The sequence below is a fragment of the Sarcophilus harrisii genome, chromosome 3, assembly GCF_902635505.1.
Source record: "Sarcophilus harrisii chromosome 3, mSarHar1.11, whole genome shotgun sequence".
Taxonomy (NCBI): domain Eukaryota; kingdom Metazoa; phylum Chordata; class Mammalia; order Dasyuromorphia; family Dasyuridae; genus Sarcophilus; species Sarcophilus harrisii.
In genome coordinates, this window is record NC_045428.1 from 597,273,141 (window position 1) to 597,345,229 (window position 72,089).

The following is a 72,089-nucleotide window of genomic DNA, read 5'->3' on the forward strand; positions in this document are numbered from 1 at the left end:
TCAGTATGGCAGAAATGAGGCATTGACCCGCACTTAATACCGTACACCAACAAAGGTCAAAATGGATTCATGATCTAGGCATAAAGAATGAGATTATAAATAAATTAGAAGAACATAAGATAGTTTACTTCTCAGACCTGTGTGACCAAAGAAAAACTAGAGATCATGATTGATCACAAAATACATAATTTTGATTATATCAAGTTAAAAAGTTTTTTGTATAAACAAAACTAATGCAGACAAGATTAGAAGGGAAGAAACAAACTGGGAAAACATCTTCACAGTTAAAGATTCTGATAAAGGCCTCATTTCCAAAATAGAGAATTGACTCTAATTTATAAGAAATCAAGCCATTCTCCAATTGATAAATGGTCAAAGGATATGAACAGACAATTTTCAGATCAAGAAATGGAAACTATTTCTAGCCATATGAAAAGATGCTCCAAATCATTATTGATCAGAGAAATGCAAATTAAGATAACTCTGAGATGCCACTATACACCTCTTAGATTTGCTAGAATGACAGAAAAAGATAATGACAAATATTGGAGGGGATCTGGGAAAACTGGGACACTGATACCTTGTTGGTTGAATTGTGAATACATCCACCATTCTTGAGAGCAATTTGGAACTATGTTCAAAAAGTTATCAAACTATGCATATCCTTTGATCCAGCAGTGTTACTACTGGGCATATATGCCAAAGAGATACTAAAGAAGGAAAAGGGACCTGTATGTGCAAAAATGTTTTGGCAGCCCTTTTTGTAGTGGCCAGAAACTGGAAATTGAATGGATGCCTATCAATTGAAGAATGGCTGAATAAATTGGCATATGAATATTATGGAATATCATTTTTCTATAAGAAATGATCAGCAGGATGACTTCAGAAAGGCCGGAGAGAATACATGAACTGATGCTGAGTGAAATGAGCAGAACCAGGAGATCATTATACACTTCAACAACAATACTATATGATGATCAATTCTGATGGACTTGGCTTCTTAAACAGTGAGATTACCTGTGGTATTCTCTTCTTTTATATAATATAATCATTCTCTGAGAGCAGGTTTCTTGGGGAGGTTTTCTGGAGGCAGCCTTAGTTTCGTTCAACGTAATAATCACTTCAAATACAGTTAGCTGATAAAATCCAAACATTTATTTTCTCCAAGAGCTCTTGCAGCTTGTCCTTTGCCTCTGCTTTCTTCAGCCTCCAGCCAGCACAAAGTTGGAAGATGGAATGAATCTGACTCCACCTCCAAGAGTGGGCTTGTGGGCTTCCTCCCAGAATGCTCCCCTCTCAATCTTTTCAACTGAACTTCTCGCTGATCCTCTGTCAGCTTCTTATATATGATCTCTTAAAGGTTGATTCTTCCTCTGAGGGAGGGATTAAGGGAGGTGTGAATTCACAAGGTTACAAAGTTAACTTTGTGAATCTCCCATACTTGTGAACTCCAATGAGTACTCAAATAAATTAGTGAGTTAGAGAATTTGCTAAATACCATGCTAAAATTAGGCAACTGATTTATCACTTTGTAAGGATTTGCTCTAATGTGTGAACCAATAAGCATTGTATCTATTCCATTGAGTTAACACTAGGATTCTAACATCTCCCTTGAGTTATCACCTTGTTTCAAGTTTTGGCTCATAACAATTACCCAAATCAGTTCCACTTGTTTAATAATGAAGAGAACCAGCTACACCCAGGAAAAGAACTCTAGGAAATGAGTGTGGACAACATAGCATTTCCACTCCTTCTATTTTGTCCACTTGCATTTTTGTCTTCCTTCTCAGGTTATTTTTACCAATTTTCTAAATCCAATTTTTTTGTGTGCAGCAAGATAACTGTATAAATATGTATACATATAATAGATTTAACATATACTTTAACATATTCAACATGTATTGGTCTACCTGCCATCTAGAGGAGGGGATGGGGGGAAGGAAGGGAAAAGTTGCAACAGAAGGTTTTTCGAGGGTCATTGCTGAAAAGTTACCCATGCATATGTCTTGTAAATAAAAATCTATAATAAAAAAAGGAAAAGAAAAAAAAGAAAATTGGTCCCTTACCTAAAAACATTTTAATAGTAGATGAATAACTCCAAATTGATGAATAATTTAGAAATAAAAAATCTTTATAATTAGAGAAATAAGGGAGAAATTAGTTTCAGCATTTTAAATCAGAAAAGAATTCATTATCAAAAAAGGAATACAGAAAAGAAGGTGGTATGGAATTTTTTGATTATATAAATTAAAAAAAGCTTTTTTGCTTTCACAGAAATTCAATGGAACTAAGGTTGGAAGGGAACCAGTTAAATGAGGGAAAATATTTTTACTACATTTCTCTTTTTTTTTCTTTTGTTTCCATGATATATAAGAATTTCTATTTGTAACAACAAGTGAAATTTTCCAATTGAGGAATTGTCAATGGATTTCAGTAGACAATTATCAAAGTAAGAAATTCATATTAGCTCTATACATATAACCTCACTTTCTTCAAATTGGCAATGTTAACCAGAAAAAAATTAAAATGTACAAGGAGATGGAAGCTAACACTCATATCATTGTGCTGTTCATGAAATAGTTACTAGATTTAACATTCTGGAAAGCAATTTGCAACCATGACTAAAATGTATGACCAAATTATAGATATCTTTTGACTAAGAAATAACTCAAAGATGTAAAAACAAAAAAAGAAAAAAGAAGATGAAAAGGAACCACATGTAATGAAATATATATAGCATTTCCTTTTTGTGGTAACAAAGATCTGGACCTAACTAATGTTCCCAGTGATTACTGAATGACTGAATAAATATGGGCATGTTAATATAATTGAATACTATTATGCTGTTGAAAATGAAGCAATATAATTTTATATGGACATGAGAAGACTTGTAGGAACTGATATAATATGAAGATAGAAGAGGATAATATAAACTGTAATGGCAAAATTATAAAAGTGAACAATGCCAAAAAAACCCAAAACTTCAGAATCTCTTAGGAACACAGTGATTTGCAAGGATCACAAAGGATTGATTAGGAAGAATGTATCTACATTTAAAATTAAGAGGCTAATGTGCAAAATAAGGCATTCGTTTTTCATTTGTCTATTGTACAAATGTGTTTTGCTTAATTAATTTTTGATAATTTTTAAAATTAATTAAAAATAAAATGGAATAAGCACTTACTGATAGTCTTTAGGATTGTATTGAGGGTGAAACCAAAACATTTTCCAATACTTTAATTCAATCAACTTATATATAAATAAAGGGAAAAATCCTCCAATGATAAGATCCCCATCTCTGTAATCTGTGGGACTGAAAGTCCTTTTTAGGTGGCAGAGAGTCCCTTCTTTCCTGCCCACAGAGGATGACAGCTGTAGGAACAGGAAGAAGAAAAGCAGGCAGGATATCAGAGCGATGGTTCTCCAGCTCCCAGCTAAGGCCCACATTCCTTCTAGCCAAATTTTTGAAGTGCTGTGGAGGAAGCAGAGCAATAGCAGTTGTAGCAGCTTCAGGTGTCTTGGGAAGGGGGAACTCTCCTGGAGGAAACCGTCTCTTTCTTGAGCAGCTGCTTAAGCTTTGCTCTGCCCCTCACACCTTTGGATACAGGATGCAATATACCTTGGGCACATATCCAAGGTAGAAATATTGCTTGGGTATGAGAGGGTGTATTTAAGAGCATTTGCTCTGCCTAAAATATCATTGAAATGTCCTTTGTAGTAAATGGGGGATAGAATCCTGTGTTTTCAATGTTCCACCCTGAGAGAAAGAGGTTAGTCCACAAGTTACTCTTGGGACCATTGCTGCTTGAGGCTCTACACCTGTGTCCCTGTGTCTGAGTGAAAAACTTGTTTTCTCATCCCTTCTTCCCAACACCTGTGTCCTCAACACAGATGATTGGCATAAAGTGGGTAGGAGCCCCAGTGACTTCTTCTGAGGCAGAGGAATTTAGAATACCATGTGAGAACCTGAGTAGTAACCTGGGTACCTCTGCTCTGATGCATCACAGTAGAGCCTATGAAAGATGATGGGGTTAGAATCTAGTGAGTGAGTGAGCAAGATTAAGATGATTTCAATCTCCTGTCCTCTATGTGCTCAACCTAGGAAGCTCTGAAGCCTGAAAATATTCTCTAAATTATGCTCTTTGATGTGAGTCCTGGACCTACTTGTACTTCCTGGAATGCATAGAAATATTCCCAGCCATTATTGTCTGACAAAGACTCACAACTGGTGATCACATGGTGGTTTCTAACAAATCCTTCTCAGTGAAGATGACTCTACCAATGAAATTATGGGTCTAGTCTCTAATCCTAACCTTCCATAAGTATTTAAAGTGACCCAGCGCATAAGAAAAAAATCTACCAGAGTGGTCTGGAGGGAGATGAAGTCCCCTATTGCTGAATTTGGCTGAGTTTCAGGATCAATAGCCAGAGAAACTGAAATCTTCTAGCCCTGGTCCACCTCATTAAATATCCATCAATCAGGACTAATTTTATTATTTTTATTTGCTAGGGCAATCACTTCCACAAGTATGCTAAGATTTTGTCTTGGTTTTGGGAAAAAAGAAACTTCTGAGTATTAATTTACTAATTATTAGCTAGCCTAATTAATTATTGCTTATTATTTACTCAGAAATTCTCAGGTTTTTTCCTGAATTATAATATCTCAGTTTCCCTGAATTATAATACTTCAGTTTCCCTCTATTATTATGCTATACCCTGAATAAAATTATTATGGCCGCCCCCATTAAGCTCTGATCGATCACTCTCACATCGCAGTGAGTCATAAAATTCCAGGTGGCTTATCTCAAATGTTTGCTGGGATTTGTCCCTCAGACCCCTGTCTCCTGCTCTGGACCTCCTTATCGACCCCCAATCTGTCAGGACTAAGTTATGATCTTTTCCTGAAATTATGACTTATCCAATGTTCTGCCTCCTCCTCCCCTACTTGCCTTTGTTTCCCTGCTAGCTTGAACCTTATAAAAGTCTCTGGAATTAATTACTTGCTGCTGGATACTTTGAGACAAGAGTCCTATTCAGCTGGCTAGTATCAGCTAGCCAAAATTCTCCACTATTGAATTATTAAAAACCCAATTTCTGTCTTGCCTCAGTTTCTCTGGCATTACAAATTCTGGTCAATGAAAATTTTTTTTAGAAAATTACCAGGACAGATGATTGCTGTTCCAAATACTGAAAGTATTGTCCCAAAGAGGGAACTGGTTTTTCCATATTTAAAACCATATAGAAATATCATTTATTATGATTTTTAAAAGACCAAAAATAAGGATCTGTAGATGAAAACCAAAAAATGAATACTATTCAATTTGACTTTTATAATGGTCAGATTTAGCAGCAAAATGAAAGGGCTCTTGGTAGAGAGTGAATTTTTCATAGCTGTAGAGGTTCCTTGATAAAAGTAGCTTCCTTTTTGAACAAACACTTGCCATTCAAAGCTGAATGGATCCCCACTGTGTTTGACCAACCCCTCAATGGCCATGATGTTTCCACCAAACTAGTTAATCTGATAAGTATCACCCCAAAAAAGCATGAACTTTTTTTTTTGCTTCTTTTCTTAAAGGAATAATCCATGAACTTTATCTTAAAGTCAACAAGTCTCTTCAATTCTACTTTTTGTTAGGATTCTTTTGCTTTATCTCTTAGCAACAATGGGTGATACTACAAACAAGGATCTTTTGTTTTCTCCTCTCACTAGGAAACTATAACAAAAACTAACTTCTGCTCCATCTAGTTCTTCTCAGAAAAGTGTTAACAAAAAGATAAATACAGACTATTTTTAATTCTTAGCAGCCAGTGAATGTAAGAAATCTTCTCTTTCCTTAGCCAACTATTGTTCCTAGAAACACCTGACAGTATGCAGAACATTATAATGTTTTTTTTACCACACCTGTGTTAAAAACTTCTTTTTTATCTCTCTGGATTCATGAATCAGAGTTCTTTTTGTGAATAAATCAATCATAGCTTACAGTTAATAACCAAATTTTTGGTAACAAAAACTAGCAATTTATAACACTTTCAGTGTTGCCAATGGCCTTATAAGTTTTATCTCATTTCATCCTGATAACAATTCTAGAGGGTAGTTGCAATTATTATTCCCATTTTTATAGCTGTGGAAACTAAGGCAAACAAATTCAATGATTTGTCCAGGGTTATGGAAGCAAGGAATATCTAAGGTCAGATTTGAATTAAGGATTTCCCAGTTAATATCCAGCACTCTAGCCACTGCACTATATAGCTGCTCAGATTAAACTGATTCCACAATCATACCAAAGCTCTGATGTTCCCAATTTTCATTCTAAAAGGTCTCTAATTCTGCATTCTCCATTCACTCTATAGCTTGTCATGTGTAAATAAATATCTGTTCTTTCAGCACTCTGAGTCATACTTTAGTAACTTAATTATTAAGTCTTTTCAGCCAACTGAGAAGATGGATTTATGCACCAGACAAGTTAACTTTCAAGACTGACTTTATTCAAAAGCAGATATTATAATCCAGAGACACTCCCTTAAAGTTTCACTTTTTAAAATTAGCAACAATTTGGTATTTATACTTTAATCAATGTTTTCTTTTTTTGCATGTATAAGGCCACAAATAGTGGGGGAATTCTAGGTGAGGTATAAGACCCTTCATCCCAGACAGAACCTGCTGATAGTGTCTGGTTCATCTCCCCATCTCCCCTAAGCCCCTCAGCCTTCCTGAGAAATCAGGGGCAGTGACAACATGTGTTGTAATTAAAGCAGAGTGATACCAGGTGCATAAGAGACATTTACACATAATAGCAAGTTCTTTATGTGCTCCTGCATGGGCAGTACATAGTTAGCACATGCACAGTGTGCTATGGTTGTAAAAAAGTATTAGGTATATTAGGCTGAGAGAATTTGGAATAAACAGACTCCTTGTTTGACCATCATTGGGAGTCCCACCTCTTCATTCCTTTTCTAAAACCAAGGATTGACACTAGTATCAAGATCCTTCAGAGAGCTAATCTAGACACAATATTTGTACTTTTAACTCTTTCCATTCTGGTGTTTGACATTATTCAAATGAATTTTTCTTAGAAGTTACCCATGATCACCTGATGGTCAAATTTAATGACATTTTCTCAGTTTTCATCTTTGACTTCTTTACAGGTTTTGACACTGTCAGTCAATCAATCAATATTTGTTAAGTGTCTACATTGAGCCAGGCACTGTGCATCACCCCTTCCCTTAATACTCTCTCTTCTCTAGGTGGCCATTAAACTGTGAAAACCTAGATTTCCTTCTACCTGTTTGTTTATTCCCATTCTCCTTTGCTAGTTATTCATTGAGGTCATTCCCAAAAGCCTTGCATATTTACCAAGATCTCTTACCAGGGTTTTCATCCATTTTACTTTTATATTATATACTTAGTATAATTTGATTAAACTCAATATAATCCAAACTGAACTCATAATCATATCCCTCTGTACTCCCAAGTTTCATCCCTCTGAATTTTCCTATTATTGTCAGTGTCATCACTATCTTCCCAGTCATCTAAACTCATCACCTAGGGAATGTCCTTTGGGGGAATGTACATTTTTGTTGCTGTTCCCACAGGTGGTACTGGGTCTTTCTTCCAAATAACTTGTCAAAAGCTTGTGGAAACTAACTCAAAATGGAGTTTACAATGGAAGTGCTGAAAGACCTTTAAATCTAGTATCATGAATTAGCAATGAATTAGAAATCCTTCACCTCTTACTTCAAAGATAATACGTGAATGCTGTAACATGCTCCCAGAGTTCATTTTAAACTAACTAATACATAATGTAGATATAGTAGGTGTTAAGTTGTATGTAAATATCAGAACAATTCTTGATTTGGAACTAGAGATATTTTTTAAAGTTTTCCTGGTCTATTCTCAGATGAAGAAATTGAAACTATTTTTAGCCATATGAAAAGATGCTCCAAGTCATTATTAATCAGAGAAATGAAAATTAAGACAACTCTGAGATACCACTATACACCTGTCAGATTGGCTAGAATGACAGGGAAAGAAAGTGACGGATGTTGGAGGGGATGTGGGAAAACTGGAACACTGATACATTGTTGGTGGAACTGTGAATACATCCAGCTACTCTGGAGAGTAATTTGGAACTATGCTCAAAAAGTTATCAAACTGTACATACCCTTTGATCCAGCAGTGTTATTACTAGGCATATATCCCAAAGAGATTTTAAAGAAGGGAAAGGGGCCTGTATGTGCAAGAATCTTTGTGGCAGCCCTCTTTGTAGTGGCCAGAAACTGGAAACTGAGTGGATATCAATCAAGTGGAGAATGGCTGAGTAAATTGTGGTTTATGAATATTATGTATTTTACTGTTCTGTATGAAATGACCAGCAGGATGATTTCAGAAGGGCCTGGAGAGACTTACATGAACTGATGCTGAGTGAAATGAGCAGGACCAGAAGATCATAATATACTTCACCAACAATACAATCTGATGGTCAATTCTGATGGGCATAGCCCTTTTCAACAATGAGATGAACCAAATCAGTTCCAATAGAGCTGTAATGAACTGAACCAGCTACACCCAGCGAAAGAACTCTGGGAGATCACTATGAACCACTACATAGAATTCCCAATCCCTCTATTTTTGTCCACCTGCATTTTTTATTTCCTTCACAAGCTAATTGTACACTATTTCAAAGTCTGATTGTTTTTGTAGAGCAAAATAACTGTTGGAGATGTATACATATGTTGTATTTAACTTATACTTTAACATATTTAACATGTATTAGTATCTGCCATCTGGGGGAAGGAATAGGGTGAAGGAGGGAAAAAGTCAGAACAAAAGGTTTTGCAATTATCAGTGCTGAAAAAATACCCATGCATATATCTTGTAAATAAAAAGCTATTATAATAATAATAATAAAACAAAACAAAAGTTTTCCTGGTCTTCCTATGGGGCTGCAGAAGGATCACATAGCATTTGGGGATAAAGATGCAGCCTAACAAGCCAGGGCTGGAGCTTAAGATGGAGAAGATCTGCACAGCCGCCATCATCTTCCCCTTGGTGCTCTAATACATGGAGAAGGAGACCAGACACTGCAGAACACCAGCATGCTGAAAGTGAGGAACTTGGCTTCCTTGAAAATGTCAGGGAGATTTCTGGCTAGAAAAGCCACAGTGAAGCTTACCATGGCCAAGACACCCATTAGCTCAGGAAAAATTAGAAGGCAATGAGGGAATTACATAACCATATAAATGCTAACATTTTTACAAATAATATTCACAAAGTGCTTTTTAAATATGAAATGTTATTCTTAATAGTAATGACAATAATGAAAAGAATAAATGTGAAAGCAGCATGTCAAAGTCAAAAAAGCAGGCTTATTGATGACTTCATTTCCTGGATTTGGGCCATCCTCATCTCTGTAAGTGTTCATTTCCTTAGGTTGGTGCTTTCTGTTCTTTGCAGGTTCTTCTCAACCAAATATATGATTCTATTGCACTTAACATGGTTCTTTTACTAATCAGTGACTATTGCAATAATTTTCTTCATATTTTCCTTGAGGCATTGTTCTAGGTCAGAATGGTTCATCATTATGCAGGGTTTTTTTTCCTTTTTTTCCCCCACATTGGCAGTAATTCCCCAAATTTCTGCCTATTTATTCACTTTGTCAGCTTAAACTATATGCATCTTCCTACAAATCAGATTCTTATGTTGAAAGAGTTGAATTTTAGGCTCAAAAGAAGACACTGTCAAGCAGAAAGACAAGGAATTCTCTGAGGGACAGATGAGATCAGGGTAGGTAGATTGGGGCCTTCTTGGCATGCATCATGTAGCATATGAATAAACATTCAGGAAATAAACTGGATCTGAATTGAAAAATGTGATAGATTACAGTCTTATGCCCTGGCTAGGATCACAGCAGTCTTTAATATCTTTCTGACTTGGATGGTCACTTGGTCACTTTATTTACTCTTCTGTTATATATATATATATATATATATATACATATATATATATATATATGTATTTTTATTTTGCCCTTGCTCTCTTGATAGGATAGAATTGTTGAAAACACTTAAGCCCTACCTAAATATCAGAGATCATTGTAAATAGGTATTTCTTCCAGCAATCTATCACTGAACAATTGAGCTACAGAAAAACTGGGCAAGAAAATGCTAATTTAATGGACCTTGAATCCACAAACTCTCAATAATATTGATCACTGTGGACGTTCCATTTGTTTGACCTTTCTTCCACACTTTCCTGAAACTCTGGACATTTTGTTCTGTAGAGGGCGGTAGATAGTGGGGGAACTCTGGGTAAGGTATAAAACTCTTCAGCCCAGCAGGAACTGCTGACAATGTCTGGTTTGGCTCTCCCTCTTCCCTAAGGGATCTCAGCCTTCCTGAAAGGTCAAGAAGGGTAGGCCACCCATCTTCTACTTAAAGCAAGGGATACTTACAAGAAAGAGAGGTATTTACATATCAATAGCAGGATGCTTATAGTTAGCACTTGCTCAGTGTGATGTGATGATATAATGGTTCTCTAGTTGGCACAGGCTTAGTATGCTGTAATGATGTAATCATAATAAGATATTTAAGTGCTGAGAGGATTTGAAATAAAGGAACTCCATCTTTGACCATCCTGCTGAGTCTCCTGCCTCCTTCACTCCTCCACTAGGACCAAAGATTAGGGCTGGTCCCAAGATCCTCCAGTGACTTGTCCAGATAGTATATTTTGGCACCACAATTTGGGGACTCTAGAAAGCACACTACATTTTGGTGCCTAAACATGAGGCTCTAGACATGAGGGCCACACTCAGTAGCTCAACTGATGCGATTGGGCAGTTCAGTGGAGAAGTGCCAGTGACCCGGAAACTGGGTAAATATAAAAATAGGCAAATGGGAAGATTCAGTAAGGGCTAAATTAGTCACTCTTGTTTTTCAACTGAAATTTTCCATTGTCTGATTGTAACCAAGAAGACTTATTGAGCTTTCTTTTGATATTCTAGGTCCATGTTTGCTGAAGAGGAATAGAAGTGTCCTCACAGACTTACCTGTCCTTCTGGACAGGGGGCTCAATCAAAATAGTATACAGACTTTCCTTCCTGGGCTTTCATCTGGAACCCAGGACCACAGCTTCTAATGTCACTGGAGTTAGGAGGTACACAAGGAAGTATCCAGAGGCTTTTGAGGCAGCATTATTCATGAGTGACCAATGTTTAGTTTGTGTAAGCAACATACACAATCTGCCTGTTCTGCAAAAAGTCCCAATTCTGTTTTTGTTATTTTATTTTTTCTTTTATTTGATGATTTGCCTTTTATATATTATTTTGATATTTGACTTTATTATAATATTGATATAATTAATATAATATTGATATTTATATATTACTTGATATTTGGCAACGTTCAATGTTTGCCAAATCTTGTTCCTTTTTTTTAACAACGAATATTTAGTTTTTTATTAAAGCTTTTTATTTCAAAAACATGTACATGGATAATTTTTCAACATTAACCCTTATAAAACCTTGTGTTCTAGTTTTCCTACACCGCATCCCCTCAGTTTCCAATTTCTTGCCACTACAAAAAGGGCTGCTGCAAACATTCGGTGTCCATGTGAGTATACCAGTCATTCCAACAAAGCTTGGATTACTTTTCTTTTTTTCAATAGCTTTTTATTTACAAGTTATATGTATAGGTAATTTTACAGCATTGACAATTGCCAAACCTTTTGTTCCAATTTTCCCCCTCCTTCCCCCCACCCCCTCTCCTAGATGGCAGGATGACCAGTAGATATTAAATATATTGAAGTATAAATTAAATACAAGATAAGTATATATGATCAAACCATTATTTTGCTGTACAGAAAGAATTGAACTCTAAAATATTGTACAATTGGCCTGTGAAGGAAATTGGATTACTTTTTTTTACAAAAGGTCCCAGGAAATTAAAGATCCTAGAAGTTGTATTTCTTCCCTGTTGCAAAAGGGATATTGCTTTTAGGGTCAGAAGAAATAGTTGAGGTTTTTATAATTAATCAATGTAAATAAATAGAAGAAAATAATAGAATGGAAAATATAAGAGAGCTGTTGGAAAAATATAGATATCAAGGGAAACTTTCATGTAACATGATAAAAGACACAAATGGTAAGGCTTTAACAAAAGCAGAACATAATCTGAACAGTTGGGAAGAAAACGCAGAAGAATGATACAACCAAGGTCTTCACATCACCAATAACCACGAGTCAAACACCTTGGAGAATAAAATAAAGTGTGGTGTAGGAAGTATTACTAATAATAATCCTAGTGGAAATAATAGAATTCTGCCTGTGATTTTCAAAATCTAAAAGATGTTTGTAAAATGTTGCACTCAATATGCCAGCCAATTTGAAAAGCCCAACAGTAGCCAGTGAATTAGAAAGATTAGTTTACATGCCCATTCTAAAGAAGGAAAATCGCAAGGAATTTTCAAATTCTTGAGCAATTGCACTATTTCACAGGCCAATAAGCTCATATTTATGATTTTTAACCTAGGCTTCAACAATATGTGAAACCTGTGTTACCCAAACAACAGACTGGTTTTCAAAGAAGCAGAAGAACTACAGATCAAAAGGCCAACATTTATTGGATTTTTCAGAATGCAAGGGAGGTTTAGTGAAAAAAAAAAGTCTGCTACATTGACTACATGTTGACCTTGTGATTCACCACAAATGTGGCAAGGGTCGAAAGAAATGGAAAAACAGATCATCTTATTTGCCTCCCAAGGAATTTGTATATGAGCCAAGATGCAACAGTTAGAACTAAGCATACAACAACGGATTTGTTGAAAATTGAAAAAATATGAGAAGGCTGTATAGTATCAACTTATTTATTTAATTTATATGCAAAATACATCATGAGAAATACCAGGATGCATGAAAGAAAAACTGAAATTAAGTTTTCCAGGAGAAGTACAAATAATCTCAGATATGTGGATAACACATTTCTTAGGGCAAAAATGAAGAAGAATGAAAAAGATTCTTGCTTAGAATGAAACAGTTGGCTTCAAGATGAAAATTAAAGAAAAACAAGATCTTGGACAGTGATTTCATCACTCTGTTGTCAACAGAGGGAAAATGAATGGAAATTGTGGCTTTTTATTTTCTTTACCTTAAAGATCACTGCAAATAGTAACTGCAACCATGAAATTAAGACACTTGCTCCTTTGAAGAAAAGCTATCAGAGACATCACTTTGTCAACAAAAATTTGTAGAGGTAAAGCTATTTTTTCCTATTAACAATATATGGCTATGAGAGTAGGAATAGCAGGAAAGCTGAATTCCATAGAATCAACACTTTCCAATGGTGGCGTTATAGATTTTTGAAAGTTCCTGCATTAGCAAAATGATTGAATTAATCAAACATTTACAAAAAGCAATACAGTGTATTCAATTGAAAGATCAAATAATAATATTGAGGCCTCAGTACTTCAGCCACAAAATAAGAAGGGACTTACTGGAAAAGACTTTGATGCTGTGAAAGATTAAACCCAAAAGCAAAGAGTTATTGCAGAGGATGAGATATATGATGAAATTATGGGGGAAAATAATCATAGATTTGGAATAACTTCAAGAAATAGCAGTGGATAGAATGGCCTGGTGTGCTACATTCCATGGGGTCACATATATTTGGATAAGACTGAATGGCAGAGGAATAACAACAGGAGGTGGTGCTGTATTTTCCCCCCAGTACTGAAAGATTTTAAATCTCCTGGGAAGGAGAAAATATTAATTATCAGTATTTCTTACCAATGATAATTTTCCCAAGACTCTTTAATTAAGTATAAAGTATTTTAAAAGGATAATAAAGGTTTCATAAATCATAAAAACTCTGAGGTTTGACAGTCTAAACTTTGTTAAATACTCCAGTGAATATCTTCACAACAACAAATACTAAAACCCCTTTTCATGTGTGTGTGTATGCACTCATTCATATGTCTCTGTATGTGCAGCGTGTAACAGTATCATCATTGGTTATTCTTTCCACATAAAGTACGTTTCCATGTTATTAAGTAACACTGTGCAAATGATTCTGGCTGAATTAAGTGTGAACAGTAGCTATCCATTTCCCTGAAACATATAAAACTATCATTTGAGAGACTTGGTCATAAACAAAGAAATTTATATAAAGGTCAGTAACTTTTTCAGAACTAAAATTTCTGAGGGTCTGAAAGTAGAGATACTGGAACAAGCTTGGTATTTCAACATTTCTCTCAGGAGCTAAGTGAAGAGTGAGTTATGACAAAGAAATGAAGATCATCAGTTCTACACAAAACATTTTGCAATGAAAGCCCTAGAGTAAGGGAAGTTCTGAGAAAATTTTAGCTTCTTTTCTAATTCCCATTTCTATCCCCTGTCTATTTACAGAGAACATTAAAAACAAATATGCTTTTTTGGTATCAAAATATTTCTGGGAACCTGAATTTTGCCTCAGTTATGACAAGGTCAAGGAAGCAAAGTAATATTATAAGAAAAAAATAAGGTAATGAATGAGTGATAGGAAATTATGAAAAAATGGAGATGACTATAGTCTATCATGTGAGAATTGCTTGATGAAACCTGAAATTGTAAATTTGAGCAGAAGAGATACAAATTGGGCACATAGTCTGCTTATAATTACTTATGAATTTATCACATTAAAGGAAAACAGACATTCTGTTTAGTCCCAGAAGGAAGACTCAATGTAATGTTAATGATGATGATGATGATGATGATGGTAGTGGTGGTGGGATTGTTCAAAAGTTGGAATAGACTGCCAGGAAGAGTTATTTAATTCCAAAATTATTTCCTGCATGTTGGCATCCTTCAAGCAGCAGCTAGATGATCAATTTTCAGTTATATTATACTGGGGACTTATTTTTGGCAAGGCTCTATCTAAATGGCTATTAAGTGTAAACTCTCCAGCTCTTTAGCTCTGTGCTTCAATAATGTACATGTTTGTGGAGAAAGTGCAAGCGCTAACACATTTTAAAGGAGTGGTTAGGTCAGTTTTCAAGTTACCTGAAGAAGGAAAAATATAAAATTTTGAAAATTTCAATTCTTGTTTATCAAAAAGACAATGTAGAAAATATCAGTCTTTGTTAATCCATATTGCTATTTTCCTCACCTATGTTAAATGATTTTTTAGAATCATCTCCAACTGTTAAGGAAATCCTTGATCACTGAAGGATATACATAGGCTTTTATAAGCAACAATTTCGCATTAGATAACATTGTTACTATGGCAATTTATTGAAATATATTGAGAATAGATTTTATTCTGATCATTTGTTCATTAATTTTTTTTTAAATTCCAGAGCCAAACACTGCCATAAATGTTTCTCATACCCATTTTAAAATTGTCGTTAAATGTCACAAATCATCTTCTTTGATGACCTCTGGTCATTAATCTCATGTGGTATAAAACAAACATATATGCTCACCAATGTTATTTGTCACTTTTATCTTTTAAAAAACCAGTTAATTAGGTGTTCAAGTATGACTATATTAGAAATAAAAATGATGATAATTTACCTGTATATAACGTGTCAAGCACTGGACTGAGCACTTTAGATTCATTTTCTTATTTGGTCCTCATAATAACACTGGGAGGCAGGTGCTATTTTAACATCTGTTATATAAATAAGAAAACTAAACCAAAGTGAGATTTAGTTTCTTGCCCAAGGTCATCAGCTAGTATTTGAGATCATATTCCAACTCAGGTCGTCCAGACCCTAGAAATTATAAGAACCTCCTAATTATTCTGCTAGAAGTGGTCCTAATTTAACAACCACCACAATACCAATTCTGGAAACTAAATAGTAACTAGACAAGAACATGATTGAGTTTGAATAACTAAGAAATAAAAATGTAAAAGATATTTATTTAATATGTTTTAACTTGTGCTTTAAGGAAATGCAGTTGAGAAATGTAATAGTGCAACCAAAATCTAATAGACTCATTGCCTGGTTTGACAAAGTTGTTCCCCATCATTCACTGTCCTGAATAGACTACATCTGGAGTATGCCATCATATCCTGGGTACTTTTTGGAAAAAAATGACATTTGCAAGCTAAAAGACATCCAGAGGAGGACATTCATTATTGTGAGAGGACTGAAAAGAAATGGAGAAGAAAATGGAAATCACAATCTCATTAAAGTAAAGCTTGAAAACTATTTTTAAAAAGAAAAGAAAGAAAATATTGACTATTCTGAAAATATATGTTTGTTTAAAAATGTGGCTTCTACATCTTAATGAGGAGTCAACTATCAGGTATTCTCAAAATGGGTCATTTTAATTTATAAGTACAAGATAAAAGAAATGTTAACTGTGAGGGAAACATCAGGAAAGATATTCAAGCCCTAAATGGAGATTAGTGCAATTTTGTTGTTTAAAATAAATATTCCTACTTCAACAACGATACTGTATGAGGATATATTCTGATGGAAGTGGATTTCTTCAACAAAGAGAAGATCTAGCTCAGTTTCAATTGATCAGTGATGGACAGAAGCAGCTACACCCAAAGAAAGAACACTGGGAAACTGTTTGCATTTTTGTTTTTCTTCCCAAGTTATTTTTACCTTCTGAATCCAATTCTTCCTGTGCAACAAGAGAACTGTTCGATTCTGCACACATATATTGTATCTGGGATATATTGTGACATGTTTAACATGTATAGGACTGCTTGCCATCTAAGGGAGGGGGTGGAGGGAGGGAGGGGAAAAGTCGGAACAGAAGCGAGGGCGAGGGATAATGTTGTAAAAAAAAATTACATGGGCATGGGTTCTGTCAATAAAAAAAGTATAATTATTAAACAAAAAAGAGAATAAAAAATTAAAAATAAAATAAAATAAATATTCCTTGTACTGTAATTCACTATTCTATTGATCTTTGATTATGGGGATAATTATATGGATTGTCATGAAGCCAACAGTAGAAAGTATCATGTCCTGCAGTTTAGGAAGTGCTAAATAATTGTACCTGGAAAAGGTTTTGGGGATGATCTTAGACCTTGTCTTAGTAGGATCCTCCTGTCATTTCTATATTTTATCGTTTTCATGATATAAAGGAAAATTTCTCCTCCTGTAGATACTCTACTCTACTCTTTTGCCTTATTTTGTGACTATATGATTGGCTGTCAGATATTACTCATGCCTAGAACAAAGCTAAAGGAACTTTTTCTTCTAAGAGAGAAAGTTTTTTCCCCCCTTGTTATGGTATATTGATATGACATTGTTATAACTATGTTCCTCTTTTACTTTTTATAGAAAATTTCTATAAACAAGAAGTTTTGTAAGTACAATACTAAATCTATTAAATACTATGGTGACGCTGAAATATCTCTGAGTTACTATAATAGAATATAAGTATGAACATCTTACAATTTTAACATATATAAATTATAATTTGGTGACTACATCTTCCTAAGGGGAAAATGATTGGAAAAAGTAATAAGAAAGATGCAATATTAAAGTTCTACAATTAAATGGAATAGTAAAATTTGAGAAAAGCTATAGAATTAGACTTTTTTCTCAAATATCTCTCTTTACTTATGTATCTACTTCTAGAATGATAAAGATATTTAACTGAATTCTTTAAAATATCTGTCATAAAAATTCATGCTTTGAGTATATTTTAATAATAACGTCTCAGAATTGGGTTAAGGATTTATTAGTTTAGGATCAAGGACTTTACACAAACTGTTTTTGATAATGGTAAAGAAAGTAAGATTATTTCCCCATTTTTAAAGTAAATGTCTGATGGCTTTAGAAGAACAGGCTACAAATGAGTTTCCTAAGAAAAAAGCTCAAAGATCAGATAGATTTGCAAGTCAATTACATCAAACATTTAAAGATCAATTAATTACAATATTAGTAAATTATTTAGAATAAATAGGCAAAGAAAGGTTTCTATCAAACTTTTATGAAATAAATATGACAGTGATACATAATCAGGAAAATTAAAAATAGAAAAAGAACATTGTGCATCAATTTCATTAATGAATACAGATGATAAAAATTGTACCTTCTGACCAAGGGATTTATACCAGAGGTGCAATGATAATTTAACATAAGGAAAACAAGGAACATGATTGATCTTATCAGATGCAGAAAAATGCATTCAGAAAAGGTTTCTGACAAAGAACAATACTCATTTCTATTTAAAAACTGAAAATAGCAGCATAAATAGATTTTTTTCTTAAACTGATGAAAATCATGTTTATCCAGAACCATAAGGAAGCATCATTTTTAATGGGGATAAACCAAAAACCTTCCTAGTAAGAGCCAATGTAAAACAATGATGCCCATTGTTACCAATATTATTCATATTGCATTGGAAATTTAATCAATGGCAAGCAGAGGATTACTAAAACTATCTGGTGATTGCTAAGAAATAGAAAATAATTCATAAGTTAAAACAAAAGATTCAATAGATACAGGATTTAGGTAATGATAGAAACAACAAATGATATATAAATTAAAATTCTTTGAAGTTGCAAAATTGAAGAGCCAAAATCAAGTGAATGCATTAGATTATGTCACATACTTTTAGATTTAGAAGCAAAGAAGCAAAGCCACTTTTTAGATGTTCTGAAGCCTATTATCCAAGAAAAGATAAGGAGGAACCAGATAATTATATGCAACATCTGAGACTTAAAATCATGACTATTGATAATGGGTTACTAGGATACAAGGAGTCTTGATGTTAGTCAACATTGGTGATAACTATTTTACTTCTTTTGTTGTTTTTTGTTTGCTTCAAGATGTTTCTGTTTAAGCTTTCATGCTGATATGTAAATCTTTTTTCAGAATTAGTTCTGTAAGCCCTCCCTCTAAGTTTGATCTGTAACCAAATTAATGCAATTATGAAATTATGGGGGTTGTTGCAAAAAAAAATTGTTAGAATCAAAAGTTGTATGGCTGGAAAACTGGATCATCTATGTGAACAATTGTACATTTCAAGCAACTCATATCTTATCTGAACACTGTCAATAAATCATTGTTTTAAAGGGTCCTAACAGGTCATTCTAACTATTCCCACAGCTATCAAACTTGTGGGTATTTAATTATTTGCCCTATCACCAAGGTTCTGATTCAAGCATATGTTGTTTTTTATTCCACCTACATTCTTGACCTTCTTTTTTTTCTGCTTGCAAAGAGACATTGGCTAGCAATGATACCCAGGATATACATCCCCACTGGATCAGATACTACACTCCTATTTCACTCCACTAACTCCTATTTTTATAAAATGGACTTTGGTTCAGTACTTCACTGAATGATAACAAGGCTCAGCAAATCTTAAGACTTGAGATAATCAACTTGGGAATTGCAACCAACACAGTTGCTGTCTTCTTGGAAGAGATAAAAACTCCTTTAATTATACAGAAAAAGGAAAGAACAAATAACACATCTTTTTGGTATAGTAATTTGTGAGGTTAACAAAATAAATATTTGTGAGGTATCTTAGGACATACTGGAATGGGAGATAGCAATCTTTATTTTAATTTAAACTATCTTTTTGTTAGTTCATCTGGATTTCTGAGTTCCACTTAATCCAGATGGATGCAGACCTACCTAAAATTAACTTAAGCCCAGTGGATGAAGACCCAGTTATAAAATCAATAGAAGATAAAATCAACAATATATCAATATAGAATAATCACTGGTAATCTTAATTTTGATCTCTTCAAAATAGCTATATATCATAAATATTTCAGAAGGTAGAGAACATGATACTTGCTTATCAATGGCATGTGGTTAAAATTGTAAGACTAGAGAGTGAGTCCAAAACAAATTATGATGTAATAGCACACTAAAGTTATTGTTCCTAAATAAATAATATTTTTTTAGGTAGAAAGCCCTTTTAACTTCAAAAATAACCTTGTAAAGATTTACAATTCTTCTTATAACAATTCTACATATAAGAAACAAATTCAAGAAAGTTCAAGATGTTACAAATGTTATGGTGCTCCTAAATTACAGAGGCAGGAATCCTAAATATTCCTATATCTAACATCAGGATTTTATTTTCTACACCATTTTTCTTCACAAACTATTTGGAGGCCTTTACAAGTTACAGAACTCAGGTGAGGAAAAAAAAAAGAAATGCAAGATATTTTGCATAGGTATCAAATACTTCTGAGTGTGATTTGAACAGCATTAAAATGTAATTTGAAATAGTTAACAAAATTAATGGATATACAATAAATCACAGATAATGTTAACATTAAGTAAGAATCCTTAGATATAGTTCAGTCTCCTCTATTTCTATTTTTGACTTTAGACCAGTTTAATGGAAAGAAATTAGATTCGAAATCACCAGAGATGAGTTTAAAAAATATGTCACTTGTAAAATTATGTCACACAATATCTGGAATATGATTCTCTGTTCTAGAAGATGAAAGGATTTCCATACATGATCATAGAGGTTCTTCCTAGTTTTAGGTCCTAAAATAATTGGATTCTAGTATTCTTGCCTTTCTCCTATCTGTTTCTAAAAGATATTTGTTTCTCATAGTGTTAGGGCAGATGATGGAGATTTGGTTCAGGACAGCTGGCATAGAAGACAGCAATGTTGCCTATGCCACAGAGTGTACCAATATTTGAGGAGTTGGGAGTCACAGCAGATCAGCACAAAAGGGCTGATGGCTGGGAACCATGCCGCTAGGAGGTCAGACATAGCCCCAAGCCAATACTGATATTTGTCTTTCTTAAAGAGGTAAAATGACAAGCTAGAATTAATAGAATAAAAGAATACATATGTGCTCATGAGTAGAAGAATAGCCTGGGTGGCTCTTTTCTCAGGAAAAGTTCTGGGAGAAAGATGAGAACTGTGAATATGTTGTACTTGCTGGTGGTGTCTATGCAGGAGAAGCACTAAGTAGGCACTGGACCAGATCATGAATGCTACACACATAATATCAGGAATAGAAAAAACAATTGCAAAAAGTGAAGCATTAAAAGAGGCAGGAGCTGTAATTAAACAATATCCCAAATGCCACGTCTTTGTATGATTAGTAATGTACCTTGAGTTATGCATAGTACCAAACAAAGTAAAATTTATCAGCAGGTGGAAGAACCAGCAGAGGAAAGAGAAAGGGACAGTGCACCTTGGGGCTTGTATTTTGAGTTCTGCCCACCTGGAGTTATGGGGACTGATAGTGATGACCTGAAAACCACTCAAGAGGCAAGTGATACTCAGGGAAACACTTCGAGCCACACTATGAAGGTAAAGGATAAGTTTACACTCAAAATGATCAAAGAAATTTTTGATGCCCAAACAGACAATTGTCTGAGGGATTCCCTTGGAGAGAAGCACTTTTGAGTTGGCTAAGGCTAAGTGGATAAAAATACATTCTTTGGGCCTCAGCTTGTGCCCATTGAATAAAGAGGAAGTATATAGACCCAGAAGGAAGAAATTCCCAAGGATACCAATTCCCATCTGAATAAGGAAGAGAATGCCCAACAGCAGGTCACTAAACATCATTTTCCCGAAGTCTTGGGAAGAAGTGTGGCCAATGCTGATAACTCTTAGGGGGAAAAAAGAGATATATGTTAAATTTCTAAAGGGTGTTACAGAAGAATATAAGATTTTATTTGGGGAACACTGGAATAACTTGGATGATGAACTTGATTCTGATATAATTGAGCTAGAAATGAGTGGGATGCACCACTGAGACTAATTTGCATTTCTTATATTTTTCTTGGTTACCAGAATGTGAAAATTAATTAAATTGAAGGAAAGAACACAGTTATGACACCAAAAGTTCACCTTCCGATATGGAACCTTTTTTCTCTTGGTTATTTTGATCCAATTCCTGGAAGAATGAATTCACAAGTTCAGTCCTAAAAGCCTAGGGTAGGAAGGTTTTCATAATACATTATTAAGATATGATTGATCATAAAAATGATAACTTTATGTGAGAAATTATCACAGAAAATCATGTGACTCTGAGCAATCAACTTCTCTCATTTTCAGTTTCCTGTCACATTAGATGAAATAAAAGTAGCTAATTAACAAGGTTTTTGTGGGGATCAAATGAGATAATATAGCAAATGGATTGCAAACTTTAAGGCATTGTTAAAAACTATTAAATTATTATTATTATCATTGGATATATTTTTATTCATTACAATTCTGCTATTTAACTTGGGAAAAGGATGATATTTGACAACTTAGATGTAAGGGAAAAGATGTTGCAATAAAGATCATGAGAATTATTTGGAATCCTATGCTGAAAATGGTTTAAGAATCACAAAATTCTTCCAGCCAGCTAAACAAATAAAATATATTTTAAAAAATATTCCTGCTTACTGCCAAAATATAAGGAAATGTATAGAACATATGATATGATAAAGATGTGATAAAACTAAAATCAACAAATCTTGGCAATAGATCAAATAGGAAGGGTGAGAGACAATAGGTAAAAAGGGAAGAAACCTAGTTATGAGCCTATATGACAAGAAAGATGTTTGTACACTCAACAATATGATTTATCTTAATTAAATCATAAAGTAACAAAAAAAATCAGAATTTCTAAATTTTTATACATTAATATAAAAGTATTGCATAGTTCTATAAAAGAGACAAATATTAAGAATCAGATATTTGATAAATAAGTATCTATCAAATTATATTCCAGGTAATGTCCAAGATGCTATGAATGCAACGAAATAGAGATAATCTCTATCTTCAATTAACTTTAGTTCTACCAAGAACACAAGATTTTATGAAAGTGAAATAAATGAAAATCAAAACAATATACTCATTGTCTATTTTATAAAAAAAACAGAAATAGAAGGGAGAAAAATATGGGAAACTAATAATAAATACAATAATAAAAGAACAGCAACAAAAAAAGTACAACAATAATAAGAAGCATTTAAACAATGCCAATCATTTATCAATCACTATATTAAGTGTTTTACAAATAATATCTTTTTTTAAAATAGCTTTTTATTTACAAATTATGTGCATGGGTAATTTTACAGCATTGAAAATTGCCAAACCTTTTGTTCCAATTTTTCTCCTCCTTCTCCCCACCCCCTCTCCTAGATGGCAGGATGATCAATATATGTTAAATATATTAAAGTATAATTTAAATACCAAATAAGTATACATGACCAAACTGTTATTTTGCTGTACAAAAAGAATCGGACTCTGAAATATTGTACAATTAGCCTGTGAAGGAAATCAAAAATGCAGGTAGGCAAAAATATAGGGATTGGGAATTCAATTACAAATAATATCTTAACACTGAACAAATGCAAAGTGTGTGTGTGTGTGTGTATGTGTGTGTGTAGGTGTATATAATAAAGATTTTATTATTTTTCTCCTTATAATTACTTTTAAATTGCTCATTATGATTCTGGTGAAGAAATATTTCTGGTTTTTTCTCTTTGAAGGTGGGACACATCTTGCTGATTCCACAGCTCTGACCAAACTTTAAATAGGGTTTTGAAAATAGAATGGATCTTTTGTTTGGTCACGTCAACCCAGAAAATAAAGGAAAAACAAAATGTCCTCATTACTGTCCAATTATTTCCATTTCTATGGGTTAACAAAAATGTGAGGGACAGTGGGGCTAAATATGTTTTAAAATATTATAGATGTTTTAGCAAATCTGGAATCATCATTTCATCTTTTTACTCTAAATGTACTCTAAAAGCCCTGGAATAGTCAATTTTATCATCATCATCAGAGATAATATAATCTATAAGAGCTGATAAGATCACCAAATAAATATTATGATGGTAGAAGAAAAGTCATCTCTTGAAAGATATCTGTGGTGTGCCAATTTTCATCAGGGAAGGCCTGAATAAAGATTCAGCAAAGAAGACTGAGAAGAAGCAGTCAGGTCAATCGGAGAACCAACAGGAAAAAAAAGTCATGGAAACATAAAGGAATATGAAGGAGAAAAAGGTCATCTAACATTTGCTTAGATAACTATAAGGATTGAGAAGTCTATTCTAAATAGTAAGTAAGATTTTAGTAACTTTCGAGAGAGCAGATTCAGTTTAATGATAAGATTAGAAGCAAAAATATAGAGTTAAGAAGTGAGAAAGCATAGAAGAGACTTTCTATGGATAACCTTATTGTAAAGGTTAACAAAAAACAGAAGATAAAGAATGATCCCCAACAAAAATGGATAGATAAAATGAGTTTTATTGTTATATTGTTAATAATATATTTGTTTGAAGATATGTTTTTAGGTATTATAAAGGCAGTGAGAACATAAGGAATTATTAAATATAAATGAAAAAATAAGGGTGATAGAAGAGCTAAACTGCTATAGAAGATAGGATGCAATGAGTCTACTTGTGCATGTAGAAATTTTTGCTTTAACAAGGAGAGAGGCTATGTTTTAATGCAAGATGAATAAAGAGAAGAGAAAAGTGGAAAGCATTTGAGTTCTTTGAAATGAAGAAGAGAGGGTAAGAATAAATGGTTTTGGATAATTGTGTCTTTTCCAATCAAATATGAGGTAAAATTGTCATCAGAAAGAAAAGGGAAGAGGTGCTATAGAAGGTATGAGGGGAGTTGAAATGTTTAAGAAATACACTGTAGTGAGAGGTAAAGTAAGATAACTAGGGAAGTATGAAAAGATTGACTTGCTACAGTGAGAACCCAATTGAGATTACATAACATAAATGAGTAGGAGTGAAAACTGAATATAATTCTTTCATTTGGTTCAGTCCCTTTGTTTTATAAAAATGGAAAATGACAAAGGTTAAGTGACTTGCTTAATTACATACAATTAGGAACATAGTTATCAATTAGCAAACTTGAAAATTCAAACAAAACTAGAAGAATTAAAATTAGAATTAAATCTATGTTTTGAGAGAAAATTTAATTAAAATAATCCTAAAGCACTTTAATAATAATAATTATTATAGCTAACATTTATATAGTGCCTTCTTATTCCATTTGATCCCACAACAATCCTGGGTGGTGGATGCTACTTTTATCATTATTTTACAGATGGAGAAATTGAAGCAAATAGGCTAAATGACTTGCTCAGAGTAACATTACTAGTAAGTGTGTCTGGCTAGATTTAAATTTATATATTCTTAATTTCATACCCAGTATTCTGCCTTGTGTCTCCTGTCTAAGTTTACCTTAATGATGAAAAAAATTGGAAATGGATAGAATGAAAATTTATCTTATTGATGGCAATTGTAAAATATAATTTTGGTTCTGAATAAATTTCCATGACAGAAAGACAGAAAAACTCAAAAAGGAGGAGAAGGAGGAGCAGATAAAATAAAATGTTCAATCTGCCTATCAGGAGTGAAAGGAAGAAAGCTGTTGATATACCAGTCAGAATCTAGAGTAGATAGGAACAGAGACAGTCAAAACCAAAACGACCAGTGAAGTGATGTCAGGAGAATAGTTTGGAAAAATGCTCCTGACCACATATGCTGAATAAACATGGTGAGAGTTCTCAAGTCAGGGACAAAAGTTAAGTTGAAAAAAAAAAAGTCAAGTTAAAATGTCACTGATGAGGGGGTTAAGTCATGGAATAAGAGAGAAAATCTCAATAATGATAGTAATGTATTAACATATCAAGAAAAAAATCTAAGACCATTTCCATAGCCTTTTCAAAGTCCCTTTACTGTCCTTAGGCAGATAGGAACTTAATGACAATCTTTTCTTATTTTCTGCTTCAAAACTCATAGAGGTAAAACATATATAAGACATGCTCACCTGGTTGTTCTGTGCTTCTAGAATGGAAAGAAGGTTGCACCAAACAGAATATGTCTGTCTGTCTGTCTCTCTCTCTTTGTGTGTATGTATGTGTGTGTGTGTGTGTGTGTGTGTGTGTGTGTGTGTGACGGCACAGGCAGGTCCTAGTTATATCCACAGGATTTTCTGAGTCTATGCCTCTAGAGCTATGATTATCATGTCACGGACAGGATCGATGACATTAATCTTCTAAGGGAAAAAGGGATGTGTCTAAAAGTCTGATCTTTTGTCCCACATGAAAATGTCTTCAAGGATTCCTACTGATTAAGAGTTCTCTATCTGCAATTAATAATTAATAATAACTGGCCAAGTCATCAACTAATCACAAAAAGGAAAAACACTTTCCTGGGCTTCAAGAGACTAGCTGTCAAAACTATCTTTGTGTGTATTTGGAAAAATAAAGTACTATTCAAAAATAAACAATATACCTGAAAAGTGGGGTTAAAAGAAAGAAATTAGCTCCAATCACCAAGTGGAGATCTTTGTCAAGCAATCAGCACAGAAAAAATGTCAATGGGTTGTAAGAACTAGTGAAAAGATATTTGATATTTTTTGGTTAATATATTTTGCTGTCCCAGATATTCTCAAAAATCTTCTTCAGTATCACAATTCAAAAATATTGTTTCTGTAGTGTTCAGCTTTCTTTTTTATCCAACTCTCACAGAGATTGTTACTGGGAAAACTATAGTTTTATATAGAGACATTTATTGACAAGGTGATGTCTCTTCTGTCTAGATTCGCCATCATTTTCCTTCCAAAAGAGAATTATCTTTTAATTTCATGACTGCAATAACCATCTGCACTAATCTTTGAGTCAAATAATATTAAATGTTTTGCTTCCATTTTCCACCCAAATTTTCTTTTTTTTTTCTTTTTTTATTATAGCTTTTTATTGACAAAACATAAGCATGGGTAATTTTTCAACATTGTCCTTGCAATCACTTCTGTTCCAACTTTTCCCTTCCCTCCCTCCACCTCCTCCCCCAAATGGCAGGCAGTCTCATACATGTTAAACATGTCAAAGTACATCTTAAATACAATGTATGTGTACACATCCATACAGGTCTCATGTTGCACAAGAAAAATTGGAATCAGAAAAATAAAAATAACCTGGGAAGTAAAACAAAAATGCAAGTTGTCCATATTAATTTCTCAGTGTTCTTTCTCTGTCCACCCATATTTTCAAGAAAATAATGGAACTAGTTGTCAAGCTCTTAGGTTTTTTCTTTTAATTTTAAGCTTCAAAACACCTTTTCACCTTTATCATGAGGTTTCTTAATTTGTCTTTCCTTTATGCTATCATAAAAGTGTGTCTTCATATCTGGGATTGTTAATATTTCTCCTGACAAACTCAATCCCAGCTTTTATTTCATCAGCCAGGATTTTCGTATGATGTATTCTATTCATAATTTAAATAAATAAGGAGACAGTACACATCATTGTCATACGTCTTTTCTTATATGAAAAGGATCAGTTGTGTATTTTAATTCTTAAATGTTACTTCTTAACCCACATTCATGTTTCTCAGAAGCCAAGTAAGATGATCTGATATTCCATCTCTTTGATGAACTTGCTACATTTGTTGTGAATCACACTGTGAAGTCACTGAAGCAGACAGAGATGGTTTTTGTGGAACTCCCTTGCATTTTCCATAATCCAGAGAATGTTAGCAACTTGATCTCTAGTTTTTCTGCCTTCTGCCTTCTGAAAGCCAACCTACTCTTCTGGTAATTCTTAGTGTACTTACTATTGAAGACTTGAAAACTTCCTTGAAAAAAATATTAAATATAACCTTGCTGGCATGTAAAATGAGTACAATTAGTCACCTATTTCAACATTCCTTAGCATTGTCCTTCTTTAGAATTGACATGTAAACTGATCTTTCCAAGCCAGTGGCAACTGTTGTGCTTTCCAAATTGACTGACACATCAAATGCAGCACTTTAATAGTAAGATCATTTAGAGTTTTCAATAGCTAAGCTGGAATTACATTACTTCCACTGGCCTTATTATTAGCAATGCTTGCTAAATCATACTTGATTTCGTTCTCTAGGATATCTCATTCTTGAGAGTAACCACAGCATTGTGGTTATTGATGATGTTAAAACCTTCCTTCTATAGTCCCATTGTGTCATCTTCCGAACCCTTCAGATTATATTGTTCCTATTTAATCCCAGCATTTCTTCTATTATGTCCATATTTGCATGAAACTTTTCCTTGATTTCTCAGATTATCTTGAAGAGATTTTTTTTAATCTTTTCCATGCATTTTTTTTCCATTTCTTTGCATCGCTTATTTTAAAAAATTCATAACTTTTTGTTCTGAACTAAAAAAGTACCTTCTCCTCCGCAGCTGAAAAGAAATACAACTCCTAGTATCTCTGGCAATATGGGCCTCCTTGCAAGAAAACTGATCCAAGTTTTGACAGAATTACTAGTATCCTCATGTGAAAATAGCATTGATATGTATTGGTCTACCTGCCATTGGGAGAGGGGGAGAGGGAATGAGGATAAAAGTTGGAACAGAAGGTTTTGCAAAGGTCAATGCTGAAAAATTACCCATGCATATATCTTGTAAATAAAAAGCTATAATTAAAAAGGAAAAAGAAAGAAAATAGCATTGATAGGCTTTACAGGTAGATTGCATGTATATTGCTACAAATAAACTTAGCATAAGTAACAAACTATATTAATTCATGAATAATGCTACTTCAAAAACATTGCGCAGCTTCTCCTGAAGCTGTGGTCCTGGATTCCAGACAAAAGTCAAAGAGGGAAAGCCTATCTATTGCTTTGACTGTATCCCATGCCCAGAAGGACAGATTTCCAACTGGACAGGTAAGTCTGAGGATGCTTTTTTTGTTCCTTAGGGAACACAGATCCATGCTAACAAAACTAAGCTGAATGAATAAGGCAACGGAAAAATTATCTGTGGAACATGGTGTCCAAAGGCCAAGGAAGTTTAAAATAAAAAACAGTGAAATCAAACAGATAGAAGGTCCAGAATTATTAATATTAGTGAGAGTTGGTGAGTCTGAGGTCCACAGAATTAGAATTTCTTTCCCAGTTCTCTATGGCCCAATAGCACAGTTAGAGATTGCTGGAAAGAATATCTATTTAGAAAACTCTCTCTCCTTATATAGGGCTTTAGAGTTATCAACAAGTCTTTTCCATCAAGATAGCAGTGACAAAATGCAAATATTTCTGTACTAGTTTTACAGAAAAGAAAGATGAATTCACTTATTCATAGTAAAACAGCTATTATAGAACTAGAATTCCAGTCAGGGGATTGTACAGCAGTGCATTGCATTTTTTGATTCATCCCAACTAGCTCTCCTGAATGTTTATTCACATGATGCACAATGGGTAGCATTAAGACAAACCTTCATCTGCCCTAATTCTATCTATGACATAAAGTTTCTTGTTTTCTGCTTGATAGTGATTTATTTTAAGATAATACTTCCATTTATACAACAGAAAACTATGATTTTGAAGATGAAATATATATATTATTATTTTAGGTTATACATGCACTTTTTTACATATTGGGAGAGGAAAATCACAACAAAAGAGAAAAAAACTATAAGAAAAAAACCTTTTTAAAAAGGTGAAAATACTATATGCTTCAATCTGCATTCAGTCTCCTTAGTTCTCTTGCTGGATGTGGATTTTCCATCCAGAGTTTATTGAAACTGCCTTAAATCATTGAATTGCTGAGAAAAGCCAAGTTTATGATAGTTGATTATCAAACAATTTTGTTGCTGTGAACAATGTTTACCTATTTCTGCTTATTCCAATTCAGCACCAATTCATGTAAATCATTCCAGACTTTTCTAAAATGAACCTGTTCCTCCTTTTGTGTAATACAATAATATTCCATTACATTCATATACCATAACTTACTCAGTCATTCCCCAATTGATGGGTATCTACTCATTTTCTAAATTTTTATTAAAGCTTTTTATTTTCAAAACACCTGCAAGGACAATTTTTCAACATCAACCCTTGCAAAACCTTGTGTTCCAAAATTTTCTCCATTACTCCACTCCCTGCCTTGGATGGCAAGTGATCCAATATATATTAAACATATGAGATTCTTCTATACATATTTCTACAATTATAATGCTGCACAAGAAAAATCAGATAAAAAAGGGAAAACGAGAAAGAAAACAAAATGCAAGCAAACAACAACAAAAAGAGTAAAAATGCTATGTTGTAAACTATCTCAGTTCCCATAGTCCTCTCTCTGAATGTAGAGGGCCCTCCCCCTCACAACACTATTGGAATTGGCCTTAATCATCTCATTGTTGAAAACAGCGATGTTCATCAGAATTGAATATCATATAAATCTTGTTGCTGTGTACAATGTTCTCCTGGTTCTGCTCATTTCAATTAGCATCAGTTCCTGTAAGTCTCTCCAGGCCTTTCTGAAATCATCCTTTCCTATAGAAAATAACATTCATATACCATAACTTACTCATTCGTTCTCCAACTGATGGGCATCCACTCAGTTTCCAATTTCTGGCCACTACAAAAAGGGCTGCCACAAACACTTTTGTGCATGTGGGTCCCTTTCCCGAGGAAAGGACTTTGGAGAGTTCCCTCATCTGGTTGTCAGGCCAGGTTCAAAACATAAAAAATTACAACTGAGAAAGGAAGAGTCAGTCTGTAGTGATAACTGGAGTCATTTTTGAATTGACTGTCTCCATGGAAACGCTACTAGAGCTCTATGAGTTCTCATAGGTAAGAAATCATAGGTTCAATTTATTCTTTACTGATTGGAGTTTTTTCAAAATTTTAATTATCTTTTGCTTAAAATGAAGCCCCCAAATATATTTGGGGAATTCTAGTGTCTAATCTACTTTTCAAGTGATTTTCTGAGTAGAAAAAGAAAAGATATAGATTGAAAAGATATGAGTTCTTCCCTACCACATGTTTTGTAATAAAAAGCATATTCTGAACTACAGGCCTGTAAATTCCGGGCTAACTTTCTGGAGGATCTCTAGACAGGCTTTGGTCTTTAGATGAAGAATTAATGAAGGCAGGAAGCCACCATGAGGCTGGTCAAAGATGGAGTTCGGAGTCTGCAGTCTGGAGTCTGGAGTCTGAAGTCTGAAGTCTGAAGTCTGGAGTATGAAGTCTTCTCTGTGTCTGTGACTGAGACTCTCCCTGATCCTAGTCCTCTCAACCCTTAAATACCTCAGTATGATTAAATCACTACAGCAACTGATCATGTGCCAACTGTAGCTATTACATCACCATATTACACTAAGTATATGCCAACTAGAGTGATTACATCATTACATCACATTAAGTATATGTTTAACTAGATTATCCCATTAATCCCATTATGCCATCAATCACACTGAGTAGGTGCTTAAATATAAGCACCTTGCTGTCCTTGATTCAAGTATACCTTCTTTGAGTTCCAGCCCTCTACAGAGACCTTTTGAAATTATGCAATTGAATCATGAAAATATTTATTAAGTATCCAATATTTGCAAATCCCTGTATTCAATGCTATGGATACAAAGACATAAAAAGTCAAAAAACATTTACATCTGTTCCTGTGAGGGCAGATTTTATGAAATATATGACACCTGAATGGAGGTCTCAATGATCAGAAGTACATTAACAGAGATGAAGATTGAATCCATTCTAGAAACAGGGGAATGAAGATAATAGTTGATATGGATGTAGGTATTTCTTGGTTTTTTTTATATAATATAACAAATACTATAAACAATAAGATGTATTTGAAACTTGAAACATATCCATCAAATGTCAAGTGACCCCAATTCACATGAATGAATTTCTAAGTTACCCTAAAAACAAATTGTTTCTCTCATCTCCATGGGTATTGTATACTTATCATATCTGAAACCATGCAATCATTGAGCATTAAACAATCACAGGCACTGTGTTAAGCACTTTAGGCATGTGAACCTCATAAGAACCCTGGGAGATGGTTTTATTATTCTCTCATTATAGATTATTAAATCGAAGTGGAGTGTAAGGTGTGTTCAGGGAAGAGGAAAAACTAGCAATTATAGTATGATCGTGGTTGAGGTGTCTTATAGGACTACTTTCCACCTTGGGTGCCTACTTGATCCATCCAACTCTCACATTTGCCTTCAAAAAGCTGTAGAATATCCCATGGAATCATTTTGTCATACAAGTAACTTGGTTGAAGGTAACTGGGAGGGTCTCAAACTCTTCAGTGAATTAGGTGGATGTCTAACCTAGATTTTCCCCAGCAGATTAGGAAGGAGAGAATAGTTTGTTCCAATAGCCATAAAGGCAGCTAAAGAAAGCATTGTGAAGTGCTAAGAGTTTGGTAAGACATTGAAGATGTTTAGAATCTGAGCCATCATCAGACATCTTGACTTTCTCTTGCTACTAGCCTCTGATAACTCTGGAAGAGAGAGGTCAATGATTTCATGCAACTTTGCCTCATTTAAATCCAATTTATGAAAAAAATCAAAAGACATTATCTGTACCATTTTACCTCTTTTTACCTTTCTCAGAGTCCTGGTCAATATGGTATTTAATGTCAAAAAATTCTAGGAGGAATGGCAGAAGCAGGACAGAGATTTGTTCCTAATGCTCATCAATATGACCTAAGTCTTTGATACTATCATTTGTGAGAACTTGTGGAAAATTAGATCAAAATTTGGTTGAGCAGAGAAGTTGCTCAATATTATATATCGATTTCATATAGTCATGCTTGCCCAAGTACTAGAAAATGGATGAAGCTTTTGTCACCAATCAAGAAAAGCAAGGCCATGTGCTTGCTTTCATTCATTTTTTCATGATGTTTTCAGCAATGTTGTCAAAGACTTTTTAATGAGGATCAAACTGGCTTCAAGATCAGCTACCACACTTCTCCCAATACTGATAATTAAACAGGAGTGGGAATGATGGGACACTGAATCAAGATAACTTTTAATATAAGCATGCAGTTGATTGTACAGTATAGCAAAATTTATAAAGAAATAGGGGGGGGGAATGGGAAAAGAAGGAAACAAAGGGTGGGAGAAAAAGACGAGAGAGATACATGGGTGGGGGGGTAGGTTAAGTAATAGCAAGACATGTTAAAGAACAGAATTAAAGCAAAGAATTAGCAGGGATAAGAAAGGTGGGGGGGGGAGGGTTTAGCAGGGGGGTTTATGTATGTGTATTTCTATATATGTATCCATGTAAAGTACGGGCTAGCTCCCTGGAGGCCTCAGAAACAGCCAGAGTCAGGATAAGTAAAAGTCCTTGGTCTTTAGGGGGAGAAATGAAGGAGACAGACAAACTGCCACAAGCTCACCACCGACCTCCCTTTTCCTGGTCCTGTAGAAAAGTGAAGTTCTCTCTCCTCACTCACCCCACCCCTTAATCCTTCTACAATTCTCTTAAGCCCAAACATTGAGCCAGCATTAACTGTGAGAAGAGCAATTCCAAACATATGCTAACAGAACCATTGTCTTATTTCAAATAGGTAATCAGCCTTAAGTGCTCTGATTCAAGTGCACCTATTCAGAGTTTCAGCCCTTTACATATGCATAAATACATCCTTGCTTAACTATAACCTGTTTGAGGGAGGTAAAAGGGAATAAAAAAGGAAAAAAAGAATAAAGTTTATATATATATATATATATATATATATATATATATATATATATATTATATGTTATATATGTATGTATATATGTACAGCAGAGAACAAAAGAACAACCTACAAGTAGTAAAGAAAAGATCAACATTCATGAATATATTTCTTCTACTATTATATATCCTTTCTTGAACTGGTGCTTTATTGTTATATATTTTGAATCCTTCCTGATGTTGTGCTGTGTACCTGACAATGTTCTGTTTTGTTTTATTTTTGGCTTCTGTTTCTGTTGTTCTATTCTGTTTTTGTTTTAAAGAAAATAAACTAAAAAATTAGCAAATAGATAAAGTATATAATACTATTATTTTATAAAAATATTAATGTATGCACAAGAATGTGATACATGGAAATGGAATTGAAATTGCTTGAATGGATAGACTCAAAAAGAAATTATTAATAATCTAAATCAATTTGGAAAAAAGATTTTTCATAGATCTATATTTTGACATTGATGTTGTATATATAAGTGAATGAAAAGAAGTTATAACTGGTATTCTTGCCAAAGAAAAAAGATCTTAAAAGGTGTAAACAAGGATGTCGATTTAAGAAGATGGAATTCAATAAAACTATATGTAAACTCTTATACAAGTTCAAAAATACCATTTCACAGATATAAGACTGGTGCAGGATATAAAAGTCAGTGGAATTTACTCAAATTTCTGGGAAATATTCTGTAATGAGTGATTAGAAAATATTTTCTGCAAATCCAGAAAAAAAAAAGATTATTCAAAATGGTTTGTGATGAAACTGGGTACACAGCTTCCTGACAGAGAACAGATGGACTCAAAGTTAAAACTCAAATATATTATTTTTGGAAATGGCAAATAGAGGAATTTGTTTTACTTGACTATTCAGACTTCTCACAAAAGTTTTGTTTTTCTCTATTTTCTATTGGAAAGAAACATACCAGCAATATGTATGAAAGGTTTAGGTCAGTGGTTCTCAAACTTTTGTTTTTAGTATCTTTATCCTATTAAAAAAAGTATTGAGGATCTCTCCAAAGCATTTTTGTTTATCTGTATTATATTTATAGACATATACCATATTGGAAATAAAAACTATTTTTGAATTTGTAGACTCTCTAAAAGGGTTTCAGAGATCCCCAGAATTCTCTAGATCATACTTTGAGAACCACTGGTTGGTTATCCAATAGACAAAATTGAAAATGGATCAAAAGAGTGACATGGCAGATAAAAAGCTCTTGTGATTCTAAGCCTTAATTAGAGGGACATAACTGAAAAATAAGGTGATAGTCCCATTGCACCTTGCCCTTGTCAGTCAAAATTTGTCATTTTTAATGCCATAGTCTAAATTAAACTTTGACAAGTTGGGAGAGTTTAAATAAGAGACCACATAGAAAATTGAAGCATCCAGGCCAAAGAAGGATGTAAAGACATAGCCAAATATTTCAGCAAAACGTTAGTTATAAGAAAAGATTGATCATTTGCTCTTGAAAAATAAAATGAAGGGAAAAAAAAAAACTAGAATTCTGTCATCAAGTACTCCCACTGTTGGACCCATCTCAAAAAAGGAACAACAGCCCATATTTCATATTTTCTCGAGATGGAAGTTAAATTTTTCATTCTCCTCAAAAATTTTACTCAGAAAGTTCACAAATAAATTAAAGCAAATAAAAATTAAACCCTAATTGGAAATGAAAAAGAATTTAATGTGGTATTTCAGTAATAAAATACAGTTCTAAAAGAAATATAGCTTGAGTGATCTCAGTCTCTCCAGAGTACCTCAAAGATGGTAGTTACCACTAAGGAAAACTAGAATCATGATCGAATTGATCAAAGTTAAACTGTTTTTGATATACTTTAAAGAACTGAATGACCTTATTTACAAACACAAAATAATTATCATTAGCAAGTTCTTTCTTCCATATGTGCCTTAGTCTCTGCCTTTACAATGAGAATAACGTTACACAAGTTAAATTAAGGAATTATTTGAAACAATGCCAATATACAAAAGAAATATTGTATAAATGCTAGTCATTTCATTTCATCACATTTTTTTCTTCCTTTTCTTTCTAAATCTTTGTTCTTCTTTACAATATCAATCCCATCATCATCATCATCATGATTATTATTTTAACCTTTTCCTGTTATTTTTCTTCTCCTATTATATCTCTTTATTCTCTCTACTTCCCTTCCTTTTGTCCTTCTCCTTTCTTCTCATTTTCTTTACTTTGCAAAGATTATTTTCTTACCCATAATTTTTATCATCATACTAGTTACCCCATCTGGAACTGAAAAAGGTATTTCAAACTACAAGGAGCACAATATTTCTCATTGCAATTATGCTGCGACATTATTCCCTGCTCTGAATATTATGAGCATATCTTCAATTTTAGAGAAGAGAATGCCCGACTTAGTGTGGTGGGGAAAAGCACAAAACTACTCATTATGGACTTGCTACCACAATAGTATTAGGTTTAAAGCATCATCATAGATTCAAGTGAAGAAGCAACTGTTTCTCCTTATATCTGTTTTTTTCAGTAGACTGAAAATTCTTTTATAGAAGGGACTATTTGCATTTTTGTTTTTGGAACCCTAGCCCACTGAATATACAGTTTAGGATTAGAGACAATACCCATGAATTTATGGACACAAAAGTCCTCTGCATTAAGACAACTCTGTCACTGAAGGAGTAAATTGTTAATATTTATTTTACATTATTGAATTCTGTCTTAAATATAAATGACTCATTTAATTATATAACTGATCCTCAAAGTGTAAACCTTTATAGCATTTAAGAAAATGTAGCAAGATTATATGGTCCTATTTTAGGAAAAGAATTGAAATATGACATGTTTAGTTCAAAATTAGGCATGCTTTCAACTGAAGATCTGAGTGTTGACTAACTGACTACAGGAATAAAAGGAGGGTTCTTCTGCAGCAAAAGTTGTTAGAAATCATCCTGAAATCATCACGTAGAGTCTTTGTTAGCCAATAATGGCAGAAAAAATTTCTACGTGCTGCTGGAAGAATAAATGAAAAGATACTTGGAACAGGACCTATGTCAGAGATCATTATTTAAAAAAAAAGTAACTCTGAGAGGCAGGGCTTCCTGATTTGAGAATATGGGTAAGAGGAATTTAAGATGATCTAAATCTTGTCCATTCAGTCAATACTACTTTCTGACCTTGTCACCTCTCATATACTCTACACTGATACACCTGACCAGAATTGCCTGGGTTTCTCCACAGGTTCTCTTCACATAGAATAAAATTCCCCTGCTTCTGGAGAGGTCACTGGGACTCATCCGCTTGACACCAATTAGCAGAGAGGAGAACAAAGGGGCTGCGAAGGAGGACAGAAAAACAAGTTTTTTACTCAGACACAGGGACACAGGTGCAGAGCCTCAAGCAGCAAAGGTCCCAAGGGTCCTTGATGGACTAAGCTTTCCCTCTGCTTGGGGATGCAGACACAGGATTCTATCCACATAGACAAACCAGGGTGTTTCAATGATCTTTTAGCCAGGGCAAATCCTTATAAATACACTCTGGCCTAACTAGCACTGCCTCCATCTTTGACATGTGTCAAAGTCATGTTACATTCTGTCTCCACAAGAGTGAGAAGCAGAATTAAGCTTGAGAAACTGTTCAAGTGACGTTCACCTGCAGGAGTGTTTTTCCATCCGGAGGCACCTGAAGCTGCTACAGCTGTTGTTGTCCTGCTTCCTCCATAGACTATCACAAACTTGACTAGAAGGCAGGTTGGCCTTGTCTAGGAGCTGAACAACAATCTCCTTGATGTTGTCCCTGCTATTCTTCTTCCTGATTTCACAACTGCCATTTTCTATGGGTAAGGAGAAAGGGACCCTCTGCTGCCTAGAAAGAACTTTCAGCCACACATACTACAGAGATGGTGACCTTATTATTGGAGGATTTTTTCCTTTAGTTCTTCATAAAGTGCACAAATTTCCACATTGGAAAAGGTTTTCCATTCATCCTCAACGCAATATGGAAGACTGTCAGTAAGTACTTATTCCATTATACTGTTAATTAATATTTTCAGTTATCAATGATTCATTTTTCTCTATCATCTAAGAAAAAAGGAAAACAAAAACATGTAACAATTAAGCATAATCAAACAAGAAAATTGTATAAATAAATTGTAAATAATTGTATAAATTGGTATTTATAACAATATATTTATATATTTATTTAACAGTTTAAATGTGTGTGTAAATATAAAACTATATATATATTTATATTCATTCTTCAAACTATATTAAGTCCTACAAGTTTTCTGTTGATTCTATAAAATCATATTGCTTAATTTTCAAGAGCATAATGAGATTCAATACATTCATATGTAATTATTCAGCCATTTCCTAATCAATGGGTAACACTTCCATGTCCAGATTTTTGTCACAACAAAAAGAAATACTAAGTATATTTCACTTCATATTTTTCTCTATAGTTAAACACTTTGAGAGATTGCTTACTCGAAAATCCCTACAATTCAGTCAATTTTTGGCCATAGATACAAATTGCTTTCCAGAAAGTCTAAATTAATGAATAATTTCATCAATAGCATATGAATGGACTGTTACCTACATTCCTATAACATTTCTCTATTTATCAGTAAATTTTGTAAATATATGGATGTGAGCTCATGATTCAAAGTTGGTTTTATTGTCATTACTATTATTAGCATTTGGAACATTATTTCATAGGCCTAGGGATAGTCTGAATTCCTTACATTGATAATTGTATTTAAATTCTTTAAAAATCCATCAATTAGAAAATGGCATTGTTTTTACAAATATGAAACAATTCTTTATGTATCTTAGATGTAAGAATATTTAAATTAGTATTGTAATTTTAAAAAAAAGACTGACTAAATTTACATGCATTGGATTTTTGTGGAGGGGAAAAAAAGCCTTTTATTAAAAAATTATATGGGCCATTAATTGATACAGTGGATAGAGAACTAGCCCTGAAGTCAGGAGGACCTGAATTCAAATCTTGCCTCAGACACTTAACACTTCCTGTGTGACCCTGGGCAAGTCACCTAACCCCAATTGCCTCAGATATATATATATAAAATAAAATAAAAATTTTCTGTTACATACTTTATCTATAACCCTTTTTTGGTCATGAATTCTTCTCCAATCATAATCCTGAAAAATAATTTCTTCATTGTGCCTCCAATTTTTTAAAATGTTATTTATTTTTATTTTTAAGTTAAGTAACATTTGAAAATTATATTGAGAAACATATTCAGGTGGGAGACATCTTATCTACCAAATTGGTGGCCATTTTTCCCAACAATTTTCATCTTATTTTTTATGCTTGTCTTAATTTGCTCCACTTTTTTAAAAATTTAAGAATTGATTTTGTAAAGAATTTGGTAAAGAAATTGGTTGTAATTTTTGGAGATGAGTTGGTAACTCATCTCTACCAGTTGGTAACTGGTAGAGAGCTGATCTGGTGTTCTAAATATGATACTAAAATTGAATAGGGATGGTACAGGCCATATAAGGGAAGATGGTAAAAACTCTTTATTATTGCTAGTAACAGAGTAAAATTTTCAGAATAAAACAATGTCACTAAAAAAGAGAATAAAATTATAACTTCATATGACTTGAGTAAATTCTTCTAAAATTTTCAGTTCTAATTCAGAGGAAGGTAAATAGGAAGATTTTTAAAAAGGAAAAATTCCTTTTCCCTGACAATCTCTCTTCCACTGCAGGTGGCTGATCAAACACTATTATCAAGTCCTGGCATTAATGTTTGCTATAGAAGAGATCAACAGGAACCTCAATCTGTTACCCAATATTACTTTGGGATTCCACATCTACAATGCCTATCCCAATGATGAAAGAACCTTGGAGAGTTCCCTCATGTGGCTCTCAGGCCAGGGCCAGACCACTCCAAATTACAGCTGCGAGAAAAGGAAGTCTGTGGTGGTCATTGGAGGAGCCACTTCTGATTTAACTGTCTCCATGGGAAGCCTACTGGAGCTCTATAAATTCCCACAGGTAGGAAATTATAAGTCTAATTTAGCCTATCCTGGTTGGAGGGTAGAGGTAGGTTTTTGAGGGTCTGCCACTTTATATTCAACTACTAAAAAGTTTTGAAGATTTCTAGTGTCTAATTTAACTTTCAAGTGATTATCAGAGAAATAAGAGAAATCACAGAGTTTGAGGAAATCAGACTTGTTCCCTTTATCATGTCTTGCAGCAAGCACCATATCTTGATGTACCAAGATTTTGAGATTATGCAATTGATGCTGCTAATATTGATTAAGCATCTAACATTTGCAAGTCCCTTATTCAATGCGAGGGAAACAAAGAAGTAAAAAAGACAAATAACACTTATATCTGTTGCAGCTACAGCAGTTATTATGAAGGAGATGACCCCTATGTGAAGGCCTAGATGACAAGAAATAAAGGAGAAGGGGATGAAGAGAGTAGTTTCAGATATGGAATGGTAGAGTGGGAGAATCTTTCATTTATCATTATTTCATTAAACTGAATAAGGCTCATGTTTGATTCCTCTTCAGATCACCTATGGTCTCTTTGATCCACTCCTAAGTGACCCACTTCAGTTTCCTTCTGTTTATCAGATGGCCCCCACAGACACCTATCTTATATGTGGTATGGTCCGATTAATGCTGCATTTCAAATGGAACTGGGTTGGTCTTGTTACCTCAGATGATTCAAGAAGTGAAAAATTCCTGAGAGATCTTCAAGAAGAAATGACCAGAAATGATGTCTGTGTGGCCTTTACAGAAAAGATCATCTCTGGTCAGAAAGGGGATATTGACGTTTATAACTACTTTATAATCAACATATTAATGTCAACAGCCAAGGTGATTGTCATTTATGGAAATACAAATTCACTCTTAAGCTGGATGTTTACCAAGATTCCTCATGTCATTGTAACAAGAGTGTGGATCACCAGCAGTCACTGGGATATTGCCAAAAAACCCAGTTATATCTATTTCAATAATTTCCATGGAGCTCTGATATTTTCAGACCAGACAAGCAAGATTCCTGGATTCAAACATTTTCTAAAAACCATCCACCCAACCAAATATCCAGAGGATACCTTTCTTAAAAATTTCTGGGAAACAGCATTTGGGTGTACATATAAACATGGAGAGGGAGATGAAGGGGTCTGCTCACCAAATGCTTCTTTGGACACACTACGTTTGAGCTATTTAGACATCAATATGTCTGACCAGAGTTACACTGTCTACACTGCTGTGTATGCTGTGGCCTGGGCCCTTCATAAAATGTTCTTGGTGAGATCAGAAATGGAATCCGATATAGATGGAGACAAGAGAGTTTTTCACCCTTGGAAGGTAAGGTCCCCTTTATAAGCACCAATACCTAAATCTTTGATTGTGAGAACTGCCATATCCAGAAGAGAAATAAGGGATTAGTAACTCAACTTCTGCTTTTTTCATTAAGTAATCCCCGTACAACAAAGTGAGAATGTCAATTCTAGTCGTTTCAGAAATAGTATCATTTCAGATCCTTGTAAAACATGCAGAAGTGAGAATCCAGATCAACTGGTTCTTGGGGGTCTTTGATGAGGAGGATATCAGGGAAGAGTAAGATTATCAACACTAGAAGTGTCTTGGCTTCACCATGGGCGAAATCAAAACCAAGCATTTCTTCTTACCCTGGAAGTCTTAGTTGCTCCACTATACCATAGTACAATGGGGAAAGCTCTTGTGCTAAAGTCAAAAAACCTGGATTCAAATCCTGACTCTAGAACATAGTACTTGATTTTCCTAAGATTTATCTATTAATAAATTAAGGTGAATTAAGTGTCTAGTGAGGTTTCTTCCAATTTTAGATATAATTTTTTTTCTTTCTGCAAGACGATGGAAGTTAAGTGACTTACCTAGGATCCCACAGCTAAGAAGTGTCAAGTGTATGAAGCCAGATTTAAATTCAGTTCCTCCAGACTCCAGGGCAGTGCTCTATCTATTTTGCTCTCTGACTAATCCTTTTTATTACATCTTAATATGGGGTGTTAAATCTCAATACAAAAATTTATATATCACTTTTCTAAACAATTAGCTTTTTAAAAATAGGGATTTCTCTTATCTTTGTCTTTAGTCTCCAATACTAGCAGAATACATATACTATTTAGGAGGCATTGATAGGTGCTAGTTGAATAGAAAAGCATTTTAATTGACCTATTCATTTCTTGTTTCTCCTTTCTGCAAATCATCATTTACAGAGCTGCCACACAATCAAGCAATATGCATTTAGAATGAAAAATGATGTACAATAGGATATGAACATAGAATTTCTTTTTTATTTAATAGCATTTTATTTACAGGTTATATGTATGGGTAACTTTACAACATTAACAACTGCCAAACCTCTTGTTCCAATTTTTCACCTCTTATTCCCCCCCTCCCCAGATGGCAGGGACCAGTAGATGTTAAATATATTAAAATATAAATTAAACACAAATAAGTTTATAAACATTTTGGACAAAAGAAAACCAAAATTTTTTTTGAAAAATCAAAAATCAGGTGGATAAATATAGGGATTGAATTCAATGTAATGGTTTTTAGTCATCTCCCAGGTTCTTTCTCTGGGATATGTTCAGTTCATTACTGCCCATTGGAAATGATTTGGTTGATCGTTGCTGGGTGGCCAGGTCCATCAGAACTTCATCATATAGTATTTTGTTAAGTATATAATGATCTCCGTCCTGCTCATTTCCTCACATCAGTTTGTTAAATCCTCCACCTTTCTGAAATCATCCTTTGGTCATTTCTTACAGTACAGTAATATTCCATTATTCTATACCACCATTTATTCAGCCATTCCCTGTGGGATCCACTCAGTTTCAGTTTCGGCCACTACAAGGGCTGCCAAAAATTCTCACATAAACCCTTTCCTTCTTTATAATCTCTTTGGGATATAATCCCAGTAGTAACACTGCTGGATCAAAGGGTATGCACAGTTTGATAACTTTTTGAGCACGTTCCAACTCTCCAGAATGGTTGGATTCTGAACATAGAATTTTACAAAAACTTTCCTTTAAAGAACTTGACAATAGAAGACAACATAAATATATGTGTGTAAATACACTTATATTTATATATAGTTGTATAAAAGTATATATGTATATTATGAATATGTAAATAATGAAGGTAATGTATAGAGAGATATTACAAGTCCATAGTAGTTATATAGATATGTAAAATAAATTTAAATATGTAATACAAAAATATAAACACATTAAAAGATTTTGGAGAAAGGAAGACCAACAAAATAACATCCTAAAAATATCTGAACATGTCTTTTTCTTGGTGTAATATGATAACACACTCAAAAAACATAATTCAGCTCACTATAGCCTCTAATAGAAAATGAAAAAATGCTCAGTTTGGAATTGAAAATCCTTCATTCTTTGATTTCATTTATCCAAGCTTACTTCACTCTTTGACGCTTAACATTGTATGTGTTTCAGCAAAACTACCTTATTGGATGTACTATGAGTTAAAATTACATCACCAAACTGCAAACTTTTGCACAATCACTTAAGTCTAAGACATACTGTTACCTCACCTCTGGCTCCTAGAATCTCTAACTTCCTTATAGGCTTAGATTTTTTGCTATCACTTAAGAAATCCTGTTTGAATTCTCTCATCAAATAAGATAATACTGGTAAAAAAAAAAAAAAGATGTATTGTACATAGTAGGTACTATATAAATATTTACCCTTTCACTTCCAATTTGGTAATATTTCCTTTCTCCATATACAGTATTTATTCTTTTAGTTTGTTGATATAACATCCAAAAGAATGTAGACTCCTTGACGGCACATGGTTGTGATTTTCATAGTATACCTTAAGTATCAAGTAGAGGGACTTGAAAATAGCAGGTACTCAAAGAGATTTTAAAGAAGGGAAAGGGGCCTGTATGTGGAAGAATGTTTGTGGCAGCCCTGTTTGTAGTGGCCAGAAACTGGAAACTGAGTGGATGCCCATCAGCTGGAGAATGGCTGAATAAATTGTGGTATATGAATATTATGGAATATTATTGTTCTGTAAGAAATGACCAGCAGGAGTGTGAAGATCGTGTATTTTTAAATCGACAGGAGTCAGGAATTCAGGTTAGGGGAAAACTGTCAATCTTTATTCTCAGTGAAGAAGGATCGGAGGTGGAAGAGAATTGGCGATAGCAATGTGTGCAGCTGAGTCAAGAAGCTAGCTCGACCAGCAGCCACACAACCAGCAGCTCGGAGTCTCGAACCCAGGCCCAATCTCTCCCAGCTTCTCTTCCTGTCTCTCTCTCTGCCTCCACCCACCAAAATCATCATTTCCTATACAACACATCAGGACTTGCATGGAGAGTGGGCAGGGACCATTCTTTATCCAATCATGTATATTAATAGAGTATAGCCCAATTACTATTTAGCCTCACGTACTTGGGACCTCAGTGCATCAACTCAAGCCTCAGCCCATTACATCTCCCGCTTTCTTTTATTTTAGAACACAGGTGGTCATGCCATCCCTGACTCCTCAGGGAGGTCAGAGCCCCCAAGGGGAGGTGATCACAGCCTCTAACTTCTCAGAGAAGGAGGTGAAAGCACCGAAAGGAGGTGATCACAGCCTCCCTGACTTCTCAGAAAAGGCGGTGAAAGCACTAAAAAGGAGATGATCATGCCCTACCTGACATCTCAGGAAGGGAGATGAAAAGCACCAAAGGGAAATGGGGGTTGCTAGCGGGTTTCTGGGCTGAAGGGTCTTATTATGCACAAACCCATCAGCATGGGAGGTATTACACAAGCACATAGCAATAAAGCATAGACCATTAGGGATGACCCTCCCCTCAGTCAGTGCAGGCTCGATGTGGTGTAACAAACATGAATTTTACACACAAGTAGCGGAATAGCAAACAATATAAATCAACATGGTGTTGGAAAAGATCACCAGAAGTCCTACAAAGAGGGTATGTAAGCAACAGTCACACATACACCTTCTTCAGCAGCCAAAACCAATCTATTGTCCATTGTTTCACATGTCAGGGAATCCAATGATCCCTGAGTTTTGAAGTCCTGCAAAAGTCTTTTTATGTGTTAGGGAATCCAATGATTCCAGCAGATTTTGAAGTGTTGTAACAGTCTTATCATATCTCAGAGAATCCAATGATTCCTGAGAGTTTTCGAGTCCTATGACTCAGAGAATCCAATGATTCCTGAGGGTTTTGAAGTCCTACAATCTTTGATGTCCATGAGTCAAACGCCATAACTGCCACGCTCTTTCAATGGTGAGCACAATCAGCAACAGAACCACCCGATATTTCTTGGGTCTTCTCCTTTGTTTCAAGGGTCTGCTCCGTCTCTCTGCGATGGACAAAGCAAATATGGCTCGTTGGCACCCATATGATTCCTTCTCCACCTGTAGAGATACAAGCAAACCTTCTCCCCAAAGCAGTTAGCCTATCTGGTCTTTTCCATTCACCACTTTCTGGGTCTCTCCACATCACCTGGCGATTATCTAAAGATAGTGGAGCTGCTTGCACTGGACACTGACCTTCCAGTGGGTTATAAAACCTGTCTGCCGGAGCCAGTGCATCTTTGTCAAAATCAAGAAGTTAATAGTATAAAGAGCTAGATTTAGAAGTTCTCTAGGGTTACCTGTGGCTCCCCCTTTCTTTTGTTTTTGGAGGAGCGTCTTAATATCTCTGTTTCTCCTCTCCACTATTGCCTGTCCTTGAGGATTAAAAGGTATGCCCGTAGTGTGTAAAATCTTATACTGTGCACAAAAGTGTGCAAAATGTTTTGAAGTATAAGCAGGACCATTGTCTGTTTTTATTGCTTGTGGCACACCCATAATGGCAAATGCTTGTATGAGAAATTCAGTGACCACTCGGGCTGTCTCTTTTGCTGCTGGCATTGCAAAAGTGAATCCCCTAAAGGTGTCTACCACAACATGGATGAAAGACAGACAACCAAAAGATTTATAATGGGTCACATCCATTTGCCAGATTTCATTGGGGCTCAAACCACAAGGGTTCTTCCCTGGAGGCAGTGTAGGAGCGTGGAAAGGAAGGCAAGCCGTACAGGCTTTTACTATGCTCCTAGCTTCCTCTCTTGTTATTCCAAATTGTAAACGTAAAGCTCGAGCAGCCTGATGATATTTAGAATGAGATGCCTGAGCTTCTTGGAACAAAGCGGTATTGACCAACATAGTTAGAAGGCTATCAGCCTTTGAATTGCCATCAAATATGGGACCTGGAAGTCCACTATGAGAATGGACATGTAATATAAAGATCTTACCTGGATGCTTTCTCACTTGCTCTTGAAGTTTGTTAAAGAGCTGATATATATTAGAGGCTGAAAATTTTATTTGGGCTGTGGTAATTCTTTGTACCACACCTACTGAATAGGCCGAATCAGATATTATATTTATGTCTCCTGGATAATAAGTAAGAGCTAGAATGATCGCGTACAATTCATTCTGCTGAGTAGACTGAAAAGGAGTTCTGACTACTCTCTTTATAGTTAGATCATGAGAGTACACAGCACAAATATTATGTTTGGATGCATCCGTGAAGATAGTTGGTCCTTGAAGAGGAACTTTAGAAACTTTTTCTTCAAGAGTCCATCGCCAATTATGTAATAGTCTAGTTATCTTTAATGGAGACCCATGTAAAAAATTTGGAGCCATGGCTAATAAAATTTGCCACTCTGGGATGGTCTCACAACACACATTAATTTGTGTATTGGTATAAAAGGTGTATATCTTGTCAGGTCTTGTCCCAGATAATTGTACTGCTCGCTTAGTGGCCTTTAATAAAATTCTAGCCACAAGCACTGGGTAGGGTGTAAGGCTTTGTTCTGGTTGTGCCAGGAGGTTCACCACTCTATCACACTGTCTCCTTGATGAAGGACTGCTGTGGGTGCCTCTTGTGTGGCAAAACTGATATCTCCAAGGGTTTTGAGTGACTCTTTCAACCACATTGGATAAAGCCAGTTCAACTTCTCTCAAAGCCTCTTGAGCTTCTTTTGTAAGCTGGCGTGGTGAATTTAAAGCACTGTCTCCCCTTAAAATGTCATATAACGGTTGTAACTGATAGGTAGTCAAGCCTAACACTGGTCGCATCCATTGGATATCTCCTATCAATTTCTGAAAATCATTCAATGTGTTTAGCTTTTCTGTTCTTAAGGAGAGTTTTTGAACTGTAAGCACCTTAGGGTATACTTCATATACTAAATATTGAAAAGGAGCATGTCTTTGAATTTTTTCTGGTGCTATGTATAATTTGTAATTCCTTAGTGTTTCTATGGTCTTTTGTAGACATGTCTCTAACATTTGTTCCTCAGGTGCACATCCCAAAATGTCATCCATGTAATGTAATAGCATAACTTTTGGGAATGCTTTTCTTACTGGAGCAAGAGCAGCAACAACATACATTTGACACATAGTAGGGCTGTTTTCATTCCCTGTGGCAAAACTGTCCATTCATATCTTTTATAAGGCTCAGCTAAGTTAACGCTGGGCACTGAAAAGGCAAATCTTTTCATATCCTTCTTATCTAGAGGCATAGAATAGAAACAATCCTTAATATCTATGACCCAAAGAGGCCATTCTCTAGGCAAATGAGTAGGAGATGGAAGTCCAGGCTGAAGAGTTCCCATAGTTTCCATCTGTTCATTCACTTTTCTTAAATCCGTTAACATCCTCCATTTTCCAGATTTCTTTTCACAACAAACACTGGCGAATTCAAGGACTTAGAGAAGGTTTTAAGTGTCCTTGGTCAAGCTGCTCCTGTACTATATCTAATAAGGCCTGAATTTTATCTTTACTTAAGGGCCACTGCTCTATCCACACTGGTGTATCAGTTTTCCATTGGATAGGAACAGGTGAAAGTGTTGGCAGGCCTTCAACAGCAGCCCTGCTTAAAAACCAAAGTACTCATTTTAACCCTAATTGCTGTAAACGTCTCTTCCTCCACAGATTGATGGGATTTTTCAACTATAAAAGGAGTAAAAACTCCTGTTTTGCCTTCAAAAGTCCATCTCATAGGGGCAGCACTAACTTCAGCTGCTATTGATCCTCCTACACCAGACATGTAGGTGTCTGCTTTAATCTTAATGGAGTGACTGGGCAGCTGGCACCTCTAATGACCGTCTGATCTGCACCAGTGTCTCACCAATCCTTCCAATGGAAGGCCATTTATATAGATTGTGAGCATAGGTCGGTCAGTTGTTACAGCTGCTGTCCAGTAAATTGCTGGATTTTGTGATCTGGAATCAGAATCTGGGTGACTATCACCAGGCTGCTTATTAGGATTCTGTATGAGTAAACCTGATGCTACTATTTCTCCTGGGTGATAAGTCACACATTGTCTGCCTGTATTGGTGACTGGGATATTATCTACACATTCCCCAGTTTCCCACATTAGTATGTGGATGGACACTGTTTTGTACGTACTCTCAGGAGGTAAAATGGTCAAGCCTACTGTGCCTGGAGACAAGGGATCCATAGGCTGGAGAGGAACAGATTTCACCTCTCCAGGGGGTATCTCAGTTGTCTCAGCTGCATACAACTCTATTCTCCCTAATTGTAATCCCTTTCTTCCATCAGGTTGCTTCCTGGCTGATTGATTGTGTAATCCCTTTCTGCCATCATATGGCTTCCTGGCTGATTGGTCATATTGGGGTATTGGCCGTCTAGGCACTCTCTGGGTGCACCATTGGCTGCCATCATGCTCCAAGTGTTTTTTGCCTGGGGCCCTGGGGCTGGGCCCTCATCCCATTTCCCTGAACCTGTCTACATTCTGAGGCCCAATGGAAGCCTCTGTTGCATTTTGGACATGGGATACTGGGTCTTGTTCTCCCACCCTGTTTTCTCACTCTGCCTCTATACCAACATTGAGCTTTCAGATGCCCTACTTTACCACACTGAAAGCATTGACGTATCTCTCTAGAAGTCCCTTCCCGGAAGGGACCCTGTCTACCCATGTTGGGATCTTGGGAAGTCTGCATCATAGTCTGGCTATAAAAGGCATTTGTACCCACTGTGGCACAGGGTCTTATGAACTCCTCTAAAGGAGCATCCTTGTGCAGTCCTAGTATAATCCTTCTGCACACCTTATTAGCATTTTCCTTAGCAAGTTGCCTTATTAAAACATCTGTTGTTGGATTTTTCCCTCATTAGTTCTTGTGATAGCAGTCTGCAAACGTTCACAAAGTCAGCAAAGGGCTCATCTGGCCTTGCATTATTTTTGTGAAGGCCTCACCTTTGTCATTTTATTGTGAATCAAGCCCACGCTTTGATAGCATTAGCAGCAATTTGCTCATATGCTGCTACTGAATAATTAACCTGTGCTGTGACGTCTGCATATTGACCTATACCTTGTAGTAGGTCATAGGTGATCACAGCATGAACAGCATTTTGACTATTTTGTTGGGCTTGTATCCTACAGAACTCACTATATTCAGAAAGCCACATGTAATTTTGTCCAGGTTCTAAGCATACCCTTGCTATAGATTTCCAGTCATCAGGAGTCAAGATTTCAAAAGCCAAATTCTGTAATAGCATCTTAACATAAGCTGATATAGCCCCATAAATAGTGCAGGCCTTTTTAAGATCTTTAATGATTTCTATGTTAAAAGGGGCGTATCTTCAACTTTGTTGACCAGAGGCATTAGACTGGGAAATTACAGGAAACATAAGTGGCTGAAGCTCCCAGATGTCCACACCCTTTTCTTTGGCCTTCATTAAGCCCTCTTGGAGTCTACTCAAATTGGTCCTGTCACTGCCCCCCCCCCACTGCCCCTCCTCCCTCCATCCTGGAGGGTGGAGTTGGTGGAGGAGAGTCAATCACTTGCTCCTGGGGTGGGCTGAAGCTCTCCCTGAGGGGAAGGTCACCACACCCTTGCTCACTTAAGCCTCCATGCCCTGTAGGGATATGGTCATTAATCTCTTCATTGTCTTCCTCCTTAATATCATGGCTAATTTGAGGAGTAGAAGGAGCCACAGGTTTTTTCTTTCTTCTAGGGATAGGGTTTCTTAGTGCTAACTGAAATATATTGTATAAATAAAATGCCTCAATGGAAATTGAATGAGGACCACATTCTCTGAAATGCATGGACATCTCTTGTCCAACCAGGGACCAGTTATCTAGAGAGATCTGCTCCTCCTCTAAGAACCAAGGGGAGACAGCAGTTTAATATACTCACAAATCTTGCTATCTGTTCCCAAGTTATAAGTAAACCATGTATTTCTATCAGCTTATGCATGCTTTCTATAGCACCACTCTTGGGTGGGGTTGGGGGCAGGGATGGAGAGTCTTTAGCTAGCATTTGTCCCATTTTAGCCAAAAAAAAATTACTGGTTTAGTTTTTAAGAAAATAAGTTCCTTATTTGTCTATTAACAATACTCACCCAAGTTCCTGGTCACCGGAGACTTCTTCAGTCCTTGGTTCCCACCATTGGGCGCCAAATGTGAAGATCGTGTATTTTTAAATCGACAGGAGTCAGGAATTCAGGTTAGGGGAAAACCGTCAGTCTTTATTCTCAGTGAAGAAGGATCGGAGGTGGAAGAGAACCGGTGATAGCAATGTGTGCAGCTGAGTCAAGAAGCTAGCTCAACCAGCAGCCACACAACCAGCAGCTAGGAGTCTGGAACCCAGGCCCAATCTCTCCCAGCTTCTCTTCCTGTCTCTCTCTCTGCCTCCACCCACCAAAATCGTCATTTCCTATACAACACATCAGGACTTGCATGGAGAGTGGGCAGGGACCATTCTTTATCCAATCATGTATATTAATAGAGTATAGCCCAATTACTATTTAGCCTCACGTACTTGGGACCTCAGTGCATCAACTCAAGCCTCAGCCCATTACACAGGAGGATTTCAGAAAGGCCTGGAGAGATTTACATGGACTGATGCTGAGCAAAATGAGCAGGACCAGGAGATCATTATGTGCTTCAACAACAATACTATATGATGATCAATTCTAATGGATGTAGCCATCTCTAGCAATGAGATGAACCAGATCAGTTCCAATAGAGCAGTAATGAATTGAACCAGCTACACTCAGCAAAAGAACTCTGGGAGATGACTATGAACCACTACATAGAATCCCCAATCCCTCTATATTTGTCTGCCCACATTTTTGATTTCCTTCACTATTTCTAGTACTATTTCAAAGTCCGATTCTTTTTGTACAGCAAAATAACTATTTGGACATGTATGCTTATATTGTATTTAATTTATACTTTAACATATTTAACATGTACTGGTCAACCTGCCATCTGGGGGAGGGGGTGGGTGGAAGGATGGGAAAAATTGGAACAAAAGGTTTGGCAGTTGTTAATGTTGTAAAATTACCCATGCATATAACTTGTAAATAAAAAGCTATAATAATAATAATAATAATAATAAAGAAAATAGTGGGTATTAATTAAAGTTTTAAATTCATCAGAGGCTTGATGGATTGCATTAGAAGCAGTATGACTAACTGTAGTGGTGAGAATTGTAGCATCCCACCTACTCTAAACCTATATTGCAAGCACTCTTTTTCTATCTTCTTTCCAAAATTTTACTCTCATCAAAACGAAAAGACCTTTCTGGTCTTTTCCGTGGGGTTGAAAAATTTTTGTTTTAGTCTTGAGATTTGGCTCAATTTCTAGACAGGTAAGAACATTTTATATCGTAGTTCTCTTATCCAATTTATTAGCAGTCCATCCCAGTTCTGTGACACTTGAAAAATCTTAGGATTGTACTGTCTTTGCTTATTAGAAGATAGTGGGGATTCTATCAAATATTCCTGGGAGACTCTAGTAATGAACTTCCAATTAATTTTCTTCAATTTCAGCTCCATTCCTTTCTGAAGAACATCCATTTCAACAATAGTGCTGGAAAGCAGGTGGTCCTGGATAAGAAGAGGAACTCAGTGGCAAACTATGATATTCTCAACTATGTGACCTTTGGTAATGATACCGAAATCTTGGTGAAAGTGGGAGAGTTTAATCCTCAGGCTACCAATGGTGAAAATTTCACCATCCAAGAGAAGGCTGTACTGTGGGGCACAGGGAAGAGAAAGGTAAAGAATGATTAATTTGTTGGCTTTATGAAACATTAGAATATAGGCCTTCACAATAGTCACTTACATTTTCAAATAGGGCAAATGCCACAAAAGCTATTTGGAGAAAACAACTTACAAATCAAGTTTTTATACACAATTCAGTCCAGAAAGGGTGAAGATTTCTTTTTTGTTTTTTGTTTTTTATTTAATAGCCTTTTATTTACAGGTTATATGCATGGATAACTTTACAGCATTAACAATTGCCAAACCTCTTGTTTCAACTCTTCACCTCTCATCCCCCACTCCCTCCCCCAGATGGCAGGATGATCAGTAGATGTTAAATATATTAAAATATAAATTTGATACACAATAAGTATACATGACCAAAACGTTATTTTGATGTACAAAAAGAATCAGACTCTGAAATATTGTATAATTAGCTTGTGAAGGAAATCAAAATGCAGGTGGGCATAAATATAGGGATTGGGAATTCAATGTAATGGTTTTTAGTCATCACCCAGAGTTCTTTGGCTGGGTGTAGTTGGTTCAGTTCATTACTGCTCCATTGGAAATGATTTGGTTGATCTCGTTGCTGAGGATGGCCAAGTCCATCAGAACTGATCATCATATAGTATTGTTGTTGAAGTATATAATGATCTCCTGGTCCTGCTCATTTCACTCAGCATCAGTTCGTGTAAGTCTCTCCAGGCCTTTCTGAAATCATCCTGTTGGTCATTTCTTACAGAACAGTAATATTCCATAATTTTCATATACCACAATTTATTCAGCCATTCTCCAACTGATGGACATCCATTCAGTTTCCAGTTTCTAGCCACTACAAAAAGGGCTGCCACAAACATTCGTGCACATACAGGTCCCTTTCCCTTCTTTATAATCTCTTTGGGATATAATCCCAGTAGTAACACTGCTGGATCAAAGGGTATGCACAGTTTGATAACTTTTTGAGCATAGTTCCAAACTACTCTCAAAATGGTTGGATTCATTCACAACTCCACCAACAATGCATCAATGTCCCAGTTTTCCGCATCCTCCAACAATCATCATTATTTTTCCTGTCATCTTAGCCAATCTGACAGGTGTGTAGTGGTATCTTAGAGTTGTCTTAATTTGCATTTCTCTAATTAATAATGACTTGGAGCATCTTTTCATATGACTAGAAATAGTTTCAATTTCTTCATCTGAGAATTGTCTGTTCATATCCTTTGACCATTTTTCAATTGGAGAATGGCTTGATTTTTTATAAATTAGAGTTAATTCTCTATATATTTTGGAAATGAGGCCTTTATCAGAACCTTTGACTGTAAAAATATTTTCCCAGTTTATGAGCAATGGCAAAATTAAAAGACGAAATATACAATCAATAAAGGAAATTTGAGAAATCTAAAAATTTAGTATAATGAAATAAAGCACAATATTTGATCAAATCAGTACAAACAGATTATGGGTATGAGGTTAAACTATTCAAGGAATCTAAATTTTGCAAATATTGAATAGATCTTTCTTGTTATAAAACAATTCTTTTCTCTCTCATACATTTATTCTTAAATTCATTCAAGAATTTCAGGACTGGGTAAATGTTTGGGGAGATACAAAGATAGAATCAATATCCTTCACATGTGGCTCCTACTTCTTGGCATTCGACTAAAAGTTATGTGTTCAGATACAATTGCTCTGAACTTATAGGTAGGAAAATTATGATTTTAGGCTGCAGTTATGCTCCCCATCTAACTTGACTTTGGCTCACTGTTCTCTTAATAGTTGAGGCAAAATTTAATTTCTTGGCATCATGTGGTAACCAAACACAATATGTATTTATACTCTATTAATAGATTGGAGGTATAGGAAGTTGAAGAAATAACTGATTTTTTCTCACAATTTCCTTCAGTCTGGGGCTTCTGTTCTAAAATTTTCTAAAATATAGAGTTATTGGGGGGCAGGGTATAGAGCACCAGCCCTGAAATCAGGAGGACCTGAGTTCAAATCTGACCTAAGACACTTAACACTTCCTAGCTGTGTGACCCTGGGTGAGTCACTTAACCCCAATTGCCTCAGCAAAAAAAAAAAAATAGTTATTGAATTCTTCTGGCTTCTCCCTTTTCTGCAATAGTAGGGTTTTTTGTTTGTTTGTTTGTTTGTTTTTGCTCCCCAGAGAGTTATTAGACTCTTATACTTATTAAAATAGCTCCACTTCAGGACCCTCATAATCTTTACTTCAGAAAAAATTACTGCTTTTTTAAATAGTCTTAGAAAAAGTCTCTGTTGGTAACAAATTCTGCTAATTAATTTTTCCTCCCCAGGAGATTTAAAAATTCTTATGTAGTAGAAAAGCTACAATTCCACACACTAATATTGTTGTTATTCATCCACTTAATTATATCCAGGGAAAACCATGGAATATAGCCACCATGGAGTTCTCTTCTTGCCATCTAATGAAGTTGGTACAGTTGTTTAATTTCTGTGATAATATCTATCCATCTCTTTCTCTAGAATTCTCTTTTCTTTCATCTTTAACTCTTTGCCACATTGGTGTGTTTTCCAATGTCTCAATATGGGGCCAAATTATTTAGGCTACAGCTTCATCTTCCAAATGATTAGCCTGGAATCATTTTGTAAGTATTAATTGGTTTCATATTTGTGCTGTTTTATGGACTGTCAATAATCTCCAGCACCACATTTCAAAATTGTTGATTATGCTACGTTAATCTTTCCTCATAGTCTAAATCTCAAGACCATGCCCTATTACTCGAAAAACTATAACTTTGCCTATACAGATTTTGCTACTTTTTAATATGATCAGATTTATCTATTTCCATTTCTTCCCCCACTATTAACAAGGAAGTGATGGGACCAGTCAACAAGAGCTGTTTCTTTGTTCTTGTTTTTATTGTAAATTTCTAGCTTCAATTGTAAACTTTTTTCACTCTATCAAGAGGTTTCTTGATTCTTCTTCCCTGCTTTGTCCTCAAAAAGTTTGTCTTAATATCTAAGATTGTTGGACTTAATTCCAGATAATATAAAACCTAGACATACTTAATGTCCTATTCAAAACCATTAATAAAATCCTATCAGTTATTTCTTGACCTACATACAAGGTCCTCAAGAGACAAATAAGATGATCTGTTATTCCAACCTCATTAAAGACTTGACATATTTGTTATGAGTCACACAATCAATGTGTAATCAATGAAGCAGACACAGAGGTTTGTTTTTATTTTTGGAATTCCCTTCCTTTTTCCATAATCCAGTGAATGTTGATAATTTCATCTCTAGTTTCTCTACCTATCTGAAAACCAGCCTCCTTTTCTTGATTCACTTATTATAGAACCCTAGCTTTAAAATCTTGAATATAACCTTGCAGGTATATGTAATGAGTGTGATTGCTCACTAATTTGTTCCCTAGTACTGTATTTATTTAGAATTCACACAGATACTGATCTTTCCAATCCAGTTACTAATGTCAGGTTTCCCAAACTGGCTGCCATTTCAGTGCAGTACTTAAATGATTCTATTTTCAGATTTTTTTAATAGTTTGGCTGGAATTCCATTTTTTCTATCAGCCTTCTCATTGGTAATGCTTCCTAAGGAACACTTGATTTCATTCTCCAGGATATCTCCCTCTTGAGACTATCCACACTGCTTTGGTTATTGGTGATGTGAAGAATTTCCTTTGGATAGCTATGCTTTGTATACTTCCCAACTCTTCAGACTATGTTATGCTTCCATGAAATCGCTAACATTTTGTCTTTTATCATGTTTCTATTTGCATGAAATTTCCCTGATATCTCTAATTTTCCAGAAGTTAGCTTTCCCATTCTACTGTTTTCTTTTATTTCTTTCTTTGTATTGCTAACTTAAGAAAATTTCAGCTATTTGTTCTGATCCTAATATCATCCTTTTTTTCTGCAAGTGGGAAGAAATACAATTTCTTGGATGCTTAACAATCTGGGGCCCTTTTGAAAGGAAACTGATCCAATCTTTAGCAGCATAACTATTTTACTGACACCATTGATAGACTTTGCAATGCACTTGAATTGTTACAAACAAACTAAGCAAAGGTAACAAATTATATGGTAAGTAGTGAACAATACCGCTTCAAAGACCTTTGGATATTTTTCTGTGTAGCCTCCTCAGTCGAGATGCAGTAAGTGTGGTCCAGGATTTCAGAAGAAATCCCAAGAAGGAAAGCCTGTCTGCTGTTTTGACTGTGTACCCTGCCCAGAGGGGCACATTTCCTCCAAGACAGGTAAGTCTGTGAGAACAGTTTTGTTTTCCTTCTCAAACACGGACAAAGGTGACCAAACAAAACTGAATGAGTCTCCCTGGTGACAACAAGGCAATGGAAACCTGTTACATATGGAATATGGTGTCTCCAGAGACCAAGAAAAGCCTAGAAGAAGTTTTAAAGAAAGATGAAGGGACCATTCATAGGAGAACAGCTAATTAAGAAATGGAAGACACTAGCCAGGGTACTGAAATGCAATCTATTGCAATTTTAAATTCATTTCAACTATCCTGATTTTTACCCATCTGATGCACAATGGGGGCCAAGAAGTCACAAATTTACATAACCCAAAACCAAATCAGAAAATTTCTTGGATCTCTCTTGACAACTACCTTTTTAAGCCCAACTTCCACTTATTCAATGCAAAACTATGATTCTGGTGAAGATCCAGATATATTTGAAAGATAGCTTAAGCTAAAAAGTTTTTTTTTCAAGTAGGCCAAATATGGCAAATTATTACCAATATGAAGAAAAGGAAAATAATTCATAATGTAAAAATAATTTAACCTAGAACAATGTCTCCAGGAATAACATCTCTGGGAAGGAAATTCATGCAAACTTCATTGATCTAATAATCTAAATAAAGTGGGAGAATGGTCTCTCCTTGACACAAGAGGTTAGTGAAAGTACTAGCTTAGGAGGAGTAATTCGACTTCTCTCAAATGTATACAGGACATTTTCATCCTTGCCTGATACAGAAGGAGTAGAACAGGGATATACCTAAAACACAGCAGGAAGAAACTTTTTAGCATAAAACTAAAATATATCTCTATCTCCTCCATTGATCTTTTAGTAAAAACATATCATTAGAACATATCTTCTCTATGAAGAGAAGTACAGCTGCATATTTATAAGTTCAGGGACTCTGACTGAACTTATAAATATGCAGCTCTACTTCCCTTCATAGAGAAGATATGTTCTAATAATATGTTTTTACATTACACATCAAACTTAAATTTCCTCTTCTTTTTCCTAGTCTGTTTCAAGGTTTGTACTCCAGCACTAAACAAAGTAAGTCAAATCCCTCCTCCAGCTATAAGTGCTTTGAATAAATACATCATACCAGTTATTATGTTCATTCAGAAGTTTCTCTGCTCCAGGCAAACCATACTCAATTCTTTCAATTCATATTCCTACATTATTCAGAGTTGATGACCATCAAAATAACTTAAGGGTCATATTGATAAAGTCCAAAAGGAAATATGGCACTAAATAGCCATATACAGACATGGCCTTGTATATCCAAAATGTCAACAGGAAAGAGGAACGCATCAACATCTTGAAAAGCTGTAGGGTAGTTATCTTCACACACATTTTAGAAAGAATCATGTATTTAGAAGAATAGAATCATTTTTTCTTATGAGAAGAAAATACAAAGAACAGAGACCTCTAAACTAAGGAGATGAACCATTTAAAAGATGATGGTACAAATCCAGGAAATAAACACAACAATAATTTGAATTCTTCACTTTGTGACAAATAACTGCTACATTTATTGTTATTGTTGTTGTCATTACTAAGAATAATATCTCATATTTCACCAGTACTCTGAAAATATTATTCATATAAGAGCTAGCAATTATGTGGAAGCTGTTTGGAAGATGGATCAGAAGGCCTGTACAAAGCCTGATATCATCTTCCTAAGTTGAAATCTAGCCTCAGAAACATACTAGCCATATGGTGCTGAGAAATTCACTTAACCCTGTTGACCTCAGCTTTCTCACCAGAAAAAATGAACTTGAGAAAAAAATACCAAACAACACCAGACTCTTTGACAAGAAAACTCCAAATGGAGTTTATGAAGAGTCATGCACAAAATAAAATTCATATAATTGATATATACTTTAAGATTTGCTCAACTCTTTCCATATGTAAAATCACATGATTTAATCTCATTACACTCTGGGAGGTTGCATAATTATCCCCATTCTAGAGATGGTGAAATTGAAGTAGAAAGAAGGCAATTGACTAGGCCAGCCTCACAAAGTGACAGCTATCTGAAGCAGAATTAAAACTCAAGTCTTCCAAGTCTTCTGTTTTATCCACTATCATCAGATTCTGATGTCCATGCAAGCAAATTGAGCAATTTTTATTTTTTAACTATGACTGTCCTCTGATAGAAAGATTTGCTTAGGCTAAAATATTGACACTTCATTTATTCTCTTCAGATGCAGATCGATGTGTGAAATGCCCTGAAGATCAATATTCCAATAAGAAGAGAAATCAGTGCCTCCCGAAAGTGGTGATCTTCCTGGCCTATGAAGAGCCCCTGGGGATGGCTTTGGCTTCCATAGCTGCTTGCTTGTCTCTCTTCACAGCTCTGGTTCTTTGGGTCTTTGTGAGGCACAAAAACACTCCTATAGTTAAAGCCAATAACCGGGATCTCAGCTACATCCTCCTCATCTCCCTTATCTTTTGCTTCCTCTGCTCATTGCTCTTCATCGGTCGCCCAAATGCAATGAATTGCCTTCTACGACAAACAACATTTGGAGTCATGTTCACAGTGGCCGTCTCCTCGGTTTTGGCCAAAACGATCATTGTAGTTTTGGCTTTCAGAGCCACCAGACCAGGCAGCAGGGGCAGGAAATGGATGGGATCCAGAGCCCCCATTTCTGTTGTTCTTTTTTGCACCTTGATTCAGGTTCTGCTCTGTGCAATCTGGCTGCTGCTCTCTCCCCCATTCCCAGAAACAGACACACACTCTGACTGTGAGCACATCCTCCTGGTGTGTAATGAGGGCTCTTTCATTGCCTTCTACTTTGTTCTGAGCTACATGGGAGTCCTGGCCCTAGGGAGCTTCACTGTGGCTTTTCTAGCTAGAAATCTCCCTGACACTTTCAATGAAGCCAAATTCATCACCTTCAGCATGTTGGTGTTCTGCAGTGTCTGGGTCTCCTTCCTCCCCACGTACCAGAGCACCAAGGGAAAGATGATGGCAGCCGTGGAGATCTTCTGCATCTTAAGCTCCAGTACTGGCTTGCTAGGCTGCATCTTCATCCCCAAATGCTATGTGATCCTTCTGCAGCCCCACAGGAACATCAGGAAAACTTTAAATGATAATTTGGGTTCCTGAATCAAGAATCATCTTGAAATGTTCTGTATGTTTCACTAATAACATGAGACTGAAAATAATTAACACAAATTAATTTTGCTACTAAATTCCCAATGAAATTCATATGACATTTGACATCCAACTTCATGGACCCAATGCCAACTTTCATACTAATCTCTCCTTTTTCCCATTTGAGCTATCTTTGAGTTAAAAACCTTCTTCCATGACACCTGTAAGAACACCAGCTTCTTTTCCATTTCATCATCCAGTTTCTTCATCTGTAAAATAAGCCAGAGAAGGAAATGACAAACCACTCCAATATCTTTGCCAAGAAGGCATTTATAAGGAATCAACCATGATTGGAATGATAGAAAAAGTGAAACTCTTGACCTTGAGTCTGACCTTGAGAAAGTACTAAATCCTGATTGCCTCACAAAAAGAAAGAAAGAAAAAAGAATGATTAATTATCCTTCTCAATTTTATTTTATTATTGTTTATTATAATTATTTATTAGGATTTATTTATTACGATTTATTTTATTAATATTATTATATTACATATGATTATAATACTAGCATGTCATAATTTATTGCCCCATTATGTTTTAATCTAATTTAATCTACAGTGGGGCTTGCTGCCAGCCACACTTCTACAGCAGTTTATTTAGCACTTCTGTACAAAACAAACAAGAAAATAATAATGTTTTCATCAAAATTGTTGGGAAGATCAAATGAGATATGATAACTTCTTCCAATCATGAAAGCACTGCATTTATGCAGTTACAATTATTTTTACAATTTTCATTTTAATAGAGGGAACATTCTGAGATTCTAGAATAGATCAGAAATTTCTGGCTCTCTAAGATTTCCTGCATAAACAGAAATAGCCAAAATTGAACTTATTACAGCAAAAACTAAAGGGTTTTAGCAATTGTCCTCATCAGAAACTTTGAGAAAATTTCAGAGAAAACTTTTGGGGCTTAGACTTGGTCTGACTACAGTGTAAAAACATCCTGGTAGCCCCTGAAGGAAGCCTTCTAGGCCTTGAGAAATTTCACCTCAATTTTTAAATCATTTATGGCCTCCTGAAATTTAAGGTCAGGAACATTCAATAACTTTCATTTTTTTAAAAGATGGAAAGAAAATGAGGAGAGGAATGTTTGAAGGACCCCCCTACTATTTCTGGGAACGAGGCTTAGTACTGCTAACCAGAAATGATCCCAGGCTATGAGTGTGGGCAAGGAAGGAGTAAGTACTGGGTCAATGATGGCAGTATCACAGATAACAAGAACATTTGGGGGACAGAGTGGCTGTGCTTTGGGAAAGGTAAGAAGTAGTCCTTGAGTTTGAGTCCCCAGACAGAATTCAGAAAAAAACCTAAGAACTAGGGAATCATTACCCACAAAAGAGGAATAAAACTTGTTAATGATAATAGTAAGCTGATAAAAATACAATAAGACAAATGAAAACTAAAAATGAGAAAGCAAAAAGAAGAAAAACTGATTTTTGATAGCCATTTTGGTGTGAAAGAAGCTATGGGTACATATTCAAACAATGATAATGAGGTGAAAAAAGCCACTTCTACACCCAAGAATATTCAACCGAGACACAGGGGAAATCTCGGGATAATTTAAAAAGGAATTAAAAAACCAAAAGAGAGAAAGGAAAATCAAACAAGAAAAGGCATCCAAGAAAATTCTGGAAGGAAAATTATCCAATTAGAAATATGAAATAAAATCTTAAGGGAAAAAATAATGCCTTGAAAATTAGAATCGGCAAGTGGAATCAAATGACATTTCCAAAATATTATAATATCTAAAAAAAAAAAATTCAGAGAATTTGAAATACCTCATTAGAAAAAAAAATCTTATCTGGAAAACATCAAATATAGGAATACTCAGACTACCTGAAAGTTATGAATAAAAAAATCTGTACACTACTTTACTAGAAATAATTAAGAAAAACTTTCCTGAAATTTGAAGGAAAAGTACTAAAAGGATGAATCCAACCATCACCACATGAAAGATAAACCTTATAGAAATATCATAACCAACTTTCAAAACTCTGAGGTAAAAGACAAAAGATTGCAAACAGCAACAGATAACAATAATAAAAACAATTTAAATATTGTGGGAAAACAATCAGGATTTTCCAAGACCTAGTAACTTCTATCCTTAAAGACCATGGCCCTTGGAACATTTTATTTGTTGGACAAAACCTATGGCGCAAATAAAAATTACTTATCCGGCAAAATGGAATATAATCTTGATTGACAAAAAATATAGATATTTGATTAACTAAAGGACTATGAAGTATTTCTAAAAGAAAAGACCAGAACTCAATGAAAATGATGTAAGAAATCCAGGAGAAATAGAAGGAAATTAATAAAAAACCAATTGGAAGGCACTGATTAAATTCAACTGTTTATTTTGGTATATAAAAATGTTAATAATATTTGCAATCAGATAATACTGACAATAACAGTATTCTTAAAGCTATTATATTACAAAGATATTTTGGAAGAAGGGTTTGGGCTTAGTTGTGAATGATGTGGTTATTCTAAAAAAAATTGTAGGATAAACTTAAAAGTAGATATTATTATCATTAAAATGGGAGATAAAAAAATTAATACAGAGAAAGTAACTTGGGGGGGCAACAGATATTGGAAGCTTATTCTCATCTGGGTTGAAGATGACATGATATATAAATCTGAAGATGTTTAGAAGTCTTCTAACTCACTAGGGTGTAAAGAAAACTGGCAGATAAAGTGTAAGAAGGACTTTTAGAAAAGGATTTTGATTAACATTAGGAAAATGTTGTGAAGAGATAAAAAAGGGATTTTAAACAAGAGGGTAACAAGGGAAGAAAATAAAACAATAGAGGATGAAAAGAAAGGGTGAAAAGAAAAATAATGAGTAAAAATAAAATGAAAAAATGCACAAAAAGCAATTATAACTGAATGTAAATTGATTGAATTCCCCCATTAGACAGAAATGGACAGCAGGATGAATTAAAACTCAGAATTCAACAATATACTGTTTTTAAGAAATTCATTTTAAAATGATAGGTAAATGGAGAGTTGGAGTAAAATTTCTTATGTGTTGTCATGGGAAAAAAAAAAAGACCAGATCAACAATTATGAGCCCAAGCAAAATTATGGGTAAGATAGACGTAATTAAAAGAGATAAACAAGGTGATTACATTTTGATAAAAGACCTCACAGACAATGAAACAATACTGAACCTATATTCACCAAATACTACAGTGTTAAAATTTTTAAAAGAAATCTTAAATGAATTGCAAATGGAGAGAAATGGAAGTACTATAAATGTAGGGAACTTTCATACCAGTACTTGTTCTATTTCCAGAGGAAGAGGGGAAAAAGTAAAAGAAGCTATATGTTCTAAATGTTTATAGCAGATCTTTATGTTTAAGATGGTAAATTGCAGTAGTTTCTCTCAATTGGAGTACAACCATGCTATAGGAGATGATGAGCTTCATGATTTTAGAAAAACATGGAAAGATTTGCATGAAATAATAAAGAGTGAAATAGGAAAAACCTAGAGAACATGGTGTACAATCACAGCACTATAGTTATAACGATAACTTTGAATAAATCCCTTTGTCTGTTATAAATAACAAATTTTATTATAAAGGACGTATGAAGAAAGATGTTATTTGAATCCAGAGAAAGAAGTGATAAATAACAGTATGTCTTGCCTCAGTAGAGGGGCAGATCAGTAGTATAGCATCCAGTCCCATTTAAGAAGGCAAACTCTGGGAAATCATGATGTTTCCTGAAAAGAGCAGGAAAATCTATCCCCTGCAAACACAAGGAGCTCCTATGCTCAAAGCCAAGGTTCAAAGTTGCACAGGAAGCTTAGGAGAGTGTCCCTTTTACTCCAAGAGCAGAGCTCAACCATAAAAGAAGAAAAATAAATAAAAATAGTAAATGCCAAAAGAAAAGGAAAGAAAAAAGCAAGAAACAGAAAAGAACCTTGACTACAGAAAGCTACTATGGTAAGAGGGAAGAACAAAACACCAACTTAGATGAGGACAAAATGTCCACAAAGGAAACTCAGTTATATAAATTGAATATGAACCAAAGAGCCTTCTTAGAATTGATAAAATAATGAAGGCATAAAAAGACTTCAAAAGGCAAATAAGAAAGTTAGAACAAAAAATTAGAAAAGAAAAGAGAAGTATGCAAGAGAATCAATAGATTGGAAAGCGAAAGTAATTTGTTAAAAAATACAATGGGTCAAATGTAAAAAAAAATCTAATGAAGAAAACAACACTTTTATAAGTAGAATTAATCAAAAGGAAAAAGAGATTCAAAAGCTAACTGAAGAAAATCACACCTTAAAAACCAGAATGGGGCAAATGGAAGGTAATGACTCTATGAGACATGAAGAATCAGTCAAACAAAATAAATAAATGAAAAAATGGAAGACAATGTGAAATATCTCATTAGAAAAACATAGAATCTGGAGAATAGATCCAGAAAAGACTATTTAAAATTGTCTGTCTCTTGAAGGTCATGACCAAAATAAAGAGCTTGGACAAAATTTTTCAAGAGATCATCAAGGAAAATTGCCCCAATATTCTAGAAACATAGGAGGAAATCATCATTGAAAAAATCTATAAATCACCTTCAGAAAGAGATACCACAAGGAAAACATCTAGAAATAGTGTATAAAACTCCAAAACTAGAATCTCAAGGAAAAAATACTGCAAGATACCAGACAAAAATGATTCACATATCAAGGAGCAACAGTCAAACAGCCAGGATCTGGAAGCTTCTACAAAAAGTATTACAGGGCTTGGAATATAATATTCTGGAAGGCAAAGGACCTGGGTTCTAACCAAGAATTAACTATCCAGTGAGACTGAACATCACCTTTTAGGGAAGGCAATGGAGCTACAATGAAGAGACTTTCAATCATGTCTAGTGAAAAAAACAGAACTTAACAGAAATTTTCATCTACAAACACAGAACTACAGAGAAGCATGGAAAGGTAAACAGGTCAAAATTGTATAGTATATAAAGATGAAATTGTTTGCATCCTTAGATGAGAAAACAATAATTATAATTCTTGAAATCTGTATCTGCTACTGGGGCAGAAAGATAGGGGCTTCACATGGACAAAGAGTGTCATTGTGAATGGATTCTTATGTAATGACATCAAAGAAAAAAACTGGAAAAGGGTCTGTACTGGAAGAAGAGGAAAAGGGAGATATAACGGGACAAGCTGGATCAAATAAAGAGGCACAAAAGACCTTCTGCAATGGAGGGAAGAAGTGAGAGAGATGAGCTTTGTCTGAAGCTTGATCTCATCAATTTTAGCTCTAATAGGCAATAAATTAATCATTCAGGTGGTAGATAAATTTATCTAACCACATAAAGAAGTAAGAGGAGAAAGAAGAAAGAAAAGGGAGGAGGTGAATAAAAGGGAGGGAATTAAAACTAAAAAAAAAAAAGATAAAATAAGAGGGAGTATAATAGTAGATAAGATAGATGGCAGAGTGGGTTAAAACAACCTACTAAAAAAAAGTTAGAGGATGATAGGAGATGAGGTAGTGGGTAGCATTGATCAAAAAAAAAAATCACACTTAAATACTACCAAGAGTGGAGAGAAGAAAAGTATATATATATATATATATATATATATATATATATATATATGTATGTATGTATATGTAGAAAATAGGATGGAGGGGAATTCAGAGATGGTAATCAACTGTGAATATGAATGGAATAAACTCTCCCATAAAACAGAAGCAAATAACAGAGTGGAATAAAAAACAGACTCCTACAATGTGTTGTTTACAAGAAGCACATTTGAAATAGACACACAGAGAGTAAAGGCTAAAGACTGGAACAGAATTTATTATGCTCAGCTGAAGTAAAAAAAAAATGGCTAGAAATTCTGATCTGAGATAAAGCAAAAGTAAAATCAGATCTTATTAAAAGAGATAAGGGAGGAAAATTCATCTTGATAAATGATACCATAAACAATGAATATTAACAATACTAAATGTATATGCACAAAGTGGTAAAGCATACAAATTCCTAGAGAAGATATCAAGCCAGTCACAGGAGAAATAGTGAAACTATATTAGTGAGGAACATCAACTTTCCCCTCTCAGAATCAGATAAATTAAACTAAAAACTAAACAAAAAAAGAAACTAGGGAGGGTAATAGAATCCTAGAAAACAAAGACATGATATATCTCTAAAGAAAACAGAATAGGAATAGAAAGAAATATACCTTTCTCTCAGCAGAACATGGCACCTACCCAAAAACTGATGTGTATTAGAGCATAAAAACCTCACAATCAAATGTGGAAAGGCAGAAATGTAAATACTGCCTTTTCAGACCATAATGCAATAAAAAAGAAATAGTAAATGGAGGGATTTCTTTTGATTGTCTATACTAGTCACAAAATTTTTTTCTTTCTCTTTTTTTTGCCAATAAAAAACAAACCAGCAATGTTAACAAAAGACTTAGGTATTTCAATACACAGCACTTCAAAATGGTTCAACGTTGGGATGTGGCAGCCAAACAGCCCTTGTGATTCTGAACCATAATAAGAGAAGCATAACTGAGGAATAAGATGCTAATCTCATTTCACGCTGTCCCTGTCAGACTAGATTTGTAGCACTGTGTTCATTCTTAGTGCCTTCATTTAGATTAAACATTGATAAATTGGAAAAGTTTAAATAACAAGTCAGGTAGAATATTGAAGCATGCCAAGTCTAGCCCAAAGAATGATGCAAAGACATAAATATTTCAACCAGACACTGGTTATAAAAAATGTTTGACCCTCTGCTCTTGAAAATAGGAAAATGAAGACATTGTCAACTACAATTCTCTTATCAAGTACTCCCACTGTTGGATCTATCCAAAACAAGAAACAATAGCCCAATATTTCAACTTTTCTCAAGATGGAAGTTAAAGCTTCCATTCTCCTCACGAATTTTCCTCAGAAAATTCAAAATGAGATTATAGTTGACAAAGTTCAGTTCTCATTGGGAATGAAAAAAAAAATTCAATGTTATTTCAAGAACAAAATATAGTTCCCACAAAAATGTAGTTAGAGTTGTCTCAGACTCTCTCTTCAGAGTGTGTCAAAGATGGGAGTGACACTAAGGAAACTAGAATCCTGGTAAATCTTTGAATTGAACAATGTTAAATTTTTTGGTATACTCTAAAGAACTGAATGACCTCATTGAGAAGCAATGAAGTATGCTGGAAGAAGTCCTGAACTTGTAATCAAGACACACAGATTTGTATTCTGAAATAATTACTATGAGATCATGAGCAAGTAATTTCTTCTATGTGTGCCTTTAGGAATGTTCCACAAGTTAACTTACAAAACTGCATAGAACAATACCAATATATAAAAGAAGTACTGTATAAACATGTGATTAAATTTCATATCTCTTTTTTCCTTTTACTCTATTTAGGCTCATCCTTCTCCCTTTATTTCAAAATCTCTACACTACCAGTCCCATCATCTTCATCATCAATGTTATCATCATCTTCGTTATTTTATTCTTTTGCTGTTTCTTTCTCCTATTCCTTCTCTTTTTCTTTCTATTGCTCTTTTTCTTTTATTCTTCCCCTTTCTTCTTTACTTTTTTTTACTTTGTACAAAATATTCTCTTATCATCATCTTTAACATCATCCTAGTTTTCCCATATAATTTAAAGGGTATTTCTGTCTACAAAGAGCACAGTATTCCTCACTGCAACTATACTGTGACATTTCTCCTAAGTGTCCAAATTATTAGCACATCTGCATTTTAAGTAGTATTGAATTAGGGTGCTGGGGAAAGACACAAAACAACTCAGTGAGGCCTTCCTACCATATTAGTAACAGGCTTAAAGAATCATCACAGATCCAAGCAGAGAAGCATCTATTCCTTTCTACATCTTTTTTTTCAATAAAATAAAATTTTCTTTACAAAAGAGACTATATGGATTTTTGCTTTGGGGTCCCTAGATCACTGAATACATAGTTTAGGACTAGAAACTAGACCAATAAATTCATTGGTACAAAGTCCTCTCCACTAAGAAAACTCTGTCCGCCATTGAATTAAATTTTTTAAAGTTTATTGAATTCTGTCATAAATTTAAATGATTCATTTTAATTACATAACTGAATTTCAAGTATAAAGACATAGTATTTAAGAAAATGGAGCAATATCATATTGTCCTCCTTTAGGAACAGAATTGAGATGTAACATGCCTGGTTCAAAATTAAGTGTGCATTAAGTTGAGGAGCTGTGTATGGGTTCTTCTCAAGCAAAAGTTGTTAGAAATCAATCTTTTTCTGGGGTCTTTCTCAACCAATAATGGCAGGAAACATATCTATGTGCTGCTAGAAGAATGAGTAAAAAGATACTTGGGAGAGGAGCTATGTAAGAGATAATTATTTAGAGAATAACTCCTGGCTGCAAGACTTCATGATTTGAGGATATGGTGAAGAGGAGTTTAAGTAATTCTTGGCTGCTCAGTGACTACCACTTTCTGACCTTGTCACCTGACATAAACTCCACTATGATGCACCAGACCAGAATTACCAAAGTTCCTACATACATTCTCACATGACATGATATTCCTCTGCCTCTGGGGAGGTCACTGGGGCTCCAAGCCACTTGATGCCAATTACTAGTGAGGAGAACAGAGGAACTGGGAAGGGGGACTGAGAAAAACAAGTTCTTTACTCACACATGGGGACACAGGTGCACAGCCCCAAGCAATAAAGTTCCCAAGTGTCCTTGATGGAATAAGCTCCCTCTCTGGGCTGGAGGGATACAAACACAGGATCTTATCAACAGAGACAAACAAGGACATCAATGATATTTTAGTCAGGGACAATCCTCATAAATAAACTCTGATCTAACTGGCATTGCCTGTCTATGATATGTGCCAGAATCATATTACATTCTATCTCCACAAGAATGAGGAGCAGAATTAAGCTTGAAAAGCTATCTGAGAGACTGTTTGTCTGCAGGAGAGCTTTACCTTCCTTGATGTATCTGCTATTGCCCTGTTTCTTCCAGCACATATCACAAACCTGGCTAAAAGGCAAATTGACCCTGGCTGGGAGTGGGACAGCAGTCTCCCTGATGTTCTCCCTGTTCTTCTTCCTGATCTCAAAAGTGTCATTTTTGGAGTGTAAGGAGGAAGGGACCCTCTGCGGCCTAAAAAGGACTTTCAGTTCCACATACTACAGAGATGGTGATCTTGTTATTGGAGGATTTTTTCCTTTAGTTCTCCATAAATTGAACAAAATTCCAGTTTGGAAAAGGTTTTGGTTGAACCCTCAAAACAATACTAAGGAGTATGAGTAAGTATTTATTGCCTTATATTTTAACTAATAGTTTCAATTATCAAAGATTAACTTTTTCTGTATCACTTGCAATTTATCTTTAGAAATAAGAAAAGAAAAAGCCATGTATCAATTAAGCATAATCCAACAAGAATATTCCCTTAGTGGAAAATCAACAATAAGTGTCTTATTGTTTGAAGCATTGCCATCACTACATCAGTTTTCTGTAATGATGGATATATATTCCTCATAATCAATCCTTTACAATTATTTGTGGATCTTTACTTTTTTCACAGTTGTGAGGTTTTTGCACTTATGTTATTTTTACAATATTGCTGTTAAAGTATAAATTGTTAATTGTAATAATACATTTACATAAAGCAATATACATTTATATATACATAGCTTTAAACAATCATCATACTATATTTGTTCCTACAAATTTTATACTGATTCTATGAAATCATATCGCTACATTTTCAACAGCAAAAGAGTATTCAATACATTCATATGAAATACTTCAACCATTCCCTAATCAGTGGGCCATACTTTCAAGTCCATATTTTTGTCATTTCAAAAAGAAGTACTTCATTTCATACAGGTCCTATTTCTCTATTTTCAACACTTTGAAAGATCATTTACTCAAGAGATCATCAAAATTCAGTCAATTGTTCACCATAAATACAAATTGCTTTCCAGAATTTCAAAGTTTATTACTACCTCTATCACCAATACATTAGTGTGACTGTTACCCAACATTTTAATACATATTTCTCTCTTTAGTAGTTAATTTTATCATTATGATATATGTGAGGTCAAGATTCAGATTGAGTTTTATTTTCATTATTGTAATTATTAGCCAGTTGGAGCATTTTTACACATAGGTAGGGATAGGTTAGATTCCTTGTATTGATAGTTGTATTTAAAACCTTTAAAAATTTATAAATTGTAAATAGGCAGTAGTACTGACAAACATGGAAAAATTACTTATATATCTTAGAAATAAGAATATTAGAAGTAGAAGTGTAATAAATAGAGTTTTATTCATGAACATTTTGGTCATGAATTCTTGTCCAGTTCTTAACCCTGGAAAAAAACTTCTTCCTTGTGCCTCTCTTTCTTTAAGATGTTATTGGTTTTTGTTTCTACGTTATATAAGATTTGAAGATTATAATGAGATATGTTTTCAGGTGAGGGACCTCATATCTACAAGGTGATGAACATTTTCCCCAACATTTTTTTTATTCTCTGTATGCTTGGTCTCCATTTTTTTAAATTTAAGAATGGATTTTCTAAAAAGTTTGGCAAACTAGAGAAATTGGTAATTTTGGAGATGAGTTGGTAACTGGTAGAGAACTGTTTTATGTTCTAAATATGATAGCAAATTTGAATGAGAGCCGGAGAGAATCTCTAGTACAGTACCTAATGTCTTCAAGCCAGAAACAGGTAAGATGGGAAAAACCATTATAGCTGGGTTATAGCTCCCTTCCACTGCAGGTGGCTGCTCAAACACTATTATCAAGTCCTGGCATTAATGTTTGCCATAGAAGAGATCAACAGGAACTCCAATCTGTTACCCAACATTACTCTGGGATTCCACATCTACAATGCCTATGCCAATGATGAGAGGACCTTGGAGAGTTCCCTCATGTGGCTCTCAGGCCAGGGACAGACCATTCCAAATTACAGCTGTGAGAAGGGAAAGTCCGTGGTGGTCATTGGAGGAGCCACTTCTGATTTAACTGTCTCCATGGGAAGCCTACTGGAGCTCTATAAGTTCCCACAGGTAAGAAATTATAAGTTCAATTTATCCTATTCTAGTTGAGGACAGAGGCAAATTTTTGAAGAATTACCAATTTATTTTCGGCTTCGAAAGAGTTTTGGAGAATTCTAGGGGAAAATTTATCTTTCAAGTACCCCTCAAAGAAGAAATAGAAAACAAAGAGTTTGAGGAAATCAGACTTGTTCCCTTCATCATGTCTTGTAGCAAGTGGCATGTTTTGCCCTACCAAGATTTGAAATTAGGCAATTGAATGCTGGTAATATATATTAAATATTTCCAAATCCCTGGATTCAGTGGTATGGAAACAAGTAAAAAAAAAAAAACATACCTATTGCACCTAGAGCAATTATTATGAAGGAGAGGACACCTGGCTTAAGGCCTGAATAATAAGAAGTATTATACCAGATAGAAATGAAGGAGTTAATTCTACAGAAAGGGAGGATGAAGAAAATAGGTTCAGAGGTGGAATGGTGGAGCGATGAAATTTTTTCTTACCATGAACTCATTAAACTGAAAAAGGCTCCTGTTTGGTTCCTATTTAGATCAGCTATGGTCTCTTTGATCCACTCCTAAGTGACCCACTTCAGTTTCCTTCTGTTTATCAGATGGCCCCCACAGACACCTATCTTGTACTTGGTATGGTCCGATTAATGCTGCATTTCAAATGGAACTGGGTGGGTCTTATTGCCTCAGATGATTCAAGAAGTGAAAAATTCCTGAGAGATCTTCAAGAAGAAATGACCAGAAATGATGTCTGTGTGGCCTTTACAGAAAAGATCATCTCTGGTCAGAAAGGAGATATTGGCGTTTATAACTACTTTATAATGAACATATTAATGTCAACAGCCAAGGTGATTGTCATTTATGGAAATACAAATTCACTCTTGAGCTGGATGTTTACCAAGATTCCTTATGTCATTGTAACAAGAGTGTGGATCACCAGCAGTCACTGGGATATTGCCAAAAAACCCAGTTACATCTATTTCAATAATTTCCATGGAGCTCTGATATTTTCAGACCAGACAAGCAAGATTCCTGGATTCAAACATTTTCTGAAAACCATTCACCCTGCCAAATATCCAGAGGATACCTTTCTTAAAAAATTCTGGGAAATAGCATTTGAGTGTACATATGAACAGAGAGAGGGAGATGAAGGGCTCTGTTCAGCAAATGCTTCTTTGGACACACTACGTTTGAGCTATTTAGACATTAGTATGTCTGACCAGAGTTACACTGTCTACACTGCTGTGTATGCTGTGGCCTGGGCCCTTCATAAAATGTTCTCGGTGAGATCAGAAAAGGAATCGAATATATTGGGTTTTCATCCATGGAAGGTAACGTTGCCCCATACCTAAGCACTATTGCTTAAATCTCTTATTGTGGGAATGCCATATACAGAAAACATATAAGGGATTAAGCAATCAAATTCCCACTTTTTTCAGTGAGTGTCTTCTGCACAATAAACTGAGAATGTCACCTCATTTCTACTTATTTCAGAATTGAGATCATTTCAGACCTTGTGGCAGATTGCAGGAGTGAGAATCCATTTAAAGTGGTACCTGAAGGTTTTTGATGAAGAGGGTGTCAGGGAAGGGTAAGACCATCAACACCAACAAAGTCCTGCCTCCACCATGGGCTAAGTGAGAACCAGGCATCTCTCCCTACCCTGGAAGTCTTAGTATTCCACTATGACACAATACAATGGACAAAGATTTGTTCTAAAGCCAGAGAAACTGGATTCAAATCCTGACTCTAGAACATATTTCTTGATTTTCCTAAGTTTAATCTGTAAATTTAAAAAAATTGAATTAAATAGTCATAGAAGTCATTTCCAGCTCTAGATCTAATTTCTTTCCTTTTTTGCAAGACAATGAGAATAAAAGGGACATATCCAGGGTCCCACTTAGAAAATGCCAAGTGTCTGAAGTCAGATTTAAATTCAAGTCCTCCAGACTCCAGGGGAGTGCTCTACCTTATTTGCTACCTAATTGATCCTTTTTATGTAAATATTAACATGGGATTTTGAATTTCAGTAAAAAGAATTTATATATCATCGTTTCTAAAATATTAGCTTCTTAATAATTGGAATTTTTCTTATCTTTGCCTTCAGTCTCCAGTACAAGCAGCATACTTACATGATGTGGGAGCCATTTGATAGGTGCTT

The 72,089-nt window shown here is 34.9% G+C and overlaps 4 protein-coding genes across 4 annotated transcripts in view; 2 read left to right on the forward strand and 2 right to left on the reverse strand.

The window, feature by feature from the left end:
- The window catches only part of LOC100918200 (vomeronasal type-2 receptor 26-like), a 15,134-nt gene extending 11,733 nt beyond the window's left edge, over nucleotides 1–3,401 (reverse strand). The window contains exon 1 of the mRNA XM_031963314.1: nucleotides 3,185–3,401. Within this exon, the coding sequence (XP_031819174.1) occupies nucleotides 3,185–3,225 (41 nt within the window). The 5' untranslated portion in view covers nucleotides 3,226–3,401. The remainder of the gene's footprint in view (nucleotides 1–3,184) is intronic.
- Nucleotides 3,402–20,555: 17,154 nt separating this feature from the next.
- On the reverse strand, nucleotides 20,556–21,497 carry LOC100922642 (vomeronasal type-1 receptor 1-like). Its single transcript, XM_003766744.1, has one exon. It carries the CDS (start codon nucleotides 21,495–21,497, stop codon nucleotides 20,556–20,558), a length of 942 nt encoding a protein of 313 aa, XP_003766792.1.
- Nucleotides 21,498–37,172: 15,675 nt separating this feature from the next.
- On the forward strand, nucleotides 37,173–58,863 carry LOC100922906 (vomeronasal type-2 receptor 26-like). Its single transcript, XM_031957301.1, has 6 exons — nucleotides 37,173–37,396; nucleotides 39,121–39,409; nucleotides 39,934–40,737; nucleotides 51,238–51,465; nucleotides 55,591–55,711; nucleotides 57,919–58,863. The coding sequence occupies exons 1-6, from the start codon at nucleotides 37,173–37,175 to the stop codon at nucleotides 58,821–58,823; spliced, it is 2,571 nt and encodes an 856-aa protein (XP_031813161.1). The 3' UTR covers nucleotides 58,824–58,863.
- Nucleotides 58,864–69,676: 10,813 nt separating this feature from the next.
- LOC100918461 (vomeronasal type-2 receptor 26-like) overlaps nucleotides 69,677–72,089 on the forward strand; it is an 11,215-nt gene continuing 8,802 nt past the window's right edge. Inside the window, exons 1-2 of the mRNA XM_031957302.1 lie at nucleotides 69,677–69,928; nucleotides 70,468–71,259. Of these exons, the coding sequence (XP_031813162.1) occupies nucleotides 69,677–69,928; nucleotides 70,468–71,259 (1,044 nt within the window). The remainder of the gene's footprint in view (nucleotides 69,929–70,467; nucleotides 71,260–72,089) is intronic.

What these genes read in the sequence shown, in the direction of transcription:
- LOC100922642 (XM_003766744.1), bottom strand. Translation starts at nt 21,497, where the DNA reads ATGATGTTTAGTGACCTGCTGTTGGGCATTCTCTTCCTTATTCAGATG.
- LOC100922906 (XM_031957301.1), top strand. Translation starts at nt 37,173, where the DNA reads ATGTTGTCCCTGCTATTCTTCTTCCTGATTTCACAACTGCCATTTTCT. An exon ending in AGCTCTATAAATTCCCACAG is followed by an intron (nt 39,410 to 39,933) that starts GTAGGAAATTAT and finishes ATTCCTCTTCAG; the next exon opens with ATCACCTATGGTCTCTTTGA. An exon ending in GAGTTTTTCACCCTTGGAAG is followed by an intron (nt 40,738 to 51,237) that starts GTAAGGTCCCCT and finishes CTTCAATTTCAG; the next exon opens with CTCCATTCCTTTCTGAAGAA.